At 43.2% G+C, this 72,089-nt stretch overlaps 1 protein-coding gene across 2 annotated transcripts; it reads left to right on the forward strand.

Annotated features, from left to right (window-relative positions):
- The first annotated feature begins 2,491 nt into the window (after positions 1 to 2,491).
- cnpy1 (canopy FGF signaling regulator 1) lies at positions 2,492 to 47,555 on the forward strand. 2 transcript variants are annotated; one of them, XM_075484224.1, is made up of 6 exons: positions 2,492 to 2,861; positions 9,689 to 9,792; positions 11,226 to 11,341; positions 34,121 to 34,333; positions 46,742 to 46,838; positions 47,390 to 47,555. In XM_075484224.1, exons 2-6 carry the CDS (start codon positions 9,699 to 9,701, stop codon positions 47,425 to 47,427), a joined length of 558 nt encoding a protein of 185 aa, XP_075340339.1. In that variant the 5' UTR covers positions 2,492 to 2,861; positions 9,689 to 9,698; the 3' UTR covers positions 47,428 to 47,555. The 2 variants fall into 2 exon arrangements, with proteins under 2 accessions (XP_075340339.1, XP_075340340.1); XM_075484225.1 differs by having other exon boundaries at positions 2,492 to 2,852.
- The last annotated feature ends 24,534 nt before the right edge of the window (positions 47,556 to 72,089 follow it).

Raw genomic sequence — 72,089 nt, forward strand, 5'->3', positions numbered from 1 at the left:
TCAAGACAGCTGTACCAGAGCTATAGTTCTGAGCTGTACGAGCGCACAGTAACCTGCCATTGACTCGTTTATAGTATCGGCCATTAGAATTTCTGTGCGAAGAAGTTGATCATTTCTCAGCGTGAGAAATGGCATGTGTGGCGTGTGAGCGTGTGAACTTGTTGAAATGCGTGTGTCTCACGCTCATTGCGTGAGACTTGAGAGCCCTGAGTAACCGTAACACCCACAATCCTAGCTTGTTCGTGATTGTCCCTCTTGCGTTGTGGCGTGGGATTAACATAGCGCAGACAGCGCTTCAAGGCATAAATCAAAAATAACTGCGTCGTGTCTGCGACAAGCTCACTGCGACACACTGCTGCGAAGTATACACGAGCCTTAATGCTGCTCCTTCATCCACGGGATCGTTGTCAGAAGGACATGTTGGTGGAAACAGTCGCCTCCTGCTGTGCCTGACGGACTTCTAGAAGTAGAAGAACTCGCTCTGCTGACTGACTGAATGAATGAGGAAATCAAATGGCTGAAAGAGGGCGGAGACAGAGAGAAACTCCAGGTTCACTGAGTAAAACCTGGTCCCGACCAGGTTAGGTTCAGAGAGTCTGTTACTACGGTAACTGACCGAGAGGTTAACTTACCTCTCTTTGTGAAACAGGCTAGAGTTACCCCTCTCTCTCGGGGTTGAGTTACCTCCCTTTGTGAAACGGAAAACTCAGAGTTTTCACTAAACCTGCTTCGTGAAACGGACCTCGGGTCTTAGCGGGACGGAGCACAAAAACGATAACTTTAACATTTACGACGCAATTTTCGGTAAATATTGACCCATAATGTGCATTGATCACTTCACCGATGATGTATTTTATCAAGGTTTTTCTTTTTTGGAGCGGCAGAGACCCATGTATCACCATTTTAAATCGTAGAGGGTACCCCTGCATGCTAGCAGGGGGCAGCTACCTTGTCCTCCTTTATACTGAATCATGCCAGTGGTCCAGCTTACCTTCAGATTTACATCCTTCAACAGAGCCTGATGTTACTGTCTGTTCCCAGGATTTACTCCTGTTGTCCCAAACACTCCATCTGTAGAAGATGTCATTCAGTCTGTCTGTTCTCTCTGGTGTCAGATGGACAATGAGCCCCCCCCCGCGACCCGACCGACGGATTCAGCCGGTATAATGGATGGATGGATGGATTAAAATATGAATTTAATTTTTTTTCTGGTTAAAACCATATTAATGACTAAATAAATGTGTTAGTTGTGAAAAAAAAAAAAAAAAAACAGATTTAAACCAAACATTTTATTATAAAATGTCATCATGGAAAATGTAAAACAAGCCTTAATAAAGAAGTTATTTTACTGCTATTTATACTGTTGGGTAGATTAATCTGCAACAATGAACTGTATTTGATCAAATTTAAGGGTTTGGACATTGTAGAAAAGTTCTGAAGCCCTAATGAGGGTTGATCCATGACAGCAGCGAGCACCACATCTGCTGACCTCCCTGACAACAACAGAGAAATGAATAAATTCATTATCACAGCTGCAAAGTCATGCTGAAAAAAACTTACTTAATTAAAGACCAGTCAGCTAATGCCTCACTATGCCAAAAATGTTGTAATTTAATCAATTTACCGGAGAAAATACGTCAGAAATACCAAAAATATATTAAATGTATTATTACTATAGGCCTATATAGTATTTTGGTAATGTTTTAAAACCTAACAATTAAAACAACTTTACATGTCACCTGACAATAAAAAGTTAACGGACTTTAGTGAAATGATCACGTTAAATACCTCACGTTAGCCTCCGTTACCATGGTTTCAGTTAGGTCTCTAAATCCATTCCATTTTTAACATCAACACCGACATTTCATGCTAACCAAATGTAAAAATAACGATGTCTAAGAGTATACTTCTGATAGATAATGCTTAAAAATGTAAAAAATGTTTAAAATGCTGTTATTTTATTAACTTACCAGTAATTGTTCTTCACGAGTAATTGAGGTTAACGGAGCTGCGTCCCTTGTTTGGAACTCTGGCGACTCCGTGACCCACGTCCTTTCTTGTCTGTGCCTAGGAGTGTCGCCACTCTCTCTGCACAGAACTCACCGGCTGGTCAGCGCAGCTGTGTGATTGGTCTGAGCTGAACTTTGAACGTGAACGTGATAGGCTGCGCCACAGGACGTGGCTGCAGCACAGCCTGGCACGTAACACACAGCTGCGTCACGTAAGAAGGAAGGCAGCCGCAGTGGAGAGAAAGCGAGCTAGGTCTGCCTTCAGAATAAAATGTCTTCAAAAAGGAGGAACGATAAGCCGGGACACGTTAACCCAGGGAGCGGACTACTTTCTCTTACACTGGAGCACCGTGCTTGTGTTTACTCTTATCTCACTGTTAAAGCTCAAAGTCAAACTAATTACAGAGCACTGCAGGTGGTAAAAACTTTACTTTGAAAGTAATGACGGAAGTTTTACAGCTGTATGATTCAAATATATCAGTGCTGACGATGGTAAACACGAGCAGAGGAAGCATGTATGGGGCAAAGAGTTGAGGACACAGTCATTGGAAGCAAATATCGCGTGGAGACTTGAATCCGGATGACAGTGAGTCCTGAGTCCTGAGTCCTGTGAGTCCTGAGAGTCCTGAGAGTCCTGTGAGTCCTGTGAGTCCTGAGAGTCCTGAGAGTCCTGTGAGTCCTGAGAGTCCTGTGAGTCCTGAGAGTCCTGAGAGTCCTGAGAGTCCTGAGAGTCCTGTGAGTCCTGAGAGTCCTGTGAGTCCTGAGAGTCCTGAGAGTCCTGAGAGTCCTGTGAGTCCTGAGAGTCCTGTGAGTCCTGTGAGTCCTGTGAGTCCTGAGAGTCCTGTGAGTCCTGTGAGTCCTGGCACATACACCAACTCAATGAACTGGTTGTATTTGTACATTAATGTGACTTACACAAAGAGTAATGTAAAGCTGCTGAGTTCACATTTCACAAATTGACTGTGTACTGGTTGCATAAGCGTTCTACATGGAACAGCATGATGCATATGATGGTGCATATGATACGAGATACTTTAGATGAGTAAGACTGAGTGTTTCTCTTCAGCACAAAGAGAGGCAACCAATTCAATCATTCAGCACTGTACTACCTGAAGCACAGTAGCTTAAAGTATTAAAAAAGTCCTGTTGAATCATGATAGAGACAGCGTAAACACTTTGGACTTGGGTTTATTAACTTTATACGTTAAGTTTCATCAAGTTATTCTAATTCAAAGGAAATCTCTCAAGCTCATAAACTTACTTTTTCAATTCTCAGTGTATAATTCTAACAGTGGAACTTTGGTCACAGCTGCATGTCTCCATTCAGTGCAACAATAACAGGCAAAATGTAGACAATCGTGCTGTCAAGTCAGGAAAAGAATGTTATCACAGATTTCTCTCATTTTGTAATTTATTAAAAATCATCACAAAATAAAGATCCATCAATTTGTCCATTGTCCAACTGACTACCATAGCCAGGGTTTCCGCGGAGTCATAAAAAGTCATAAAACGTCATAAATTTAATAAGAAGAATTTTAGGCCATAAAAAGTCATAAAAACATCCAGATTTTCCATACAAGGTCATAAATTACATTTCGCCACGTCTTAAATTTATATGCTCGTTCATTCATTAGTTCTACCATCGCCTCTCCACCTTGAGCCCATACGCTGGTGGCGGAATTAATTCATTTCGCCTGTTGCAGTTCTGCCTGAGGAATCTGGGTGGTATCGCGTGAACTTCAAGATCCATGCGCCAGTGTAGCACTTCCATAGAAACCCGCGCAAACTTCAGAGCTTCACTGCCGGTGTTCTGATCATGTATCCTTGGTCTATGGTCGTAAGGTCTACTTAGCCTAGCTCGTATTGTGTCTTAGCTTTTACTGTCTTAGTGGATTAGTGAACCTATGGGCGTATCACAATGGGAAAGTGCACATTTAACGTGTTATGGCTAGAAGACGGTGCGTTTAAGAATTGGTTTAAGCCCGTCGCGAACAATAGATACCAAGCCTATTGCACTCTGTGCAAAAAGACATTGGAGCTCTCCAGTTTAGGCATTAAAGCCTTGAATTCACATGCCAAATCAGAGAGGCATAAAGTCTGTGTACAAGGTTTGCAGCGGGTGCAGGCCATCACTCAGTTTTGATCTCCGTCACTACCCGGTCCAAGCTCAGCACAGCATTCCGTTAGTCTCGCTCCAGCCGCCACACACGGTGCTTTCGGATCAACATCCACGTCGAAAGCGGAGGTCCTGTGGGTGTTGAACACCGTTACGAAACACCAGTCATACAGCGGGAACGAAGACATTGCCGAACTTTTCCAAACAATGTTCCCGGACTCAGAAATAGTCAAGACCTTTACGTGTGGGAAAGATAAGACCGAGTACATTAAAAAAGACCTCGTCTCCAAAATCACGGGGCCTTACGTCCTCATGTTTGATGAGAGCTTGAATCAGACAAGCAAGAAAAAACAGCTGGACGTACACGTTCGGTTTTGGGATGAGGACAAGGTGCATTCTCGCTACCTGGGTTCCCACTTCATTGGCCATGCCACAGCCCAGGATTTGCTACAGCACTTTAAAGTAAATGGAATGAGATCCTTCCCCAAGTGGAGGATTTCAAGTATCTCGGGGTCTTGTTCACGAGTGGGGGACAAATGGAGCAGGAGGTTGACAGGCGGATCAGTGCGGCGTCAGCAGTGATGCGGGCTCTGCACCGGCCCGTCGTGGTGAAGAAGGAGCTGAGCCAGAAGGCGAAGCTCTCGATTTACCGGTCAATCTATGTTCCTACCCTCACCTATGGTCACGAGCTGTGGGTAGTGACCGAGAGAATGAGATCGCGAATACAAGCGGCCGAAATGAGTTTCCTCCGCAGGGTGTCTGGGCTCTCCCTTAGAGATAGGGTGAGAAGCACGGTCATCCGGGAGGGGCTCGGAGTAGAACCGCTGCTCCTCCGCATCAAGAGGAGTCAGATGAGGTGGCTCGGGCATCTGGTGAGAATGCCTCCTGGACGCCTCTCCGGTGAGGTGTTCCGGGCCCGTCCCACTGGGAGGAGACCCCGGGGAAGACCCAGGACACGTTGGAGAGACTATGTCTCTCGACTGGCCTGGGAACGCCTCGGGGTCCCCCCAGAAGAGCTGGAGGAAGTGGCCAGGGACAGGGACGTCTGGGTCTCTTTGCTCAAGCTGCTGCCCCCGCGACCCGATCCCTGGAGCAGCGGAAGATAATGGATGGATGGACTTTAAAGTAAGTAAAATTGGCTGAGCTGAAAAACGTTGAGGAGGAGATCACCGTTAAAGGGGACGAACTGAGACGCATGTAGACAGTAGTTGTTAATTTACAGTGGTACAGTTTACAGTTGTTACAGTTATTACAGCTGTACATGGTACAGTTGTTTACAGTTAAGTGAATAAAAAAAAAGATTTTTTAAAGGAATCGACTAAAGTTATTTCTCATAATTCGTGTAGGTCATAAAATTATCATGGTCATAAAAAGGTCTTAAATTGTCTTAAATTTGACTGACTAAACCCTGCAGAAACTCAGACTTGGTGGTGCTAATATTCATCATGAGTGCTCAACAGTTGGCTGCAATCTGTCCCTGTACCAGCTGGAGGTGTCAGCTTAATGTGTCAACATCATCTGCAAAGAGCCAAGACACCATCTGAAACCGACTTTAAACTTCTTCCCCTTGGTTGCCTGACTTACTTTTGGCAATGTGAACCAAGCTTTCTTTCTAGTTGTTTGGAGACAGGATGGGCCAACTGGGTTCTCTGGATGTTCCTCTTTTCATCCGATTGTCCTTGATATATGGCAGCTGGTTAGATGATATGATTACAAAATCAATCACTGATTTTCAACCTCTCAGCCCCCTGAAGTCATTTCCAATGTTTGAGTAAATCCACACCTCCACATGCCACCTCTTACCAAGGATGAGTTTCCAGAACCCTTGCTGTTTGTTGAGATGAGCCCAACTCTATCTAGGCAGTCTCAACTTCTCATACAAGCTCAGGCTACTTTTCCTCTTGTGTTCCACCATGGAATGGACTTCCACAGCCTCCACCTTTGACCTCTGCCCAATCCACGACACACGAGACCAGGGATGTCCACATCTGGTCCTTGAGGGCCGCTGTCCTGAAGGTTTTAGATGTTTCACCAGAGCAGAGCTCATGAACATCAGGGTAACATCACCAGAGGATTTATTCCCCACTTTTCTTCTCCCTACACTGGAGATTTTGGACATTCTGGTCAAAGGTGTGCTCACCTTTGCTCACGCAGTGAAACGCCGGAGGAGAGGGAAACGCGCCGGTGCGCTTCTGCGTCTTCGTCAGCGCGGATTACGCACAACGCCACCTGGAATATTTCTTTCAAACGTGCATTCACTGTCAAACAAACTGGATGAACTGCAACTGCTGTTGGGGAAAAAACTGGGACCTTTCTTTATCTGCTGTTTTGTGCTTCACAGAGACGTGGCTGTGTGGATTAATACCGGACTCTGCGCTGCAGCTGGCAGGCTTGCAACTCCACAGAGCGGACAGACACAGAACTCAACGGCAAAGCTAAAGGTGGAGGAATGTGTTTTTACACCAACAGTGGTTGGTGCAACGATGTGACAGTGATCCAGCAGCACTGTTCTCCTGACCTGGAATCCTTCCTCATAAACTGTAAGCCTTTTTAGTTTGCTTCATTCCTTCTGGTCGGTGTTTACACCCCGCCGCATGCCAACGTGCAGGACACACAGCGCATGCTCGCCGCCCAGATGCTGTGTGTGGAGCGGACCGACCCGGACTCTTTAGTTATTGTCCTTGGTGACTTTAACAAAGGAAATCTCACTCACAAACAAATATAGTCAGCTTATTAAATGCCCGACCAGACAGGAGAATGTTCTGGATGACTGTTCCACCACAGTCAGGGGTGCTTATCACGCCGTCCCCACTGCTGCACTGGGCCACTCTGACCACGTCATGGTCCACCTGATTCCTGCTTCCAGGCAGAAACTAAAGCTCTGCAGACCTGTAGTGAGGACATCAAGGAAGTGGACCAGTGGGGCTGTGGAGGATCCCCACTCTACTGACTGGGATGTGTTCACTACTGCTACCAACAGCCTGGATGAGTACACAGAGGCTGTGACATCACACACCAGCTTCTGTGAGGACTGCTGTGTTCCATCAAGCAGCAGGGTGAGTTACAACAGCGAGGATCAGGATCAGGAAGAGGCCTCCAGGAGTGGGGACAAAGACAGATTCAAAGAGGCCAAGTACAAGTTTAGCAAGGCGGTCGAAGAGGCTAACCCTCTCCCCGGTTGCTATGCGCCGGCCTTATCGGCAGCAAGTCTGTCATTTTTTGGTTGTTTATATGATTATATGTAATTTTTAGTTTTTATCTAAATATTTTTAGTTTTTTCTTTATATTTTGTTTTATTTTTATTTTTTGACAATGTGCACTGCTACTAGAGCAGTGTACACAAGCGAAGAACTGTTGGCACTGTCAAGGATTGGACGCGGAATCAAACATCCGACCGAGCTACAAAAAAAGCTGTGCCGTGGATGCACAGCTGGAGCGAAACTAAAGGCAAAGAGGCACAACAGGAGGTGATTATGGGAAACGCTAACTCACTATCAAACAAGTGTGATGAGCAGTGATGTCCATGTTTTATCACACCATCACTGAGAGTGCACTGTTCTATGCTGCTGTCTGCTGGGGGAGTTGCACTACAGACACAAACTGTAGGCGCCTGGACAAACTGGTGAAAAAGGCTGGTTCTGTTGTAGGCAGAAGGCTGGACCCTCTCAGTGCTGTGGTGGAGCAACGGATGAGGAGGAAATTAGATTCTGTTTTGGAGAACAATACACATCCTCTCCACAGCATCCTGCAGGAGGAGCAGCTGCAGTGAGAGGCTGCAGGACTGAGAGCTTCAGGAGGTCCTTTGTCCCCACAGCCAGAAGGCTTTTTAACAGTGATGCTGACATGTTCTTCTCAAAATTATTTATTTAGTCATTTATTATTATTATTTGTAGTAGTAATAGTATTTTTATTAGTATTATTATTATTTTTGTTGTTGATATACAATCATTGTAAATATTTATAATTTTTTTTGAGCTACTTGACTAATTTGAATTTCCCCCATTGGGGGATCAATCAAGTATTTTTCTATTCTATTCTGTTCTAAACGACTGTACTCTGAGAAGCTCCAACACCAGTTCTCAGCCAACGACTCTGCGTCTCTCTGGAAAGGGCTCAGGCAGATCACCAACTTCAAGCCTAAAGTCCCCCACTCCACCTCCACTTTGCTTCGGTTACTTCCCTGTAACCATCCCCCACTCCACCTCCACTTTGCTTCTGTTACTTTCCTGTAACTATCCCCCGCTCCACCTCCACTTTGCTTCTGTTACTTTCCTGTAACTATCCCCCGCTCCACCTCCACTTTGCTTCTGTTACCTTCCTGTAACTATCCCCCACTCCACCTCCACTTTGCTTCGGTTACTTTCCTGTAACCATCCCCCACTCCACCTCCACTTTGCTTCTGTTACTCTCCTGTAATTAACCCCCACTCCACCTCCACTTTGCTTCGGTTACTTTCCTGTAACTATCCCCCACTCCACCTCCACTTTGCTTCGGTTACTTCCCTGTAATTATCCCCCACTCCACCTCCACTTTGCTTCGGTTACTTCCCTGTAATTATCCCCCACTCCACCTCCACTTTGCTTCGGTTACTTTCCTGTAACCATCCCCCACTCCACCTCCACTTTGCTTCGGTTACTTTCCTGTAACTATCCCCCACTCCACCTCCACTTTGCTTCTGTTACTTTCCTGTAACTATCCCCCACTCCACCTCCACTTTGCTTCGGTTACTTTCCTGTAACCATCCCCCACGACACCTCTCAACAGCTCCAGCTTCAGTCAGTGGGGTCACATGGCACTGAAAGGATCGGATTATTGGCTAAATTACAATCAGACTGAGTTATTAAGTGCATGTAGACGCCTTAATCTGACTAAGAATTGGATCGGATCGGATTAAGACCCTGAGATAACTGGGTTGAAAGTCACACTAAACCTGCTTGTAGACGCTGAAGCACGTGGTGAATTAGACTTTGCGTTCTGCGCATGCTCCAGATTTGGAAGTCCAGATGGGAACTACCATCTCCCAGGACCTCAAGCTGGAGCTGAACATCAGCTCCTTCATCAGGAAAGCCCAACAGAGGATGTACTTCCTGCGGCAGCTGAAGAAATTTAACCTGCCAAGGACAATGATGGTGCACTTCTCCTCCTCAATCATTGAGTCCATCCTCCCCTCTTCCATCACCATGTGGTACGCTGCTGCCACCACCCAGTACAAGGGCAGACTGCAGCGTGTCATTCGGTCTGCAGAGAAGGTGATTGGCTGCAATCTTCCGTCTCTCCAGGACCTGTACGCCTCCAGAACTCTGAGGCAGACAGGGAAGATTGTGGCTGATCCCTCGCACCCCGGTCACAAACTCTTTCAGACACTCCCCTCTGGCAGGAGGTAGCAGTCCATCAGGACCAAAACCTCACGCTACTGCATGCCCCTAAAATATAGGGAATTGATAATAAATAATCTTTGAATCTTGAATTAGGCAGATATAGAAGATGGATAAATTGATGTATATTGTAGTTGGATATTTTAGAATATATTTTCTGAAGAAGAAGCTGTTTGTTTGTCTTGTAGGGGTATCAGTATGGTGTCCTTGATAATTCAGATGACTGCGATGGTGCTATCTGTCTTCATCAGCAGCAGTCAGGGGAAGAGAGATAAGATGCTCTACTGTTCCGGTAAGACAGAGCTTTCACTGTCACTTTATTCAGGCAATGAAACATTGTTGATTATGCTGTTAAAAAGAAGTAAAAAATCACTGATTCAGATAACTAAAGTATTCTGAATGGCCTTGTACCTTTTCATTCAACAAAGGAAATGAAAACCTGTGAAACTGTACTGTTTAAAGTAGGAAGGTGTTTAAAGAGGTTTTTGTTGGACTTAAACATCTGTACCCACAAAAGGCAATCCATAAATGTGCTGAAGGATCCAAAAATATTTCACTGTCCACAGATATGTTTTATTGTACCCACAAAATACAGATCGATTGGCAAATGTTTAACTTGCTCTGCAAACATTTCAACAGTTGTGTGTGAAGGTGTGGATCAGGTTTGATACATTTGTGTATCTCTTCTTGTGAGTTTGGGAATTACATTCCATTTTTGACAATCCTGTTTGTGGATTTTTGTCCTGATGATGTTTTTTGTATTTCTGTTGTCAATGTGCAAAAATGCACAAGGATTAAGAGGTATTTACAAATATGTATTATTTGCTCTGTAAACGTGCATTTTAAATTTTACGTATGGATAAATTTCATGTAAAGGGTTATACAAATGTAAATGTTTTCATCCAACAAATGTATGCTAAGTGGAATTCACGCATTTATAGACTGATTTGGTCATGTGAACCAGGTTTTGCGTATTTGTGACGCACTTCCTGTCAGTTTGTGAGGCATGTGACTTGTTCTAAATGTGAAGCACAGCCATTTTAGTTCATAAACTGTGAACATCTGAGTAGATAAAACCAAGACAGACCATGATTTAAAATCAACAGGAAGAGAGTCAAGTAGGAGGTTTCGATTAGATCAGATAGGTTTCGATTAGATTACACATTCCCAGAAATGATGACGCACCAATAGCCCTACGCAATGACTGCTTATAGATGACTATTATTTGTTTATTTTATAAAGCAACAATATCATTTGTTGATTTCATCATTTGTTGATATAATGTTAAGGATTAATAAAATTATTTTCAATTTGCTGAGGAAACATTGTCAGGAATCATGTTACACCACATAAGACAAAAGTAAGCTGGAATAAAACAATAACTGAAGCACTTTTTTCTGAACCGTTGACTTTATAGTAGGGCTTAGATAATATCACGCAGAAGAAGAACCTGTGTTCCTGTAAATGTTCTCAACAGCTGGAGCGTATGTATCTATTAAACTATTCAATTTTTATATGATCAGGCCACTCTAAACACAAGGTTTTTACTGGGGTCGGTATGAGGCATTTTGATTTGTGTATATATATTTTTTGGATATACCTGTCGATCTCTTCACAAATAATCACCTCACTTCTCCTTTAGGGTTAATTTTCATGAAATACAATTTCACTGAATTCTTGATATTGACTTGTTGCCATCACTGAGGTTTCCTGTTTATTTCCCAGCATGCAAGGCCATAGTGGATGAACTTCACTACTTAATCAGTCAGGTGGACCCAAAGAAGACCATCAATGTTGGCAGCTTTAGACTCAACCCTGATGGAACCATGAAAGACAAAAAGGTACAGTATGCTGGTGTGTAAGTAAAGATACCTTTTCCTTTACCTATCCATTGCAGCTCCGAATTTTTTTTGTTTAACAAAACTCAACTTCGACCTTGGATTCTGTACTTTCACACGACATGGCAAGGCAAGGCAAGGCAATTTTATTTATAGAGCACAATTCATACACAGGGCAATTCAAAGTGCTTTACAGCTACATAAAATCACAAGAAGGCAATAAAACCATTAAAAAGGATTAAAAAAAATAAAAGAAAGAAATTAAAAAAGAAAGAAATTTAAAACCCATTAAAATAATCATTAAGTAATTAAAAAGTGAAGACATGATGCGCAACAATGGAGCATCAGAAGATGCATGGTGTTTTGGATCTATTAAAATTAAGATAATTATGATATTTAATAATACTTATTTGGGACGCGTGGGCTAAAGTCTCAAGCTCCTCCGGGGGGGGCACCGAGTCGTTTTCCAAGCGAGCCAAGAGATATAGGTGCTGTTTACACATACCCGGGTATTTTGATAAACGCATATTTTCTAACCTTCGTTTGCAAAAAAAACTAGGTGCACACAGCCCCGTTTTTTAAAAAACCCACGTCTACATTGATCCGCATAAATACGCTATCAGGAGCTGTTAAATTACGCCAAGCCTGACGGTGGCAGTGTTAGAACAATGAGAATTCCACACAAGCCAATCAGAAGCCTAATAGAGAACCGCTGACAGGAAGAACTTCCGGATCCTTTTCAAGAAGAAAATATGGCGCCAGGCTCATGTGTGTGGACTGATAGCGAGACTGAGCTACAGAAGCTCTGCAATTGCTGCCCTCCGCCCGCGCCCTAATGCGCCTTTGTTGTTCAATACATTGTATGACTGTAATTTTCAAAATCACACAAGCGAGTATAGCTCTCAACAACAGAAATGCTGCTAGTACCTCCATGCTTGCCAGATAAACAATGAATGGCGTTATCACGCTAGCATCCTGCCAATATGGCGGATAGGGGCGGGGCTCTGTACTATGACGACAACTCCGCATTCCATTCTGAAAACTCCGTTTTCGTCTCTTTCAACCAGTTTACACACAAACGCTAAACGGAGTTTTTAAAAAATCTCCACTTTTGCCGGAGTTTTTTTTTAGCTTCGTTTTCGGAGGAAAGGCACAAACGAAGGGAAAGGTCTTCGTTTATCAAAATACCCGGGTATGTGTAAACAGCACCATAGTCTCTCCAGTTGGTCGTTGTTCTGCCCTGAGACCTCCTCCCAGTGGGACATGCCACGAAACACGGAGGTGTCCAGAACTGCCTCCTTACAATGCAGAGTACCAGCTTGACTCTGATCCCCTCCCGTATGACTATATTTATACATATAGCGCCAAATTACAACAAATGTCATCTCAAGGCACTTCCAATTCAATCAATCCAATTCAAGCCAATTAGAATCCAATTCATTGTAATAAAATCAAATCCAATTAATTGAATTCCCACTTTGTCCAATTTATAAATACAGAGCCAGTTCAAAATAGTAGTCTAGCTAAGGTAGGCAACAGATTGCACTGAAACTAATCTTTGATCCAATCTCCCGACCTGAGCATCTTCAAGGCAACTGTGGAAAGAAAAAACTCCCTTTTAACAGGAAGAAACCTCTGGCAGGATGTTTCAAACCCAAGAACATGCTCAAACAGAGACTGGTTCACCCAAATGACAAAACACCCAAACACAAACTGAGCCTCATGCCTCAAATTGGGCGTCATGCAATAACCGTTCGTACGCACAGATTTGTTCTTAAATCATGCGTACGAGTGATTTAAGAGAATTTGCGCATTCACCAATCTTTTCGTATTTTACGTTTTCTTTCAGATACGAACAGAATTTACGAGTGATCCAGACCTGTCGTAGGAGTTTCCTAAAATAGTCCGCTGTTATTCCAATCGAGTTTGCTTGACTCATGGATTGTATATTTAATTACTTTGAGGCAAACATAAATTAATATACATTATACCTCATAATTATGCTGACATTATTCTGTTTGACTTAAATTGTGCACTAATTGAAGGTTAATTTGACTCTGTATATAACAAGGTCAATGGGAAGTGTAACCAGCGGCTGACTTGCTACTTTTGGATGCCTTAGTGCGTCAAGCTCTTGAAGAGAGCATGTAGATATCCTTGTGGAGACAGACGAATGGCTGACATCGTGATTTAGATTGCCAAGGACTGTGCTGCTGCAAATATGCAGCTTGCTGCCACAACTCCAGAGAGAAACATGCCGATCAAACCCAATTCCACCATACGTCCAGGTCCTCACCACCCTTGGATTTTTGGCCACTGGAACCTTTCAGAGGGAGATTGGAGACAGATCGGGGGTGTCCTAGTCCTCTGTGAGTCGTACGCTCCCCTTGGTCATCAAAACTCTCATCAGTTTATCACCCATGGTACATCACATTCCTATACACCGCAGTCCAACAAGTACAGATTAAGAGGGCCTTTCATGCCGTGGCTGGACTGCCAAACATAATCGGAGCAATGATGGTGATATTAATCATGGACGATCACATGGGGCGTCTAACATGGAGGCTGGAAGAGCTCACAGAGAGAGTCAGGAGACGAAGGATGGAGCGCAGCCCATACTTCTTGGTTTCATGAAGGAAGGAGAGCAGAGCGCCGCAGACAAAGGAGACCACGTGGAGGTTTAACTTATTAAACACGCCAAGGTTGTGTCCGTGTCGTATGAGGAAACATTTCAGCCTGACAACATCACAAGGGGCGGAGCTACCAACCACCAAACACCTCCGTCAGATGTGTTCCTATAGAACCCAGAACAGACCCAGCTGAGGAGAAGGAGCTGAAATGGTTCCAGGAACTGAGGGAGATGGTCCCTAGTTCCTGTATGTGTGAATTAGGGGGAAAACGGCCCCGTTCCTGAAAAGGTTATAATAGCCGTCCTGCTGTTGGTGTTATGGCGCGCACGATATCTGCCTTTCCCCTGATTGAAATGACTCGCGCTACGTGCATCTTTGCAAACCAGAGCAATCAGATGAGAATGTCAAAATCCTCACTCCTGCTTTCCCCTTCACGCACGCCTTTTTTGCTGTGCCTTGTGTAGCACTTGCTTGATGTTTGACTGTGTTAGGAGAGTTGTTCAGTAACTAGTTCGTCATATTGTCAAAGTAAGCTCATATAAACAGGTTTCGCTAGTTTTACGGCATAGGGACATTTGCGCAAGGTACCATGGGCGTAAGTAAGGCCACACCCCCACTAAACAGCTCATTCTGGGGATCCTAAGGAAAGCTCATTTTTGGGACTGGCTGTAATTCTGCACCAAGGCAGAATTTTGGGGGAAAAAACTCAGATACAGTATTAGGGGACCACTAAAGCCTATACAAATATATAAAAGCCTCCATTTATTTTCATGCCATAGTACCTTTAAAGGTTGCAGAGCCCTGGTATCGATACTTTATTATTCATTCATACTGTCCTGATTTTTCTCTCAAGGTGCACCAGATTGATGCTTTTAAATATAAAATGTCTAAAATTTTCATGGGAGCATACCCCCGGACCCCCCTAGAGGGTTTGTATTGTTCTCACCTTTTGCACCCTGACCCCTTTTCATGCCTGTGTTTGAACACTGAGTATGGATCCAAGCTGTTGTTCCTTGTACAATTAGGTCAAGTCCCATTGAAACCTGGACATCCTTTGTAGTTCAGGGATCAAGCTATCATAAAGTGTCCATCTCAACTATCACAGCTAAAAAACACCAATCTAACTTTGCTTGGAATTATTTAAAAAGGAAAAGATTATACAGATGCAAATGCTGATGGAAAGAAGCACTATATTGAAGAAAATGGTAACCTTGTGATAAAAGTAATAAATACATGAGCCAGGAGCCTTACCTTCTCTCATGTTTCCAAGACACACTGCCTGGCCAAAAAAAAGAGAAAGAAAAAAAGTTGCACTTTTTACTGCACACATGCACCATGGCATTATTTTTTTTACTTTTACAATGTCACAACATTTATTGTGAGTTGCATTATTGTATAAATTTTTCTTCAATGTCTTGTTTAATGATGGACAATCGGACCTAAGTGTAAAGTCTTCTCTACCATATGCCAAAGATTTTCAGTGGGGGTTAAGATCTGGACTGGACATAAAGATTAGTCTGAGCTTGATGAATCCTGACATTGTCATCTTCAAATACATTCGTACCATTAGGGAAGAAAAAAATCTCTTGATGGAAAACCTGTTCATTCAGCATATTCAGTAGTGCTGGGCGGTATACCGGTTCACACCGAATACCGGTTTATAATTTCGTTATGATATGAATTTTTAATATACCCCCATACCGGTGTATTTGATTACACAACGGGGGTAACGCTGCGTCGCACGACATTGTTTGAGACGGGACCCTTTTCAGTGTTGCGCTTCTAAACACGCATGTTTACTGTCTATGGGTGCGAGGTGGTAATAAGCACTTGCGTTGCGCGAAGGTGAAGGTGGATAGGATAGACATGGAAAGTTCCGAAATCGAAGCTGCAGAACTAGTAGAACATGCTGACACAGAAGAACTTGTGCCAAAAAAGGGAGCCGTGTCTGTAGTTTGGAAGTTTTTTGGTTTCAAAAAATCCGACGTCGACCAAACAACCATTTTATGCAAGTGTTGTCGGGCTACAGTTGTCGCTGGAGGTGGCAACACGAGCAATTTGCTCCATCACCTTAGCCGTAAGCATGTCTTAGAATATCGAGAATGCATGAAGTTAAGGTCAGCACCCGCCACATCAGCAGGTAACACGGGGAAAGCAAAAGAAAAGTCGAGCCAAATGTCACTTCAAGACGAGTTTGCTAGAGGGACTGCCTACGACAGGAAAAGCAAACGGTGGAACGAGATTAAATACCGTGATATACCGTGAAAAAATACCGTGATATGTATTTTTGGTCATACCGCCCAGCACTAATATTCAGGTAGTCGGCTTACCTAATTTCCAGGGCATTTAACACTGATGAACCTGAACCTGACCAAAGCCAGATCATTTTTTCAGCGTTTCAGGTGTGGAAGCATTTTTTTTTTTTTTATTAGTTTTTTTTGTAAAGTGGCATATTAATTTGAACTGTGTACTGCGATTGTATAGAAAAGGTTTTGAGGTAATTGAGCACCTCAAAATAGTAAAAACAGATGCATAACAACAGAATGTCCAATACAACAGTCAATCAGCAGGGTCCCAGAAACATAAACAATCCATGATATTGTTCACATAATCAACTAATATCGTGGTGGAATTGAATCATGAAAAAAGTCCTAACCTCCAGCGAATGGTTGCTAACTTTTGATGGTAGCGGTAACCGCCAGCTCCTTTTGTCTTTTTTTCTCATGATTTGGTTTGATAACACCACCTTAATCTAATATGAACTCAGTAGCTGATTTAGTAATATCTTTTGAATTATAATTATCATATGATGAAACTAATACTAACAGTAGTAATAATGATAATAACAATGATGATAACAATAATACAAGCAGTGACATGGAAACTCGTAAAAAAAACAGCTTTGCTTACAGTAATTGTCAAAAATAACTACGTTTTTCAAACGATGACCGTGAGCGGGAAGCTTAAAACAAAAAAGAGGGAGCATCCAGCATGGAAACTTAAAGTGCAACTGCTTTTAGTCTGGCTCCTATGCCGAGTCTCCTATCATGTCCACATCCCTGCAGGAACTGGAATATGTACAAAGATGAAAATGATTCAATTCAGTTTTATTTATATAGCACCAAATCACAACAATTCTCATTTCAGGGCACTTCAAAGATACAGCTAAATTCAAGCCAATTATTATCCAGTTCATTGTAATACTATCATAATCCAATCAATTCAAATGAATTAAACTCCAAATTAGTGCAATTCACACATACAGAGCCAATAAAAAAAAAAAAAAGTTTCCGACATAGGAAAACCAACAGATTGCATTGAAACTTCTCTTTCAGCGTGCCTGAGGCGACTGTGGAGAGAAACGACTCCCTTTGAACAGGAAGAAACCTCTGGCAGAACCAGAACCAGGAAGGGTGGCCATCAGAACCAGAACCAGGAAGGGTGGCCATCCGCCTCCACCAGCTGGGGTTTGAGGGGACAGAAAAGAGGGGACAACAAACACTGTAACACCATTCAAAGGATATCTGTTGGAACAGGGAAACACGAGTTAATGACCACAATAATGTCACATGTACATGGAGAGGAAAGAGAGCAGAGGGAGGTGTAGCAGTCACAGTGCCGTGTGGATTAAGAGGCTTTGAAGCCTCTGACGACACCAACATTCCTATCGGGGGGTGTTTACGTTTCTGGGTAAAAACCAGATCTTCAATTATTCTCCACCAAGGAAAAAGAGACAGAAACTGCCTAATTTACAACAACCTTTGGCCCTTTAAAAGCTTTTACAGAGGAGAGGTGCATCATGGGAGCTCCCCCAGCAGTCTGGGCCTATAGCAGCTTAACTATGGGATGTTTCAGGATCACCTGAGCCATCCCTAACTATAAGCTTTATCAGAAAGGAAAGTTTTAAGCCTGGTCTTAAAAGTGGAAAGGGTGTCTGCTTCCCGGACATTTACTGGCAGCTTATTCCACAAGACAGGGGCCTGATAACTGAAGGCTCTGCCTCCCAAACTGGCAGCTGGTTCCACAGAGAGGGGCCTGATAACTGAAGGCTCTGCCTCTCAAACTGGCAGCTGGTTCCACAGAGAGGGGCCTGATAACTGAAGGCTCTGCCTCCCAAACTGGCAGCTGGTTCCACAGAGAGGGGCCTGATAACTGAAGGCTCTGCCTCCCAAACTGGCAGCTGGTTCCACAGAGAGGGGCCTGATAACTGAAGGCTCTGCCTCCCAAACTGGCAGCTGGTTCCACAGAGAGGGGCCTGATAACTGAAGGCTCTGCCTCCCAAACTGGCAGCTGGTTCCACAGAGAGGGGCCTGATAACTGAAGGCTCTGCCTCTCAAACTGGGAGCTGGTTCCACAGAGAGGGGCCTGATAACTGAAGGCTCTGCCTCCCAAACTGGCAGCTGGTTCCACAGAGACGGGCCTGATAACTGAAGGCTCTGCCTCCCAAACTGACAGCTGGTTCCACAGAGAGGGGCCTGATAACTGAAGGCTCTGCCTCCCAAACTGGCAGCTGGTTCCACAGAGAGGGGCCTGATAACCGAAGGCTCTGCCTCCCAAACTGGCAGCTGGTTCCACAGAGAGGGGCCTGATAACTGAAGGCTCTGCCTCCCATTCTACTTTTAGAAACTCTGGGAACCTCAAGTAAACCTGCAGTTTGGGAACGAAGTGCTCTGTTAGGAAAATATCTTACAATGAGATCTTTAAGATATGATGGAGCTCGGTCATTGAGAGCTCATTCAATTCTTGTCTGAAACATTTGTGCTTCAAGCATGTGAGGCACAAATCATAACAAATCAATGATATATTCTTTGGGAGCTGGGATCTTACATCAACACTTATGATAGATGAAGGAGAGAGAAGAATTTCAAAATTTTATTGACAGATTTTTTTTAAACTTTTTTTTTATCCAGACTGCTGCTTTGAGTTAATAATGCACTCTCATAAATTGCAGTGACTCACTTAAGAATTGCAGAATTACACATTTCAAAGAGCCTAGTTGAAATTGACATTTTCTGCATCTCAAATCAACTTATTGCCCCCTTAGTTTGCAACTCAGACTGTGGTGGTGGGAAGGTACTCGTGTCGTATTATAAATAATTACAACTGTATTACCACACCATAAAAATGCTCCATCACAAATAAACATTATTTAAAGGTGTCAGTTTTCATAACAGGAAAATTGCCACTATTAAATTAAGATAGGTAATGTGAAATAAGTGGTGAAAAGAGGCTGAAACAAGTTGGCTGCACATTCTCCAGAACATCTCTTTTTATACGTGAAACTGGCTATAGATTCAACCTGCACAAAGTTTTAAGTACAACAAAGATTCTTTCAATACAATCTTTGTGTTTTCTTCACGAAGGGGCTTAAGCTGTCAGAAATAAAACCAACCCCATAGAGACCCATGTCTGCAACGTTGCCAGTCAAATCTTACTTGATGATTTTTCCTGGAAAGGTATAAAAAGCTCTGGTATTCCGGTGACCCCATCAATAACTTATATTTCTATAGAGGATCTTCATAGAATGAGGTGCTTAACTTCCAGCCAGATTAGTTTTTTCTGGTGAAAACAGTTTGGGGTTGTTATCATTTTAGTCTTCAGGCCATGACAGTGTGTTTCCTCCAAAGATGAGCTCCTCCTCTGTCTTTAGCTGACACTAACCTCCACCTGTTGCATTGTGTAGTCTAAGCCACAGAAGAAGCCAAACCTTGATCCCATGCCCTCCCGGTTCCCTCCTTTTCAGCAGCTTTTGACCTAGTGTGAATCGGAGAGGGAGGGATGTCACAGCTTAGATGCCATCAGTGTGGAGGATTTTCAGGTTTTAAGTCTCTGCTCTTTGGCCTCCTCACAGTAGGACTTCCTGGGGGTATGGAACTGCTCTGTAGCACAAAAGTTAAACCTGCCTGCCATAACAATGACACATTTAAGGCATTTAAAGACATTGAACTTAGTTTGAGCTACTAGTTGATCTCATAGTGACCAGTGGGAAGTCATGCATTGAGAATGAGAGGATGCACAATGGCAAGCTGACACAGTGACTGAGTGTGGTGGCACGCAGTCCTTTTTTAAACCAGAAGGTTTTGTGCCTGCTCCTTGCGGGTTTGCTAAAGCAGCATCTGGAGAAGCGGATGTGTAGCTATCCACAGAGCACTTCTATGCATTCTCCACATCAAGCTGCTAGATATAGCTGCAGGCAGCTTTTTTGTTCAGGTGCTACCAAAAAAGATAGTAGACCTTATAGAAAGAAACGGAGCAATAGTCCTGTCTCTGTTGATGGTTACTGTTGCACATTTAGAAGTTGTACTTTAAAAAAACATTGATAAAACATTCTAAAAAACAAAAAAGGATTGTAAGGGGAGATTGACTGCTACTCACAGGCATTAAAGAATAAACACAACAGACCCAGTGGAAAGAATAGCTGAATGGCCTCCTAAACTTCAATTTTGTGTTTAATGGGGCCAGCCAGCTATTAACCCTCTACTTGATGTGAAGCTGAGTTCAAACTAACTCTGGTGTGACAGAGAGTCATGAAGTTATGCAAATAATGCAAGCCTCTTTTCCTCCAGCTTCTTCCCATATTTGACTGGCTTTCACTAAAATATTTGGCTTTTATTGAATGTATTGTTCTGTCCAGCTGGGACATTTGACCAATGGGTTTCATCAAATCAAATCAAATCAAATCAAATTTATTTGTATAGCACATTTCATGTACAAACAATTCAAAGTGCTTTACATAAAATAAAAGCATTGCAGTAGGGAGTGCAAGAAGCATTAAAAATACATAAAATAATATAAAGAGAAACAAATAAAATCATTTAAATGAATTTAAAATCAGGCAACAGTCTAGATAAGTTAAAAGATATTTCATGCATAGACACATGAGAAAAGAAATGTTTTTAACCTGGATTTAAAAATGTCTACATTTGGTGAAAGTTTTTTTTTTTTTTTAAATATTTTTATTGCTTTTTCCAAGGAAAAGTGAAAAAGTAGACATACAGAAAAAACAAACAAACAAACAAACAAAAAACGATCACGTAACACAGAACGCAGCACATCTAGGATTATAACAATATTTCATGGTCGTATCTAACAAAAACATCCAAAAGTAGACAAATAAATTAATCTGACATATACAAAACCATATATTAACTTGCACAGTTAGGTGTCATACAGCATCCGTTGTTCGCGAGCTCACATTTTTAAGATAATTTAGTACTGGGTCCCATGTTTTATCAAATATATCTCCCCTATCATTGTTATAGAATCTTAGCCTCTCCAGATGTAAAGTATTTGACAATTCTCCCAGCCACAAATTATAGGTCGGCACAGATTCCATTTTCCACACCCTCAAAATCAGCTTTTTTGCGATCACCATCCCAAATTGTACAGCTCTTTTTTCAAATTTATTAACAGAAGAGAGGACACTTGTGGCCCCGAGGACCGCCACCAGAGGGCAGGGTGCTAGATTCTTCCCAAAAGCCTCAGAAAAACACTGAAAAATACACTGCCAATATAAATCAAGTTTGCTACATGCCCAGAAAGAATGCGCTAGAGTACCTATCATGGATTTACACCGATTACATACTGGTGAGATATCAGGATAAAATTTGTGTAACTTTTCTTGTGAATAATAGAGTCTGTGAAGTATTTTAAAATGTATTAAGTTGTGTCTGGTGTTAACTGAACATTTTTGCACACTACGTAGACATTCTTCCCAAATTTCATTACTTATTTCCACATTTAACTCATCTGCCCATGCCCGCCTGTAAACCTCCGTATTCATCGGAGCTCCATCAAGCATTTGATAGAAACCAGAGATTGCCCCTCGGGACCCCGGGTCAAATCTGCTAACTACCTCAAGAGTGTCATGTTTATTTAGAACTTCAAAGTTTGGTACATTTTTTTTAACAAAATCTCTAATCTGCAAAAACCTGAAAAAACTTGAGGCAGATATTCCATATTTGGCTTGTAGCTGTGTAAATGAGGCAAAATTTTCCCCAATATACAAATCATTTATGTTCTTAATGCCTTTCTGTTTCCAAGCAGAGAAAGCAATATCATTTAGGCCAGGTATGAAAGCGTGGTTTTCGCAAATTGGAGTATCAGTATATACACTTGGGGCCTTGATGTGAAGTTTTATTTGCTCCCATGTGCGTAGAGTGCCATTTATTACAAAGCTGTCACTATAATGTGACTTCCTAACTTTGGTGGGGCTATTAAGCAAGGCTAGCAAGGAGGTCTTATTACACAGCAATCGTTCCATGCATAGCCAGGCAGGGCAGGAATATGAAGAGGACGGGGGGCCTTTCCTCCACCAAGCAAGCACAGACAGATGAGCCGCCCAATAATACATTCTAAAATTCGGTAGGGCAAAGCCTCCAGCATTTTTCGGTTTACACAGATGTTTTTTGGAGATCCTGACAGCTTTGTAGTTCCAGATAAAAGGTACAATAATTGAATCTAATTGTTTAAAGTAATACTGGGCAATGTAACATGGAAGAGACTGAAAGAGATGCAGGAAACGTGGCAGTGCAATCATCTTAATTGCATTAATCTTACCTACAAGAGAAATAGGAAGAGTCTTCCAAAAATGTATGCTTTGTTTAAGTTGCTCAATCTTATTACACCAATTCTTCTGTAGAAGGTCCTCAGGGTCTTTAGTTACAGTTATACCAAGATATGAAAAGTCATTAAAAGCTTTTTTAAAAGGAGTAGAATGTATAAATGTCATATCAACTTTGTTAGAAATCGGCATCAACTCACTTTTGTCCCAATTAACAGAAAATCCGGAAAGTCTGCCAAAGTTGCTAATTAAAGTCAAGAGATGAGGTATTGAAGCTTGAGGATGAGAAATGAATAAAAGAATGTCATCCGCATACAATGAAATATGATGCTCTTGTCCCTGAATGTTGATAGGAGATATTAGGCGACTTTGTCTAATACTGACTGCAAGCGGTTCAATAATGATTGAGAACAAAAAAGGGGAGAGGGGACACCCCTGACGTGTTCCACGTCCGATCGCAAAAGGGCATGAGATATTTTGGTTAGTTATAACAGAGGCGGTTGGATGAGAATAGATAAGCTCAATCCACTTCATGAAGGAGGGTCCAAAGCCAAATTTTTTAAGTGTAAACAACATATAGGGCCATTCAACCTGATCAAAAGCACGCTGTGCATCTAAAGAAATTATTACTGTCTCTTCTGTATGTTCTGCATACAAAATATGGAACAAGCGGCGCAAATTAAAATACATATGCCTACCCGGCATGAAACCTGTTTGGTCAGGATGGATAATAGAACAGATGTGCTCCTTTAATCTATTGGCTAGGACCTTCCCAAGAATTTTGGTTTCGATAGGCAGCAGGGAGATAGGACGATATGAAGAGACCAGATTAGGATCACGCCCTGGTTTGGGTATAAGTGAAATATTGGCCTTATATAGAGTGGGAGGCAACCCAGAGATCATCCGTGAGTGATTCAGCATTCGTAGTATGAGTGGGGAAAGTTTATGACTAAATACCTTGAAAAACTCGATACAGAAGCCATCTGGTCCTGCTGCCTTATTGTTGGGGAGAGAGGAAATCACTTCTTTTATCTCACTCAAATTGATGTCTTCATCTAGTGAGGAGGAAGATTCTTTAGATAATTTAGGCAGTCCCAAATTTTCGAAAAATGTTTCCATAGTCTCTGGGTCAGAACCACCCTGTGACTGATAGACCTTTTCATAAAAATCTGCAAAACATTTATTAATTTTTTCAGGATCCGTCACGTGAGTCCCATCATTCATCTTGATAGAATGAATGGACCTGGATGCCTGAGACTGTCTTAACTGGCGGGCAAGCAACCTTTGAGGTTTATCACCAAACTCAAAGTATTTTTGTCTCACTTGGGCCAATAAACGTGAAACATTTTTGGACATTATAGAGTTGTACTCGTATTTTAATGCTGAGATCTTCTTCAGTAATTCAGGCGGATTATCCACTCTACATAGTGCTTCTAGATCTGATAGTTGACTATCTATTTCAGTTAACCTAACTTTAGATTTTCTTTTTTCCATCGCTTCATAAGATATGACGTGGCCCCTGAGAACAGACTTCATGGCCTCCCAAAGTGTGGAGTCGCTAACTTCACCATTATCATTTGTGTCAATGTAAAGATCTATTTTGCCTAAAAGATAAGAACAAAATTCCTTCTCTTTCAGTAAAGAATTGTTTAACCGCCAAGTAAATTCTCCCCGTTTATGATTCAGATTAAGCTTTAAGGAAACTGGGGCATGGTCCGAAATTAGAATATTATGATAGGCACAATCCACGACTTGTGACAATAATTTAGAATCCAATATAAAATAATCAATCCTTGAGTAAGATTTATGAACGGCTGAAAAGTAGGAAAAATCTCTTGCTGTGGGATTAAGGAGCCTCCAAATGTCCACCAGATTATAAGACTGTATTAGATTATTAAGAGCAATACTGCTCCTTGATGTATTAATTTGAGAATGTTGCCGATCGAGGACCGAATCCAAAACACAATTAAAGTCTCCACCTAGGATTATATTTGTATTTGACCCGTTGGATATAGCATTAAAAAGATTCTGAAAGAAAATGGGATCATCAAAATTTGGGCCATATACATTTATCAAAGTTACAGGTACTGAGTTTAGCTCCCCTTTAACGATCAAATATCTACCTCTATCATCAGAAATGGTTTGTGTATGCACAAAGGGAGTGTTTTTCTTAATAAGGATTGCCACTCCTCTTGCTTTTGTGCTGAAGTTTGATTGGAAGACATGAGATGCCCAAGAAGGACATAATACCTTAGCTGCAGTTTTTTTAATATGTGTTTCCTGTAGAAAACATATGCCGGCTTTGAGTGTACGTATATGAGCATACACTTTACCTCTTTTTAATGGGCTATTCATCCCCCTTACATTCCAACTAATTAGAGTAACACCACCATCACTGTGCTTACCAGGCTGTCTTAACATAGATACTGTCTACAAAGAAAAATAACATATCTCTGACCATGGCAAAAAGGATTGTGCAAGAAACTAAAAACAAATGGATGTGCTGAAACAGAGAGAACCCTAAACTGAACACACGAACACCCCCCAGGAGGAAACCAAACCCACGAGCGGTGTTTCCATACCCCAAACTGAAAGTCAAAGCTAAACATTGGCGCCTCTTACGGCCCAATAAGCTTATAACTGCTTATCTCCCTACATACCGTGGAGCAAACCACCTATAAACGTTCATGAAATAATAAAGCATTTCACCTCACCCAAATTATAATGTAACTGAAATATTACCGGTCAAAGTTCAATCCGTATCATAATCCGATCAATTGTCTGTGTCCCAGTCATGAGCCTCCCGGCTCAGGAATTTTTCGGCTTCGTCCGGGGTGCCGAAGGTGCCCGTGTTGTCGTTGACGGTGACCACAAACGTCGCTGGATGCCTGAAGCCGCACCGGATTTTCTTGGCTCTGCACTTCTCCTTGATATGCTGAAAGGCCATCCGCTTCTTCATGGTTGCTGATGTTAGGTCTGGAAAGATGAATACAGGACGCCCGTCGTACTGTAGCGGTGCCTTCTCCCTCGCGAGCCTCAGTACCAGCTCCTTTACCTGGAAACGGTGCAGCCTGGCGATGATGGCTCTTGGTCTCCCGTCTCTCGCAGGCGCAGCGATACGGTGGGCACGGTCCACATCCACGGGACGATCAAAGTGCTCCTCTCCCAGTAGCTCCGGTAACAACTTGGCGACAAACTCCGTCGGTCTGCCGTTCTCGGTTTTCTCTTTTATTCCAATTATACGGATGTTTTGCCTGCGAGAGCGGGACTCCAGGTCATCTAACTTAGCCTGCTGCAGCTTATACTGGGAGGCTAGGCTCTCGTACCGCTCCTCCAGTTCGTCGAGACGTTTTTCGTGCGATTCAACGGCCTCCTCTGTTGTAGACACACGTTCACAAACGGATGTTAAAGCCGACTTAAGGCTGGAAAGGGACCCATTAAGCTCGTCGAATCTATTGTCCACGGCTCTGTTCATCTTGCGTATTGCTGTCAAAATGTCTTCGTTGGTAGCCGGGACCTCAGTGCTACCAACAGGAGCGCTAGCTGCATTAGCACCAGCCTGTTCGGCAGCCTCCACGTCGTCAACTTTTTCAATAAAGTCTCCTTCACACGAACCTTTTTCGGCTCTAAGCCCCTTGCCTTTTTTCATTTTCTGACTACACATTATTTGACCGTTAAATGTTTATTAAAGGACTTAAGGGTGAGGTATATAAGTTAGGTCAAGGTGGAGCTCCCAACAAACACGTCTACTCCACAGCGTGGTCCGCCATCTTCCTCTACATTTGGTGAAAGTTTAATCTCCACTGGCAGTTTGTTCCACTTGTTTGCAGCAGAACAGATAAATGCTGCTTCTCCATGTTTATTCTGGACTCTGGACTGGACCAGCTGACCTGAGTCCTTGGATCTAAGAGCTCTGCTGGCTTTATATTCTCTGAACATATCACAGATGTATTTTGGGCCTAAACCGTTCTGGGATTTGTAAACCATCAGCAGGCTTTTAAAATCTATTCTATGACTGACTGGAAGCCAGTGTAAAGATTTTAAAACTGGTGTGATGTGTTCAGATCTCTTAGTCCGGGTTAAAACTCTAGCAGCAGCGTTCTGGATGAGCTGCAGATGTTTAATGCTCTTTTTGGGAAGTCCAGTTAAAAGAGCATTACAGTAATCGAGTCTACTGGAGATGAATGCATGGATGAGTTTCTCCTGGTCTGTTTGGGAGAGGAAACCTTTAATTCTGTTGATATTTCTGAGATGGTAAAAAGCTGCCTTGGTGACAGCTTTGATGTGGCTGCTGAAAGTCAGATCTGAGTCTATCAACACTCCGAGGTTACCAACTTGGTCAGTGATTATAAGGTCCCGAGTCTCAAGATATTTACCAACGCTGACCCTCTTCTCTTTGCTACCAAACAGAATGATCTCAGTTTTGTCTTCATTTAATTGTAGAAAATTCTCTCTCATCCAGGTGTTTACTTCCTCCAGACACTGACACAGAACGTCAGCTGGGCTGCAGTCGTCCAGTGACAGAGACACATAAAGTTGTGTATCGTCTGCATAACTGTGATAATTGATGTTAAAATTCTGCAATATCTGACCCAAAGGGAGCATATACAAGTTAAACAGAAGAGGTCCAAGAATTGACCCCTGGGGGACTCCACAAGTCATGGCCACTCGCTCAGATTCATAGCTGCCAATAGTAACAAAATAACTCCGGCCTTCTAAGTAGGACCTGAACCAGTTAAGGACCGCTCCAGAAAGTCCAAACCAGTTTTCCAGCCTGTGCAACAGGATTCTGTGATCTACAGTATCAAACGCAGCGCTGAGGTCCAACAGAACCAGGACTGAAACATTACCAGAATCAGTATTCAACCTAATGTCGTTTAACACTTTGACCAGAGCTGTTTCAGTGCTGTGAAGACGTCTGAAGCCTGATTGAAAGTTATCAAGACTTCCACTTTCATTCAGAAAGTCGTTGAGCTGGTTAAATACAACTTTCTCAATAATCTTAGATATAAAAGAGAGATTAGAGACAGGTCTGTAGTTGTTCATCATAGAGGCATCTAGAGTTCTCTTCTTTAGGAGTGGCTTAATGTGAATGAAAATGACATAAGAAGGTGACAGAGGACAGAAAGAAATTGTGCAAATGAAAAAAGAAACTACATTTTTATGAAACAAGCAATTTCCTAAATACTTAGTGCCCTCTTTTACAGAAATGACATTGGCTCTCTTCTTTGGAGATGACCTTGAAGTCTTTAAAGCTTACCCCCACAGATTCACGTGTTTCTTGGATTCTTCATGATCCTGATATGGTTTTCTGTAATCTATTTTTGACTCTTACGATTGGATGTTAACTCCAGTGTGTTGGAGATGGGGGACTGACCAATTGTTGAACCTCAGATTCAGGAGGAACAGTGTTTTTTTCCCAGATCTTTACCCTTGCAGAGTTACTGAGGGTTTTTTCTTAAATCGCTTTGTTGATCCTTGGAATGGTGCTCATGGGGCAGAATGCTTAGCTTTTCTTTTACCAAACAAATCCCACATCAGAGTATTTTTATTTCCATTTATCTAGGTTAACCTTTCCAAAGGCAAGGCAAGCTTTTGTATGTTTGTCTTGGAGAAATGAGTCCACCTTGGTTAGCATCTGTGGAGACCAATGTTTTACCAGCATGCACTAGTAATCTCTTGGCACCTCACATTTTGATTAAATTAGGATTCAGAGACTGCAATGTGTTTTTAAGACAATTATGAAAGGATCTAGATTAAACATTTTTTCAATAAAGATTTTTTTTCACACCATGTCACTATTCCTTATTTGTATTGCAAAATATTTGTAACAATCTAAAATTAATTTACGTCCAATATGTTTTATTAGTATAACAAATAGAAAAAGATAAAGACCTGTAAGGTTACACTTGCAAACATATTCACCCAAGCAACAGGAAAAGGGTGTCTGTAGTAGCATGTCGGCTCTGGTTGTAAGACTGAATACAGGCATAAATCCCTAGTAATAAAGGCACCGATAGTTTATAATTTGCTTTGAACTTTCAAACTTAGCAGGAAGCATGGTTGGTAACAATCTCAGTCGGATGCGTTTCCAATGTTTGTAATATTGCCGAGTAATTTTAGTTCAGCTTCATCGAAGCCAAAGTTCTTCCATATGAGCGAGGGTGTCTGCTGATTTCTCACTCGGGCATCTTAACAGGCTTTAGACCATAGATTTCAAACTCGCAGTGTAATTATATTCGGCTCGCGCGATAATATAAAATGTCTACTAGAGCTTGCCCGGCGGTAGACAGCTAATACTACAAATCCCAGAATGCTCTGCTGGTGCGTTGGCATGTCAATCAGGACCCACAAGCCCCCCCTCCTCTGTTGACATTCATCAGTGAGCTCATCCTACCAGTCGCATCGGGCCACCCCTCCCAAAAATGGCTAAATGAAAAATGGAAAACAGGAGCTTTCTGGAAGGTGGGAAGCAGAATATCTGTTCACAAAAAAATCGTGAAAAATCGTGAAATTTAACTCACAAAGCTACAAATAGAGAAAGGTATAAGATTTAAAGCATTTTTTTATTTAAGAAATGAATGCCACAGATGTCTTTTATTTGATTTTTGATTTCACATGTTTATAGTATTAAGCTTTGCTTGTTCCAGATTCAATGTTTAAGCAAAACTTAAGTTTGTTTCCAAATGAAAAGGTTAATCGTTATATCTAAAGAGAAGATATTTATTCAATATATATATATTTTTTTCAATTGTAGATTTGTTTTAAATGAATATCGAGGCTGGCCCGCGACTTTGTCCAACTTTATCATTTTGGTCCGCCGTGTTTTGAGTTTTACACCCATCCATGAACTTTATTTTAATTTCCAAGTTAATCCTTTTTCATGCTGTAAATATTACCTTATCAACTAACTGTAAAATATGTGAATTGATTCAGATTCTTCCAGATTCACATCTCGATACAGCAAAGATTTGGCTATTCCCCTGAGCCTTTGTACCAATGCTGTGTCTGCTTTGAGATGTTGGCATTGCTCAGATTTATTAAGATGGCCTTGCTGCTGGTGTACACCTCTTTGTTCTTTCAGATTGCATTTTCTCAAAAGTTTGCAACAGTTTCAAAATGTTTTAATTATTTTGGACTAGTCTGACACAGTGTCTTGTTGTTTTTTGTCATGTTTGTATCATTTTAAATCAGAGGAAACGTATCATTCAAATGAAAATTTTACTGTAAATCAAAATTCAATATGCGTATGTTTACTTTATGGCTCAGCTGTAATAACTAAGTGGTCAAGCATTTTGGGTTTTCCTATGGTGAGTGGCTCCAATTTAAAAGTATGGCAGGCTATAATGCCAATTTGGTGTTTTGTTTCCCATAAATCTAAATCAAACTATGTGTTTTCTCTCTCTCGCAAGTGTTTTGCTATCATTTCAGCATTGCACCAGGCGTTCTATTCCCCAACCTTTCCCTAACTGCTCACATTAGCTAGCTCAAGGTTATAATTTAATGCTTTTCTGACAATGTGTATCATTTATGATCAGAATTGCCAGTTTATTACAGTCAGCTTCAGTACACAGTATCGCAATCAACCTTTTATAGTGGACATTTTTATTCGCTAATATGAGCTTTAGATATAATAAAAGACACAATTACATTTGAATTTTTCTTTCCACACATGGCTTTGATGTCATTATTATTAATTTATGGGTCTTCATTGACCCATATCAGCAGGACAATGAAATTGAAAGGCCCCTGTCCACAGTGGTGCAATAATGGCTCCTTGTCCAGTGGGAATTGAATGGAAGATGGCATCCCTGAGAAGTCTTTTCTCTGGCCTAACCGGTCACAGCCCAGTAACACCCCCACCACCATCCACCCCATTCTTCAAACAACACTGTGACTGACAGCTCCCTTTCACAAGGCTCCGACTGGCAAGGAAGGGGTTTAATTCCAAACCATTTTGTAGTATGGCATGATAATGATTTAGACCCCAGCCATGGGCTGAGATGGACTGACATGATATTATTGTTGGTTAGACGGAGAGGAGCCCTTTTTTGTTGTTGTTTGTTTTTGGAATGTGCTTTCGATGGGGTTGAGAAATAGTTAACATTTTCATCAGGATAATTTATCATTCAAAATGGCATGACAGAATTAAGAATATCTATAACAACCAAAATATTTGCATAGATTTGTATGATAAGAAAAAGAAGATGCTTGGACTGTGTACCCCATCATCTTACCCCCCAGCTCTGTCTTAAGATTGATGCATCTTTAAATATTTAAGAATGCCTCTTATGACGTTGTTACAATTGGCTTAACTCCAAAGTATGCATGCCAATGAATCTGTAAAAATGATCACCATCATAATATATGATGATTAATTAATAATGAAAGCACTTCTTCTTTTCATATTCAATACATATGTTCTTGTTGGTAACAGTGTGAAAACCTGTTCCATTCAAGAACTACAACCTCAACCAATCACCACACGAATGATTAATGATGCGGTTGTTATTATTAGTATTGCTTTTATGTTAGATTATTTATTTATTTAGTTTTGTTTTGTTTTTGTTCATTTTGAAACGAGGTGCTTTCAGACTTGTGAATAATCTCCACAAGAATTCAGATAATGAATTATATGCCAGAGAGACATATGACCCATTAGGTTTAAACAAATTACATTAATATGTGTATATTTCAGGTGTGTTCATACTTATGAGATACATATTTCTCTCCAGTCGTTAAGAAACCTCCATCACTTGAACAGTAAACTGTGTTTTTAAACTTAGAAAAAGCAAAAGCTAGTAAGTAGATGTAAGGTAAGATGATTTGATTTTATGGATGCTGTGCCCAGTAGAGCTGAGCCTCCTGGTGAAAACAATTAGACCATTAAGGTAAGCAGTCAATACTTCCAAAAACACAATGGACAAAGTTGATGAAATGTCACCACTGGTGCCAAAGTCAGAGTAGAATTTGATTGACAGGTGAACCTCATCGTGACTGGCCAGCATGACCTACATCCTTGGGTGCACAGCCCTTCCAACCTTTGGCCCTGTGGTGTTCCACGTTCTGTTGACTGGCCAACTTCCTTCCTCTTCGGCAAAAGTTTTGTTCAGCTCAAAGGGTCTTCTCAATGTAGAACGATTGTGAAGTTAAACAGGTGGAGTGGCCTTTTCTGAAACATGACATTAGTGATTGGCTGGATTTAGTTTCCTCGAGAATATGTTTGTTCAGTAAACAAAAAGGCAGATATACCAGAACAGATGGCAGAGAGACTTTTAGTGACTTTATGATAGCTCAGTGTGTTTTGTGGGTATGTACAAAGTAAAAGAAACGGGGTCAGGGAATAATTTATCTATGTTGTAATAAAATGCTGCTAATCTGCTAGATGCCTTTAAATGTTGATCTCACCCTCCCTTTGCTATTGCCCCTCCCACCACACCAAACCTCCACCCCACCACCTTTGGACCAAAAAAAACCCAAAACCAAGATTTTCTCCTGATTATATGATGATGGAGAGGGATAAATTGGGCAAACCACACTGCCTCTGCAGTGCGGGGGCTGAGGAGATGAGCTGTTTGCCCTGCACTTGGTTACTGCTGAGCTTCCCTGTTTCCATTTCTTCTAACAATCCCAAACACCACACAAAACATATCCTTGTTTGTTTTTTTAGCCCAGTTGAAGGTACTAAGAGCACCAACCCACCCCTCCACTGTCTATGCCCTCTCACCTGAATGTCACCCCTGTCACTCGATATCCTGGGGCTGGTGAGAGCAGAGCACTGCCACCGTCTTGACCTGTCTAGACACCACTGCCATGCTGTTTTGTTTCAAAGGGGAAGTGAGGGAAGGGCAGCAAAAAGAGGATGGTAGAGGAAAGGTGGAGAGGGTATTCATGCAGGTTAAAAGTCAGAGTTGGAGGGTGAGGTTTGTTAGTTCTGAAGGGGAAAACACGGCGGAAACAAAAGGTCACCCTCCTGACCCACCCATAGCCCTGTTGTGTTGCCCAGCTGACAGTGGGTCAGCCCACACTGGGGAAGGCAAGGCAAGGCAAGGCAAGGCAAGGCAAGGCAAGGGAATTTTATTTATAGCGCACAATTCATACACAGGGCAATTCAAAGTGCTTTACAGCTACATAAAATCACAAGAAGGCAATAAAACCATTAAAAAGGAATAAAAAAAAATAAAAGAAAGAAATTAAAAAAGAAAGAAATTAAAAACCCATTAAAATAATCATAAAGTAATTAAAAAGTGAAGAGTGCAGATAAAATACTTTCAGGTGTCATATGCACAGCTAAATAGAACTGTTTTCAGCCTGGATTTAAACATTGTCAGAGTTGAGGCCTGTCTCACATCTTCTGGAAGACTGTTCCAGATTTTAGGAGCATAAAACTGAAACGCAGCCTCACCTTGTTTAGTCCTGACTCTGGGCACCAGCAGGAGACCCCTCCCTGAGGTTCTCAGAGCCCGAGTTGGTTCATATGGCTCTAACATGTCAGAGATGTACTTTGGCGCTTGACCGTGAAGAGACTTGTACACAAGCAGAGCTGTTTTAAAGTCTATTCTCTGAGCGACAGGAAGCCAGTGCAGAGACCTGAGCACTGGACTAATATGGTCGTATTTCCTGGTTCTAGTCAGGACTCGAGCAGCAGCGTTCTGGATGTACTGCAGCTGTCTTACAGCCCGTTTAGAGCCCAGTGAGCAGGCCGTTACAGCAGTCTAACCTGCTGGAGACAAACGCATGGATCAGTCTCTCTAAGTCTGGTTTAGACACTATTCCTTTGATTCTGGCAATGTTTTTTAGATGGTAAAAAGCTGCTGATGTTACAGATTTAATGTGGCTGTTAAAGTTCAGGTCTGAGTCCAATATTACCCCGAGATTTCTAACTTGATAGTTAGGTTTTAGAGAGAGAGTCTCAAGGTGACTGATAACACTTTCTCTTTGTTTCTGTGGGCCACAGACAATGATTTCAGTTTTGTCTGAGTTTAGCTGGAGGAAATTGTTTTGCATCCACACACTGATCTGTTCGATGCAGCGACACAATGTATCTACAGGCCCGTGTTCTCCTGCCGTCAGTGACACGTAGATCTGAGTGTCATCTGCATAATTGTGGTAGGACACATTATAGCTGCGTATTAGCTGGCCTAGTGGAAGCATGTACAGATTGAACAATACGGGTCCCAGGATTGACCCCTGGGGAACCCCACAGGTCATAGCCATTTGGTCTGAGACACAGTTACCAATTTCAACAAAATATTTCCTGTCCTCCAGATAGGACTTGAACCAGTTTAAAGCACGACCAGAGATTCCCACCCAGTCTTCTAACCTCTGTAATAAGATCGCATGGAAGACTATGACAACATCTGTGCTTATCTCCTCCACCATAACCTTTGGACCATCCAGGCATCATATATGGAGGTGTATTTTACTTGTTTTTTTAATCCTAATTCAATTTAGCTCTTTTAGCGATATACACTTGAGTTCAATACATTAAAGAAGAGGAATTTATTCTTGTAAAAGCCCCAGAACAGACATAGGATTCAAACAGTGTTTGTTCTGAATGTTTCTCCTCTCTCTGCATGGTATGGCCAGGTCCCACTTGCTCGTTCTGAGACACACCTCAGTGATCTCCTGGATGGGGTGTGCAGCAGCATGAGTGACTATGCCCTCTACGAGGACCCAGACACCCGGCACAAACAGTACATGAGGTTTGCTCCTAGAAGCAGCGGGGGCATGGGCGACTTCCCGGACTTTAAAAACTTCCAGTTTGACGGACCTGAGGCATCCAACAACCTAAAATTCGCAGTAAGTGCTGAACTACCTAATTTAACGATAGAACACAATATATTTGTGACATCCACAATTGGGAGTATGAACTGTTTTGGAAGGTGGAGTTATTGGCAGAACAGATTCAGGTCATGCCAGTTTTATTCCTAATTATGTTGTGTAAAAAGTTTTTGGAGCTGCTTGCTGCTTTCAAATAATGTGAACTGCGTTGCAGCTACAAAAGAAGGCATTTCTGGCACTGACTTTATCAATTTATTACTCAGAAGCAATCAGTTCATTCATTCAGAAGTGATCAGTTCAGAAGCTGCAGGTATGTAAGCAGCAAGTATCATAACGTGTGTATTCTATCAGGCACGGCGGGTCCTAATATAATAGCATTGAGTGATGATTTAGTCGTCCAAAAAGGGAAATGATATTGTCACAGTATGAAATGAGCTAATGACAGATATAAAAAGTCATTTTGCAGGGTTATCGCTGTGGACCGGAATGACCTCCTGTTAATATTCTGTGTTACAACGGAGCTGAAGAAGACCCTGACTAAACAAACCTTGTTGTTTAAGAGCTGTTGTGTTGAACAGCTTGTGCAGCATTCCTCTCCAGAGCAGTCCCCAGCACCAAGCCAGTCTTCTTTGTCAGTTTGTTCAGTTTCTTTGAGTCTCGGGCTCTGATGCTGCAAAGCAAATTGTACTCGCCCCCACAGACTTGGAGGAGATATGAAATATTTTGGAGCAGGCATTGAGGGACCTTTGCTTCCTTAAGAAGTACAGTCTGTTATGTCCCTTCTTGTAAATGGCTTCAGTATTGGATTTCCAGTCGAGTTTGCATATATATACATGTATATATATACTGTATAAGTGTGAGTATACAGTATATATACTGTATATGTGATCCTGGAAGAGTTGTCTTCTCTGTTTACACTTCCTGCTTCTGAAGAGTGCAGACGTGTCTCTGCTTCCTCCTGCTGCTTATTGCTAGCCTAGCAAGCCAGACCCGTACAGCAAAAAGCTGTACAGGGGTCTAGTGACGCTGGATAGCAGTGTGGGCGGGATAAACGGCTGTCTGTCAAGTTTAACGCCACGCAATAGGATGGCGCAACAACCAATCAGAGCGATGAAGAAGTTTTATGTAGTCAATGCGACGGAATGTACATCGTGGTTTGTAGTCTATGGCCTGAAAAGCTGATTACTCTTAAGCTATAAACTCTGTAAATATATAACTTTAGCAACATTTGAAACATTTTCAGGTGAGAAAGTAGTCATTTAGACCCCCAAGGTGTTGAAAATCTGACAAAATACCGGCTATTTACAATTTTGTTCCCACGAATTTGTCGCTACTAAAGCTAGCCACAGTGAGCAACGCACTTCCGGTTTTGCCGTTCGGCCCGCCGTCTTCGGTACATCATGCTCGCAATTGACTGGGGATTGCTCTCAGATGTAAGTTTACTTCGTTTCCCTATAAATCTAAAGAGAGCTAGCTAATGGAAGGCAATATAGCTGTTATATAAGCCTGTTCGCCGGGCGCAGCCATTGTTTACCTCTCTCTGGGACTTTTTTTTTTTTTTTTTTTACCTCTCTCTGGAACTACACACTGAAACGTCGCACCTCTGTCGTCACTAGGTAGCCCGGCCTCTAACCCCGATCCTCACGATTTGATTGGCTCGATTAAGTTTTGATTTGGAACCTCGCAAAACGACCACAAGTGACTAGACTAGCCCCGGAGCAAATTCCATTTGCGGCCGCTAGGGGCGTCTAGATTTCTAGGCTAGCTTATTGCTTTATTTGCTTTTAAATCATTTTACTTCTTTCCACAAGTCTTGAATATAATTTTTTTTTTTTTTTTTTTTAACCCTTTAGGCGCCAAGATTGTTTTTTGAAAATACTGGATTTTGACATTAATATTTCAAAAGCTGGTGGCTGAAAGGGGGTTAAAGATAGATGCCTACTGTACATTAGAAAAATGTTGCCCATGATCCATAGTTTATGTGGGGTATGAAATTATTGATCTAATTTGCATATTATGACGTCATCAGGTGGCAGCCATTTTGAATCTCATTATGTTCAGGAAATATTGGAATTGAGTGATTATGAACTTGTTTTAAAACTTTTTTTTTTCTTTTTGTCTATTTATCATCATCTATAATGATCAGGGAACAGGAAAGCAACAATAAAATAGAATAATGTAGTAAAATATTACTATATCATCATTACCATATAGTAGGAAAACACATGCGAAAAGTTGCCTATATTTTTTCAGGAAATGGTGGATATTGACTTGATGTTTGCACTTATTTTCATTTTTCTGTCTTTTACCATCATTCATAAGGAGGAAACCAACAATAAAACAGGAGAAAGTGGTAAAATACTGTCATCATTAGGCTACCATAGGGTAGGAAAACACATGCAAGAAGTGGAAGACATTGAATTGATTTTTTTTTTTTTTAACCTGTTCAACCTTATTCATAATGATCAGGAATGAGGAATACAATAATAAAACAAGTGGTAAAATGTCAGGATCATTGCGCTGGCGGATAGGCGCGCCGCGGCACCGGGGGCTGGATGGAGAGAGCGCATGCTAAAGATACCAGACCCACTTCTCCCACCCCTGATTCCTCGACCAACACCTCTACGGACACTGCGACCGCGTTCCCCACTACCACCCACTCCATTGAGGTTGGATAACGGCACCGAATGAGTTGGAGTGTGTGTGTGTGCTTGGAGAACAGCCTCGCTTCGCATGCCGGCACCATTGCCTTCGGAAATTTCACCGTGGGAAGCATGAGTGCTCGTCCGATCCTCCTCCTCACGAGGTAAAAACTCTCCTTCGGAGTCGGAATCGGCAAATAGCATGCTCAATACTTCCGCACGGTTCAACTTCTTACAAGCCATGGTGTTAAAAACTCACTAATAGTTCGCTGAAAATAAAAATTCGACTCGCACGTCTCTACAGAACAGCTCTGAATAACTGCTTCCGTCTGAGCTCGCGCGGCTTTTTTGCACTGCCTTATAAAAACACTGTGAACTACAAAATGACGTGAGCTTGGTCTTGTTTGAAAGGGTAACATGTTTGCCAACTAGTGGTAGGAGGACTGAACACCTTAAAGCCCGTTTAGTTTATCTACAGACTGTTTTGTTTATGCTGACGTCATGTCGCAATTCTGCGACTTTGGCGGTTAGAGGGTTAAGTGAACCAAGACTTTTTTAATCATTTTTATCAGAAAGTCATCTGGAAACTGTCGTGTGGAAATTCCGTTGCAGCTTCCTGCTTTTGGAGGAGCTCAGCTAACTGACGCTAATTAGCAGCAAGATGCCTCCCTTTTCCACTGACGATTACCACAAGCTACTCCAGAAGATAGCAATACTGGAAACAAAAATGTATTGGCTTGAAGTGAACGTGGAGATAAATGGACAATATGGGAATGAACTACTACTCTGCCAGTATCCCAAAACACTGAAAGGGAGCAGGCTAACAGGAAGCTAACCAGCCCACCCAGACGCGGCAGGAGTCTGGTGTAAATGGAAAATATTCAACCAGTCCTCCCTGGAACTCTCTTGGTGCTAAGCCAAAACACTACAAATCGCCTCCCTCAGATGTGGGAAGACGGTTATCAGGCAGAACCCAACACCTGGAGACCCACAATGACTCCGAGTGGCCTGCACTATCACACAGGAATGTCTCTATCCCGATACCAAAGAAAAAGCAACGATGGGCCGAGACCACCACCAAAACCAGGAGCAAATTGCCACAAGACACAGGAATTCTGCTAGAGAACAGATTTGCTCCACTTTCTCAAAATCCTGACTCTCCAAAAGAACGCTCATCTCCCAAAACCGGAGAAAGGTATGAGGCTAAATTATATGCTACAAGGCCACAGAAAGAGCTAACCACTGGGCCTCAAACTCTGATAGTGGGTGACGGAGCTGTGAATGAGATAAAACGTTTTTGCAGCAAGAAAAAGACCAAAATACTCCGTTTTAGTAACGACATGGTGTCTGATATCTCGAAGAAGATCCTGGACATTGTTGCTGAGCATCCGACACTGAAATCTCTCATCATACACACAGGAGCCCTTGATATTGTGAAGCAACAATCGGAGGTATTAAAACAAGACTTTAAGGACCTGGTAAACAAAGTTCGATGCACCAGTACAGAGGTGTTTTTCAGTGGACCTCTACCAACAGTTTGGCAAGGAGATGAGAGATTCAGCAGACTGATGATGCTAAACAGATGGCTCAAAGACATGTGTGCTGCTCATTCAATGAACTTTATTGAAAATTTCAACATCTTTTGGGGACGCAGGCACCTCTTTGAGGCAGATGGATTTCACCTTAACAAGTCAGGAGTTCAGTTGCTAAGCTCCAACATTTTTTACTCTCTGCGTCACACACCAGCAGCCCCTATCAAGGACGAGACAGGACAAAACGATCCAAAACGACAGATAGGACAATGCTCTGGTGAGGGCGCTGAGACAAGGACTGACCATGGAGGACAGCGGATCCAGAAAGAACCTGCAACGTCATCATCCTCACCCCAAGAAGAGGACTCTGCAACGTCATCAGCCTCACCCCAAGAAGAGTCCCATATTCTTCCCCCCTAACATCCCACCTCATCCAGCCCCTCCCATTCCACCACGTCCATCACGTTGGAAACAACCCTCAAACAGAAGTGACCAAGCCCCCCCACCTCCTCTGAATCATAATATCTGTGAGTCTGACTGATATGTGCCGGGTCCAGGCTGTAATACTGATATCAAGAATGCTCTTCCCCAGATAAAGTCAGGGCCCTATGGAGTTCAGACAGCCTTTTCAATCCCTGTGATGACAGGTAACAGAAAAGTGTTCAAACTGGTGAGAAATAAAAAAGGTTCAGTTAAATCTACCAATCTATTGAATATAGTGTGTCAACTCCGAAACGCACCAGTATCACCTGTTGTCTCCACGAAGATTAGCCCTACTCAATATCAGATCACTAGCCAACAAATCCCTCTCAGTAAATGACATGATCATGACCTATAATCTAGACTTTTTATTTCTTAGTAAAACATGGCTGACTGAATGTAGCTGTGATACCATTCTCAATGAGGCAGCACCAACAAATTTCAGTTTTATCAATAAGTGTCGAAGTGGTAAGAAGGGCGGGGGAGTTGCTGCCATTTTTAAATTAGTCTTTCAGTGCAAAGAAATTTTACTTGGTGATTTTAGCTCTTTTGAATATCTCTGTTTTTTAGTAAAGGGGGATCCAAAAGTTATCTTCCTAATCATTTATAGACCACCAAGATACCCAGGAACTTTCTTTGATGAGTTTGCTGAACTGCTGTCAGTGATCTGCACTGACTATAACTTTTTTATCATAACTGGGGATTTTAACATTCACATGGACAATAACATGGACACTAATGCCAAAGAACTCTGCTCTCTACTTGACACTTTTGGCCTCCGTCAACATGTGAATGGACCCACACATACTCGAGGCCACACACTGGATCTGGTTATCTCTAAAGGTGTTGACATTTCTTCTGTTGATATCAAGGACTTGGCGCTCTCTGATCATTTCTGTGTGTTCTCTGACTTACAGTTAACTCCAAACATTCAGTTAACCCGTGTGTCTGTTAGAAAAAGGTACATAAATGAGAATACCAGTGCTAAGTTTATGGAAGTTCTAGCTATGTCATCAACTGCGAGTGCAGAGACAGTTGTCATGGATACTGTTGCACCTGTTAAAAATAAGATGATCTTGAGCAGAAAGCGAACACCATGGAGGAACACTATTATGGTAAAGGCCTTGAAAACAGAATGCAGGAAAGCAGAGCGTAAATGGAGAAAAACTAAACTTCAAATTCACCATGACCTCTACAAACAAAGTCTTTGTAATTTTAACCACGGGTTACTCCGGGCTAGACAGCAACACTTATCTGAAATGATTAATAAGAACATCAACAACACTCGTGCTCTGTTTGCTATGGTTAATAAGCTGACAACCCCCCCAAAACAGATAGTTTCAGAACTCTGTTCCACAGAAAAATGCAATGCATTTGCTTGTTTTTTTCAATGAAAAAATCTAATCTATAAGGCTAAATATCAACATAAATGAGCAAAATAATAAAATGACGCAATCCTTAAAACCACCTAGGAATCAATCAACTATGATGTCAGAATTCAATACAGTTGACCAAAAAACCATAGAAGAAACAGTCCAGCATCTTAAACCATCGACATCCTGTCTTGACACAATGCCATCTGACTTCTTTAAAAGTATTGTAAGCTCTGTCCAAACAGATTTGCAGCAAATAATAAACTGCTCACTTCAATCAGGCACGTTTCCTAAACCCTTAAAAGTAGCTGCCATCAAGCCACTCCTAAAAAAGAGAACATTGGATGCTTCCATTTTAACCAACTACAGACCCATCTCAAATCTTCCTTTTATAGCCAAGATTGTTGAGAAAGTGGTTTTTAATCAACTCAGTAACTTCTTGAACTCCAGTGGACTCCTTGACAAATTTCAGTCAGGCTTCCGACCTCACCACAGTACAGAAACGGCTCTTATTAAAGTGTTAAATGACACAAGGTTGAACACTGACTCAGGCAAGGTGTTAGTTCTGGTCCTGTTGGATCTCAGTGCTGCATTTGACACTGTGGATCACAGTATACTGCTGAACAGGTTGGAAACCTGGGCAGGACTCAGCAGGACAGTCCTAGAATGGTTCAGGTCCTACTTGGAGGAGCGGAGTTATTTTGTGACTATTGGAAGTAATCAATCTGATCGAGTGGCTATGACATGTGGAGTTCCTCAGGGGTCAGTTCTTGGACCCCTTCTGTTCACCCTATACATGCTGCCTCTGGGTCAAATTCTGAAGAACTCTAAAGTCAACTACCACAGCTATGCAGATGACACACAGATATATCTGGCACTGTCTCCAGATGACTGCAGTCCTATAGAGTCATTGGGCCTCATGCAAGAACATTTTCGTATTTTTATTCTAAATTTCTCTCACTTTTTTCGTAAGAAGGTCTGGTACGAACACGCCACGTCAGATTCAACAAACGCTCTTATCTTCGGAAAAAGTGTGTAAATGACCTGCGTAAATGATGAATGCCACTCGTGCGTATCTAAGTTCACGTACACGAGGATAGTAGATTTGCATACTCCACGCCCTAAATAATACCATATAAGGCTGTGCTTCCTCGCTCCTGTGCCAGGAAGTGTTGAGTGTTGAGTCATGAGAATGACATCAAGGCGCAAAAATAACAACTTTACGGGCTCTGAGACCATCCAAAAAGGAAAATCTGTCATTTTTAGCAGTGTCAGCAGTGGAATTACCAATCAATCAATCAATCAATTATACTTTATTAATCCCCAAGGGGAAATTCCAATTTCGGTCATGACAGACAACACAGAAACAAACAGGGAGAGAGAGTGTGACCAAGGCATCGCAGCCCGCGGGCTCACGGCCACGCAGGCGCCGCCAGATAAGAAGGAAGGGAACAACATTGGGTGAGAGGAGGAGAAAAAATCATACTTCACACTATGCCCTTATCAGGATACGGTCTGAGATCGCAAAAAACCTCAGCACAGAAAAGCAACACATACACATAACAACACCTTTAAGCAATGGGACAGTGAAGAGGTGAGGAGTTGCGTGTGTTATCAATGAGCATGTATGTGTGTGTGTGTGTGTGTTTGTTCAATAAGTCTGCACAGAATGTTGGATCAGGCAAATTGTCCTTGACAAGTTGGAATATGTCAGCCAGTTCAACAACAAATCTCACAGGAGTCTCAGGAAGGGGAGGGGGGGAGCACATGGGAGAGAGCATCATGTTATCATAACAAGCGTGGAGAATGATTTTGCAGCTGGCCACAAGGCCAGTGTGGGGCGCCGGATTGGAATAACAATTAATTTAGGTCAGACAGACAACTGATTGCGCTCTCTGTCTTTTTGTCCATTGCTGGTATCTCATGGCGAAGTCCCGAATTCAGCCGAATTGTGGGATGTGGACCCTTTCCGCCCGGTCCAAGTGATCAATCAACCATTCTCCCAGGTCAATCCATTTCTCTTCTGAGTCCAGGAATCTCAGCCAGCCTGCGAACCTGCGCAAGGATCGCCTCCAGCTTCCAACTCTGCTCACGTAGCATCTCAGTCTGAGCGTTGATTGCTCTTGTGACCCCATCGAATGCCTTCCACGATCTCTTAATTTCACAATGTACCAGGTATCCTCCAACTCCAAACAGCAGGAACCCGAGTATCATAAATCCGAATATGTAGACGTCTTCCGCGTCCTCGACAGCCAACAACGCTAAACACACGGTACGCCATTTCCCCCAGGCGTCCTCCGAGTATCCAGCGAAGAATGTCCCGTCGGGGCATGAGGCTTCTCCTTTCCTCATCTTCGCGTTTGAGAAAATTTGATCAATAGCATTGAGACCCCAGCTGACCAAATCCATCTTACTTGAATTCGTCTGATATGTAAAAAGATGCTCCAAAGACACACACACAGACACGCTGAGCAGGGCAAAAAAAGGGAGGGAGGAGCAGAGAGAAACGCGACCTCTTCCACCGAGAGCCAAGACAAGACGGGACCTGCTAAAGCCAAGAAATGGGAAGTTATTACGAGTGCTGTTAATTCTGTGTCACCTGTAGTTCATAATGTCACCGAAATAAAGAAGAAATGGTTTGATATGAAAATGGCTTAAAAAAAAAAACGTCTCGCCATGGGCAGGCGATCGATGACTGCAACTAAAGCCGTGCAATCAGTTGTTGCCTCATCATGATGGCACTTTGATGGGGCGGTTAATGAGGGGGGTCTTCTGGCACCACACCTTCTGGTCTGCCTGGGCTGGTTCAGGTGGAGACCCTCGTTCATGGCAATATTGCTCCATGAACGAGGTATCGAGACACACCCACCTGGCCTTCAGCTCAGTGCGCTCCACGACAGCACGGGTGCTTTGATGCGTATATGTGTCTCGTGCTCCAATTATGTTTGGCAGTCCAGTCACGGCATGAAAGTCCCTCTTAATTTGTACTTGTTGGACAGCGGTGTATGGGAATGTGATGTACCATGGGTGATAAACTGATGAGAGCTTTGATGACCAAGGGGAGCGCACGACTCACAGAGGACTGGGACACCCCCGATCTGTCTCCAATCTCCCTCTGAAAGGTTCCAGTGGCCAAAAATCCAAGGCTGGTGAGGACCTGGACGTGTGGTGGAATTGGGTTTGATCGGCGTGTTTCTCTCTGGAGTTGTGGCTCTAGCAAGCTGCATATTTGTAGCAGCACAGTCCATGGGAATCTTAATCACGATGTCAGCCATTCGTCTGTCTCCACAAGGATATCTACACGGTCTCTTCCAAGAGCCTGACGCATTAAGGCATCCGAAAGTAGCAAGTCAGCCGCTGGTTACACTTCCCATTGACCTTGTTATATACAGATTCAAATGAACCTTTAATTAGTGCACAATTTAAGTCAAACAGAATAATGTCAGCATCATTATGGGGTATAATGTATATTTATTTATGTTTTCTTCAAAGTAATTAAATATACAATCCATGAGCCAAGCAAACTCGATTGGAATAACAGCGGACTATTTTAGGAAACTCCTACGACAGGTCTGGATCACTCGTAAATTCTGTTCATACCTGAAAGAAAACGTAAAATACGAAAAATATTGGTCAATGCGCAAATTCTCTTAAATCACTCGTACGCACGATTTAAGAACAAATCTGTGCGTACGAACGGCATGAGGCCCATTGTGCGACTGCTTAGAGCAAGTCAAAAAGTGGATGAACCAAAATTTCCTTCAGTTAAATCAAGAAAAAACTGAGGTCATTGTGTTTGGCAACAAAGAGAAGAGGTTTGCTGTCAGTAAACATCTTGAGTCACTGTCTCTAGGAACCTCGGCATGCTGATAGACTCAGACCTGCACACAACTGGAACAAACTACCAGCAGCTTTTTTTTTTTAGGGCATCTGGTCTGCACTCACTGAGGGCAGATGTGGATGTTAGGGCATCTGGTCTGCACTCACTGAGGGCAGATGTGGATGTTAGGGCATCTGGTCTGCACTCACAGAGGGCAGATGTGGATGTTAGGGCATCTGGTCTGCAGTCACAGAGGGCAGATGTGGATGAGATTTCTTCGGGACTGGAAGCAGGCAGCAGGTCTTTCTCAGCTCTGGAACTTTCTGCTGACTCGGGCTGAGCTTGAAGTTGCTGTAGAGTCCCACACAGCTGTTCTGCACAGTCTTCAGAACCCTGAGGCCTGGTTCTGGTTCAGTCTCTCCAGCTGATGAGATGGGAAGGCAGAGGAGGTCTCGGTGAGACTCAGAAGTTTATGTAGACTGACATGACATTAATATCATCCCTTCAGAGTTTGTTCATCTTCCTGAGACCATCCTCTCAAACTTTTTTCATCACAGGGTTGCTCCTGAACAATGGCTTTTAGTAAGAGGTGAGGAAAACAAGATTGTGCTCTTATTGTCCTAATGGAGAGCTGAATGCATTATTTTACATTTGCACAGAAATATTCCAAAATTGAATTTCCTCTGGGGAAGCCATTGGAAGTGTAGAAGAAATGAAAACGTTGTTGAAATCTCCAGAGATTACCAATGCATTGGGGTGTTGTTTTTATAACTTGGTAACAACTGAGCTGATTACGTCGCAGAGTAACTTAACTAGATTAAATTTCTTGATAGATGATATGGACTTTTTTTTTTTTTACAGCTAGCAGTTTAATGTTGTGGATACAGACCTCTCTGTCACACTCAGTGGGGTCACATGGCTCTGAAATGATCGGATTATTGGCTAAATTACAATCAGACTGAGCTGAGCGAGGGTAATTCTCCTTGGATATGTGGCGGTGAATGAATGGGATCAGAGGCACAAAGCGTGTCATACCCCGGTATGATAGGTGGCGCTGTACCCATTCCAGCTGTTGCTAATAGAGCCACTTCCTGTTGACCTCTTCACCACCAACAACAACAACAAACTCAGGCATTGGAGAAAGATGGAGAACGCAGAGCCAGATGAAGCTACGTCCCTCTACATTTGCTCTGTGATGAGCTGCTTGTTGCACAAACTCGATGCCCAACGGAGCATTCTCCATCGCGTTGTTTGTTTCTTTCTGACGGCGACAACAACAGGAATATCGTCTCCTTTGACTTCCGGGTCACGACCCCGGGAAAACATCTGGAGCATGCGCAGAACGCAAAGTCTGATTCACCACGAGCTTCAGCGTCTACAAGCAGGTTTAGAGTGACTTTCAACCCAGTTATCTCGGGGTCTGAATCCGACTGCGAGTAACCCGATCCGATCCAGTTCTTGTCAGATTAAGGTGTCTACATGCACTTAATAACTGTCTGATTGTAATTTAGCCAATAATCCGATCCTTTCAGTGCCATGTGACCCCACTGAGTCTTATGTTCAGCATTACACCATTTGTTGTTAACAAGCACTGCAATATCAGCACTTTTACTTTTGCCACTACTTCTGATATCTTTGTTTGTCTGTATAGTCTGAAAGTTGGGTAGAGAGGCAGTAGTCCTGTCTCAGCTCCTGCAGTCATGTCTCAGTGAGCCACTAATCCTGCATTTTTTATATTCTTGCACTGTCCTTGTGAGCACTCCAAGCTTTTCCATTTATTTGTCAGTTTTCTTACATTCTCCATGATTATTAAGGTTAGAAATTATTCTAAATTCCCTCTGGTAAAAAAAAAAAACCTTTTGAAAGTCTACTTAATAAGATAAGAAATTGTTTTATCGTGTTTTTGTATTGTGCCATTCTTATATTATTCTTGATATATTATTAAGAATTAATATTTATTCTGAAATAATATAGTCAGCCACCATGCCCTTGTAGGTTTTATTTTGTACAAAGTATGTACATACAGGCATACATGCTTTATATCTACATACAAGGAGAAAAGATTTCCCCTAAAGGGGGCTGTAGCTGCTGTTCTTAATATAATTATTTCCTTTTGGGTTTAAACTTCCAGGATAATATCTGGTTTATATTTTATTGTTTAACCTTGCATTCGTGCATCATCCTAATTTGAGCTTTTTCTTTCTTTCTTTTTATATTGTTAGATAATAATGCATGCCCACTATACAGAAAGAAATAAGGAAAATGAGATCATGATGAGGTTGATCCATCATGGCAGAAGCCTGTGCAGAAATCAAGCCTAAGCAGCTGATCAAACCTGAGCAACCAATAATGAAGGTTATCATCAGGCTCTGCTGGAGGGTTTGGGAGCTGTGGCTGAGCCCAGTCGCCACAGTGGCTGAAGAGTTGGGCAAACGGAAAGGAAACATGGCCACCGCCCTGCAGGCTGCATGCGCTCCATTGTGTGGACGGCGTGTGCGTGTGTGTGTTTGCGTGGCCCAGCTCGCTCAGCTCTGCTTCCCTCAAGCCAAGACTGTCCTCTGCTTGTCTTTTTTTTTCAGTGTGAAACGGTGGTGGAGGAGCTGGAGGATGCCATCATCTCTGCGTTTAGCCGAGCTGGGGAGAATGTGCACGAGGAATTATGCAACAGAGTATCAGGTAGGACTGATTTCACTTTGATATAAGAAGCAGCTCCTTTTACCTCCCCTAGTCCCTCACAGAAAGTGACTTCTCAGAGTAAAGCCTCCTGAAAAAATAAGCAAAATGATTTTAGCTATAATGAGCTGCAACCTCCTTTTTTACGTCTTTTTCTTCAGCTATTTTTGAGCTTCATTATGTTCATTGAGTTTGCTTTACTGAAACAAGATGACATTTACATCAGTGCCTCTGTCTGGCTCTCACAGCCTCATGTAACAGCAGAGGCCATTATGGAAGATTTTCTGTCTTTATAGAGTTTTATTTCAACATTAAATTCACTTCAGGAATGCCTGTATTTTACAGCCAGCTTGGGATTTTAAGGAGTTATTCTCCCAATAACCCTATAACTCCCAATCACTCCCTTTTTCAAATATGACCACCACAAACTTCTGTTATCTTACCTGTTATTTTTAGGTTTTCTGTTTGAATAAGCTGCCATATTTTCATGCATCTGGGAGTCATTTAGTCCAAGACTGATATTATTTTTTCTCTTTGTGATTTTTTTTCTCCAGATTTCTGTACAGAAAGCCACACAAACGAGGAGTTATAGTGGTTCCTGTTTTCAGTGGAGCTCTGTGGGACCAGCTTTGTTGCAGACATTAAGAAGCCTTTTGATGAAAATCATTTTTGCTTAATGAGTAACAATGTTTTTAAATAAATAAAAGATGGAGTGTTGTGTGGATTTGTCTGTGTCTCCTCGCTCTGGCTGCAGGTGGTCTTCTGTTGTGTTTAACTGACAACACATTCATTAAGGCTGTTTCCCTCTGGGAATTTACTCTTGTGAAATTTAGAACAATTTAGCGAGTAGTCTATATAGTGCTGTAAAAATATCACTGTTTAGCTTGTTTAGGATGTCTTTGAGTTTAAGGCTGTAGGCCGTATGTCTGTTTTCATTAAGGAAAATGTTGTGATTAACTTTGAAACTTTTTTTTGACTGGACCAGAAGAAAAAATAGAAATGACCTTTTTAATACTGAGCCATTTAGTTTTCTATTAAACGGTGCTTGTAGGCATGCTAAAATGTTCTGTGGTTTTATCTGAATGTCAGCTGCAAGTATCGTCTCACACAAAGTAGCAGGTGTACAAGCCAGAACCAACACTGAAGATTCCTTTATCTGATTGGACCAGATCTTGTTGTAGCTAGCTGATGATTGGTCACAGCCTGTGTATTGATATGCTGATACGCATGCTTGATAACGGAAAGTGCATCCTACCGAAGCTCCTCTCTGTACACTAATTGCTCAAAGGTTTCAAAATGGCAGAGTTTCCTAAGTACAGCAATAATCAAAATGAGGTCAATGCTAATAATGGCTGTGTCAATAGGTTTTAGATTGTATCTCTACTCATGGCTTCAGTGAAAGGACAAACTCATTTCACTTAAATATAGGGTGTATATAATGGCTCGTAGCCCCTCACAGAAAGTGGAGTCATTCCCTGCAGACTTTTTTTTAAGTATTTTTATGCCTTTAATGTTAGGACAGTTTGAGAGAGACAGGAAGCAGGGGGCAGAGAGAGGGGGGAGACACGCAGCACAGGGCTGCTCGGTGCGGGAGTCGAACCGGGGCCAGCTGCAGCGAGGACTGCAGCCTCTGTACATGGGGCAGCTGCTTAACCCACTACGCCACCGAACGCCCCATTCCCTGCAGACTTAACCCAAGTCACAGAAACTCCTGGAAAAACAAGCAAAACAAATTAGATTTATTTTTCCAATATTAACAATAAAGGATGGAACCTAACTGTCGGGCCTCTTTTTTCACTTCTTTGTTTTTACTGGTTTTTGAGCTTCATTAAGTGTTTCTTTACTGAAACAAGATGACATTTACTTTTGTTTTTTCTTATTTCAGAAGTAAATTCACTTCAGTAATGCCTGTAGTTTACAGCCAGCTTGGGTTGGTTTATTTTTTTGTCCCCTTTTCAAATATGACCACCAAAAACTTCTGTTGCAACTTATCCTAACAAGCTGTAGGACTGTGATGTTTGTTCTAACTTCACTTTTAACTTTAATTTAATGTTTTATAGATTGGGCCATAAAAAGAAATAGAAACTGACCTTTTAGATTTGTGGCTTCGGTAAAGGAGCAAAAAATTATCTTGGAAAAAAATAAAAGCTTATCAGAATTAGTGATGGTCGGTACACAAACCATCAGTTAGACATGGGAATTGACTAATATTGGTGAAATCATGATTTACAAGGTCTGGTCTGATCTTTAGACCTAAATCATGACCAGGACTTCAGTCATGGGCTAATTCTAAGTGGACTTTAACAGGTCTGCCCATATAGGGTCTGTCCCATGAAACAAAGAGTTGGTCACACCTTCTAAACCCCTTTGTTCTGTCCATACATGTGCGCAGTGTCTGAACTTGACACACAGAAGAAGGTGGCAGAGAGAATACCACAAGGGCAATGGGTGAAAATGAGCCCACCACCTTAGGCACAAAAGCAGGGTTGAGCTTCAGTAAAACTCTGACATCCCAAGGGGCAACCTGGATGCAGGAAGGATGCACTAAGAGTGCATGAATCTCGCTGACACGCTTCGTAGATGCCAAAACCAGCTGCAACACTGTGTTCATTGACAAGTGTCTGAGTTTAAGCTCATCTAGAAGCTCAATAAGAGGCCTGGAGAGACCATCCAGCAGCACTGCCAAATCCCATGAGGGTGTCAGGGGCCCGGAGACAGGAAGAAGCCTATCCACCCCCTTCATAAAACACCAAACCAAAGGATGTTGACTTGTCTATTTTACCTAGACAGCAGCCAGGTAAACCGTAATCGTTGCGAAAGCTTTCTGTTTGTCAATTAACTCCTGTAGGAATGACAAAATCACACCAACAGAACACTGAAAAGGGGCGTGTCCCTCTCTAAGGCTACATTTACACTGTCAGTTAAATGTTACCCAATTCCGATTTTTTGCTCTCATGTGACACAGATCGGATATGTTTTTTGACCATGTAAATAGGACAAGGACGCATGCATTCGGATATTTTGAGATCGGATACCGGCCTCCTTCATATGTGGAAATTTATCAGATACGAATCGGATATGTGACAATGCGACCGCCGTGTAAACAGGCAGATCGGATATTCTTACACACTGCGTTCCTCACGTCATTAAATATGCGATGATTTAGATTGTTTGTCGCAAGTGGTAAGCTAGTGAATGCGAGACGCATAAACATACAAGGAACATGTCGGAGGAGGTCAAAACCAACGAGGCGCAGTGGACAGTTGAGGAAGTGACCTGTCTTCTCGGTCTTTGGGGAGAGGAGGAGATACAAACCAAAATTAAAGGCACCTATCGTAATAAATCAGTCTTTCAAGACACCGACACGCATTTTCAGTGGAATCGCCCGACGAAATGTAGTGTCTTGGTAGGAGAAGAATGGGGACAAACTCTCGCACAGCATATCAAAAGTTTGTCGTCTCATTCTAAAATTGCTGACCCGCTGCTCTTCATCAAAGCCCGCCACAACATTCTCCCACCAGTCCTGGGATCGGTCTCGCACCCAGACACTCCTCTGAACAGCTGAGGAGGCAATAATGGCCCTTTTCCTCCTTCTCTGCCTTAAAATCCTGCCAATGTTGGGCGAACTTCTCATGTACCGCAACACTAGCATCACACCTATGTCAACGTCGTCCATTTGCCTCAGCAGCAGAGTTTGGTAAACAGTTAAGTAGGCATGCGCGATGTTTCAGGTGATAGGTAAGTGTAATCGCGTGAATCAGATATGAGTCACATTATTAAAGTATGTGTAACCACACGTTAAAAAAAATTGGATTTAGGCAAATAATCAGATCTGGAGATCAAGACTTGCAGTGTAAATGAAGCCTAAGGCACCACTCTTATCATAATGCCTGGTGTTCTGGGTGATGGTGAAATTTCATCCCCGCAAAGCAGGAGCTGCCCTGGCTGTCAGCACAGAAGAGGATAAATCTCTGCCAGCAAATACATTGCTGGCAAGTGTAGAGCCACTCGAATAGGCATCTGCCCGTGTTCCCTTACTCTGGACAGAGTGGGAGCTATCAGGGCGAGAGGAGGAGGCAGGGCTAAATTTGTCAATGCGTGTGCCCGGGGGGCACTCCCAGGTCGCAAATTGAGAAAAACGGTGGGTATTGTGCAGTCTCCCTTGATGTGAAAAGATCCACCTCGGCACGGCCGAAGTGCATCCACAATTGCTGGATGTAGGGTCCAGTCGCCATATAACGGTGTGCCTAAAACAAAGGTCCAAACCCAGAGTATCCGGGACATGCGTTGCCCTGAGAGACAAGAAGCAGTCACTCCTCCATAGGGTCAGTCTGTGTGCCAGTGTGTAACTGGCAGGAAGACAAAACCCCATGGTGATTAATATAAGCCACCGTCATGTTGTTGTCAGTTCTCACCAGAACATGTATCTGCTAGGAAACAAAAGAAAAAGCTTTAGGGAGTGAAATACTGCTAAGGGCTCGAGAAAAAACTTAACTTACGCTGAAGATACCGGCTCTAGAGACTTCTCACATACCGGCCGTTGTGTATACCAACCCAAGAAGACAGGCTGGTGTCTGTTATAATTATTCTTCAATGGCAGATTCTACAGCTTTTTGCATCCTGCAAGGGGGCACTAACGCAAGCCCCAGAGCCTCTGTCTACTCTGGTTTGAGGGAGGATAATGTCCATTTTTTCTAGCTGGAGAGCTAACTAAAAGGAGTGTGTATTAGCTTGATTGCTAAATACAGGGAACATTGTATTATCTGGCGTGCAAAACCGTGGTAAAACCTTGCAGTTAAAACACCCCAGTATATGGAGAAGACTGGCAGCAGAGGTAGCTGGCGTCCAACGATAAAATACTAGCTTCTCCAGTCTATGGACTGTTAAGCTAGCTAGTCTATGGAAATAACTAAAGTAGGCTCCAAAGCGAGAAGAGGTGTCTGAATGACGCTGCTGTGTTGTCCAGGCCACTTGAGGGTAGGTGACAAGATCATCATGATCACCAACTAATCAAGATTGGTGTAATGAGATCAATGTTTGTGAGGAATACACACATGAATTTTTCTCTAAAGTTTTTTGGATGCTTTATTTGAAAGTCGGTGGATGGACATGGGGTGCCAGCCCAACCAGCCGAGCTATACTGTGCCCCTGTAAAGGAATATCTGAGAAGAGAATGTTTTTACAGCCTGACAACAAGAGAGTGAATTAATGGTTCCAATTAACGCAGAAATCAACACTATTCTGGTTGTTCTTCTTCAACTGGATCTGATGCCTGTATAACTTTCCAAGTCTCTGTTAGTGAATGAGTTGATTTGTGATCATCACATTGATATATTTTGTCTTACAGAAACCTGGCTGCAGCAGGAGGATCATGTTAGCATCATGTTAGCATCATGTTAGCATTAATGAAGCAACTCCCTCTGACTGTTTAAATGTTCACGTTCCTGGAACCACAGGCAGAGGAGGAGGAGTGGCAGCTATTTTCAGATCAGGGTTACTCATCAGTCCCAGACCCAAGATTAGTTTGAGCTCTTTTGAATCTCTGATTCTCATTTTTTCCCACGCAAAGTGGAAATCCCAGAAACCTCTTGTGTTTGTTGTTGTGTATCGTCCACCTGGCCCTTATTCTGAGTTTCTGTCTGAATTCTCAGAGTTTTTATCCCAGTTAGTGCTGAGTACAGATAAAGTCATTGTAGTGGGTGACTTTAATATTCATGTAGATGTTGGAAATGACAGCCTGAATATGAACTTTAATTCTATATTGGACTCTATTGGATTTTCTCAGAGTGTTCACAGACCGACTCACTGCCTTAATCACACCCTTGATCTTGTGCTGACTTATGGCATTGAGAGTGAACAGTTAACAGTGTTCCCTCATAACCCTGTCTTATCTGACCATTTTCTGATAACCTTTGAGTTTACATTACTTGACTATACAGTTTCTGAGAAGAAATTTACATATAGAAGGTGTCTATCAGAGGATGCTGTAACCAGATTTAAAGAATTAATTCCATCATCCTTTTCTTCACTGCCATGTGCAGATATGACAGAGGACGACTACCTAAACTTTACTCCAGCAGCACTTGACTCTCTTGTTGACAGCACTATAGTTTCAATGCGTACAGCACTGGACAATGTTGCCCCTCTGAAAAGGAAGGTAATCAGTCAGAAGAGGTTGGCTCCTTGGTATAATCCACAGCTGCGTGCTTTAAAGCAGACTGCAAGAAAGCTGGAGAGACGGTGGCGTTCCTCTAATTTAGAAGAGTCTCAATTAGTCTGGAAAGATAGTTTAATAACGTATAAGAAAGCCCTTCGTAAAGCTAGAACTGCTTATTATTCATCATTGATAGAAGAGAATAAGAACAATAAACCCAACTTTCATGTAGCCTGTACCATTGCAGAAGAGGAGGAGCTGCAGTCATTGCTAATTCAGGCATTCCACTCAGTAAGCTTACGTTAACATAATCCTAAATTTGACAGCAAAAAATAGACAACATTGCTGTAGGTGACATCACAGTGACCAGATTTTAAAAATTATATCAAAATGTTTTCTACATCCCTACCTATGTAGAGAATTAAGTGGACAACCATACCCCAAAACTTTACTCCCCCAATTGAATTGCCTATAAATGACCCTTGAAACTGTTGCGCTGCTAAACAGGAAAGTGTTGCCTCAGAGTAGGTGCACTCCTTGGTACAACTCATAGTTATGTACTATGATGATGCTGCACAAGTTGCAGCCTGCTGTAGTAGCTCTGGACATATTGTGTCTTTCTTTGTATCATCTTAAAATTTTCTACTAAACTTTTTCTGTAATAAAACTGACTTTTTTTTTACTTTTTCTGTTATATATGCAGATGTTGATGTTTATCTGCAGATTTTTATCTCCAGCTTTATTTTAGATAGATGTCTTAGGTATAGAGACAGTCAATGAAAGTCAGAGTTCATGTTGGGGGGGGTCAGTGGGATGTGTGTGAAAAAGAGAGTATGATCAGATGTGTTTTCTTAAACTTAGATGAGTGTGTGAGGTTATGTATCTATTGATTTTATTATGGAAAGCACTTTGCGCTGCTTTTGTATAAAAAAATGCTATATAAATAAAGTTTGATTTGTTTTGATTTGATTTGAAAACATCTTTTCACATTACTTTGGATGTTGTGCTACTGGAATTCTGGTTATTCTTTTACTTTTTAACATATGTTGTGACGCCGGGATTGTTGCTTATATTTGGAAGAAGCTAAATGAGTTTTTCAAAGCACAAATAAAACCTGGAATAAGACTCCAAAGTCAGACGAGTTGAAGAGAAGACGTATAGGATGTAAGGCAGGAGCAAAATGAAGAGCAACAAGGATGAAGTTTAAAGAATTTCCTTCTTTGATCGTCATTGGTATTATGACATCCCTGGCAGATGAACTTGGCTTGGCGCGATCACAAGGATGCAGCATGAATATCCAGAATGCAGTAATATGTATGTTTTACCATGGCATGGCTGCAGAAGCAAATACCCAACTTAGTGCTTCTCTACCAAGCTTTCAGACAATATGGACAGAAGGAAATGTCAAACAGAGTTATGGGTGTCAAAGAGGAGTCATTGCAGTGCTCGTTAACAACAGATGGTGTAATCCTTTTAATATTTTGTTGTCTTATTGTAAATTCTGCAACAGAGTAGAAAACTATTCAAGGGGTCATTGAAAGTAATTTCAGCCTCCTAGCTCAGATAGTTTCACAGATATGCTTGTGCACATGGTGTAATCCTCAAGAAGTATGTCTACACTCCAGCTGTTGAGCTGTTGGCAATGAATTTCTGTCTATCACCTTTTTTTAACTGTCAGTGCTACATGTGATGTCTTGAACTCAGTTGTTGTCAGACTGCCAACACAACTTTGTGATGCATTTATGGTGATCCGTAAAGATTTCAACCACAGTTCTCTCTCTATTCAATTCAATTCAGTTTTAAATACAACAAATGTCATCTCAAGGCACTTAAATAGTATAGTCCAATTCAAGCCAATTGGAATTCAATTCATTGTAATCATAATTATTCAGAATTATGATTATGATCTATCAGCTCCTCTTCAATTTTATAACAGTTTGTCAAATGATTTTAATTAATCCTTTTTTATTATTTATTTATTTGTATTTTCTTAATAGTTAATGCTGCAACAATATATTTTCCCTCTGTATTGATAAAGCTCTTTTTTTTAAACAACTCAATTAATTTGTGTATTCTTAAACAAACTTTGAGAAAACTGAAAAGAATACAGCCACTAATATTGTCGTTTTTTTTTTTTTTTTACTACTTCTCTCCCATTGATCTGACTGAGCTGATGCCAACGATCAGGGCTTTTAAACCATCAAAATGTCAGTTGGTCCTTATCACAACTAGACTGTTAGGATGAGAACACATTTTGAAAAGATGACTATCTTTATGCATCGACTACAGGCAAAATCTAATTAAGTCACTGTTAAAAAAAACTGTTTTAAAAAGCCAACTTTGATCATGATGTTAAATCCAGTTAGAGACCTATATCTAACCTTCCTGGAGATTTCAACCAAGTCTCCCTCTCTGCTACACTTCCATCCTTTTAAAAGTTTGTCAACTGCTCCAGCAGAGAAAATTAAAAGTTTATTCTATGCACATGTAAAAGATGCATCTGCCTGTACAGGCTTTGAAAAAATTGTCTCAGGAGGCTGAAGATGATCTGCAAGGATGCTTCGAGTCCACATACTGGTATGCAGTCTCTGTGCAACTATGTGGGATTCTGCAGCACCACTTCAACCTTAGTCTGAGTTAGGAGAAAGTTCTAGTGCTGTGAAAGATGTTCTGCCTTGTTCAAGTACCTAAAAAGATCTCATGCATCTGCCCTTAGTAACTACCAGTTGTGCTAACATCCCACATCATGAAAGTCCAGAGGAGACTGTTATTGGATCACCTAAGTAAGCAAGTGAAAACCAACTTCCTGAACTTTCAGGACCCACTACAGTTTGCTTATCATCCTTTTTTTGCATTGAACATACATGCCATCATATTCTTAATGCAGGGAGACCACAATCATCTGGACAAAACTGGCAGCACTGGGAGGATCCTGTTCTTTGTTTTTTTTCCAGGGTTTCTAAAATAATTCAGCCTGCACTGTGAGAACCTCCAAAAATATATAATGTCATCTCAAGGCATTTCAAAGACACAGCCAAATTCAAGCTAATTTTAATCCAGTTCATTGTAATCCAATCATAAACAAATTCAGTCAAATTCATGAAAATCTGATTTATTCCAATTCATCCATCCATCCATTTTCTATACCGCTGAATCCATCGGTCGGGTCGCGGGGGGGCTGGAGCCTATCCCAGCAGGCTATTCCAATTCAAATAATACTAATTCAAAAAAAGTTACTGAGCCAAGGAAACCAACAGATTGGATCAAAAGATGGATGCCTCCTGAACCACCTGGATAATTGATTACTTCACATACTGTGGTCTGTTTATTATGTAACTGACTAAAGTTTGTTTAAGAATGGGGTTCGCAATACAGAAGCACCACTGGGTACTGTACACTCACCGTTTCTCTTCACCATGTACTCCTCAGACTTCCAGTGCAACTCAAAGCTCTTGGGCTCTGCCAAGAAAGTTAATCCCACTGGGAGATAGGAGTTCAAACTGTTTGCGTCATTTAGCATCAAAACAATGCAGGGACATCAGAAGGGCTTCAGTGTTGAGACTCTCTAAGAGGTCTAAGTGCACACATTGGGTTTTCATACACTTGTAGGCTATCCCCCATCGTTTTTCTGTTCAACATCCAATTTTCACAGTGAAAGGCCCAAAGCAGCCCAACCACATCCAGTCAGAGGGTGGCTTATAGAGGCACAGACAGGCTGGTGATTATTCCACCACCTTATGCACAGATGGCTTTGTGGCACCACTGGTGGCATTGCATACAGGTGCTCTGAACTTTGGACACTCAAAGCTCTCCAAGGCTTGAGCAAAATACTACCCAATCAGCTTAAGAATAGATGATAGTTTATTTAATTAAAGAACTGTTAATATTCAAGTCTTAAGACTTACCAGTGGACACTATAATGTCTCTTGACCAACTTTTAATATTTTGTTGTCTTATTGTAAAATCTACAACAGAGTAGAAAACTATTCAAGGGGTCGTTGGAAGTCATTTCAGTCTCCTAGCTCAGACGGTTTCACAGATATGCTTGTGCACATTTTGTAGACATGACCCCTTTCAATCCCCTCCATAGAATCGCCACCTTAATGTGGTGCAGGGGTTTGAATATCCCCATGATCCGGAAAGCTGTGTTGTTGGGGGTGTTAGCCCCTGGTAGGGTCTCCCATGGCAAATTAGTCACAGAAGAGGGGTCAGACTAAGAGCGATTCAAAGACCTCAATGAAGCGGCACTTGATTTTCAAAGTCACCTTGACCGGAAGGGAAACATAGAAGGCATAGAGAGGACAGAGATGCTGTAGTGTCACAAGATTCTATGAGACTATTGGCAGAATCAAACAGGGCGCACTTTTAATCTAGCAAACAATACAGTAAGTTAATAACTTCGCCAATAACTATAGTTTAAATAAATATATATTTTTTTAAAAAGTGCCTCATCTTGAACACACTGGAGTACAGAGAAGACAGTCTGGACAGCCTAAAGAATTACATTGATTACATTGATTTTTGAGTGTTTTGACAGGATGGTAATGGGAAAACCAACCAAACCCTATATGCCAGTAAAACAACTTCAAGCTCCAAAAGAAGTCGCAACGAAGAGTCACCCAGAGTGCCGTCTCCATCTGGGAATGATTCGATTCGATTTTGATGTCAATTGATAAGAAATTATCAAGTTTTGATGCCCGTTTGTCTCTGTTAGAGAGTCTACATAGGTAGTTTCAGGCATTACGGGAGTTGTTGGAAGTCAGCCAGCAACAGGTGGAGACACTGGGTGCAGAGAATGCAACCCTCGGAGGGTTGGTGAAATCCCTAACAGAAGGAATGAGACGGATTTCCAAAGAGAACAAAAGAATTAAAGAAACAATTATTGATCTCCAGGCTCGCAGTATGAGGGACAACCTGGGGCCTCATGTACAAAGCGTGCGTACGCACAAAATAGTGGCGTACGCACCTTTTCACGTCAACCATCAGATGTATCAAGAGCGAAAAGACCGTGGAAATGTGCGGTGCCTCATGGCAGCTTCAGGGCTGGCGTACGCACTTTTCTACAGCTGTTGATTCTTTGGCGACACCTAAGGTGATGTTGGGAAACTGCTTTAATAAATAAATGTGAAAACAATTAGTCCTCAGACTGTGATGTGCACATTTGAGACACATGAACAATTAACACTGATGAACAATTAACACCCCCATGTGTCTGCAGTTACACGAGTGGATATAAAAGCAGCGCAAAGTGGTGCAATGCATACCATTAAAAACAATGGCTGCTTTAGCAGTATTAGAAGACTTTGCAAATGGTGCAATTCGAAGAGAGCGTGTGTTCAGAGACAGAGAGGATTTGCTGGCACATGATGGCGATTCAGTTTTGAGGGAAATCCTCCTGGAACTGTGCGCAGAGCTGCGGCCGGCGTTGGAGCGCAACACAGCGAGGAGCCATGCGCTGCCTGTGCACACAGGTGATGTGCACACTGGGATTCCTATAGCAACCGGGGCATTCCAGAGGGAGCTGGCCAACCGATTGGAACTGTGCCAGTCTACCCTGAGCCGAGCCATGCCAGCCGTGTGGGACAGAATTATCCGCATCTCAGCCACATATATCAAATTCCCACAATGCAGTTGAACAGGTCGACATTAAAGCTCAATTTGAAGCGAGAGCCGGTTTTGTAATCGAAGCTATCGACTGCGCACACATTGCTATAAAAGCGGAATCACATGATGAATTTGTATGTTAACAGGAAACATTTTCATTTGATCGATGTACAGATCATATGTGATGCGTAAATGCAATTAACCAACATTATGGCGAGGTGGCCTGGTTCAACGCACGATTCATACATTCTGAGTAACAGCATCGTTGGGAACAGACTACAAGCTGGCACTGTGGGTGATGGTTGGCTTCTTGGTGAGTAACTTTATTGTGTAATTGTCCTAATATTATTCCCCGTGACGTGCATTGAGTATGTGCGCCCCCAGTTTCTATCCCATCTTCACAGCATCATTATTATATTATATATATTAGTCGGTGGTTAAAGTTAGTTTCTTGCTGTTTTTTGCTGGTTAAACTTCAGCTTCAGATCTTTCTAACAAGCCCCTGATCGTCTCTGTGGGCATATATTAATAACCCTGTGCGTAAAGTGTGAAATGTCTTAATCAGCCTCACCTTTTCACCGGCGCACTTCTGCACGTTACTGTATGGAACACGTTGTTGGGAGTTACACAAAAACATTGGTATTTACCTTGGGGGTAATCAGAGACCCATATGTGCTCCCACCACCGCAAAGAGAGCAGTGTCACCCATAGTTGCGCCGACTCTGCGGCGGTGGGCAGCCAGTCTCCGCTTCACATCCACCTTAATGTCGGACCACTTCTTCTTCACATCCATCTTAATGTGGGACCACTTCTTCTTCACCTCTGCTTGTGAGGCTTCTCAGACCCCACAGCATTGACAGCCTCAGGCTCTCCCACCCACTCCTCTTGTGTTTGCTGCTTATGCTGGAGGACAGCGTGCCAAAGAACACATTTTTGCAGAACTCCACTTCAGAAAGTAGCACCGACATCTCGCTTTCCGTGAAGTTCTTCTTTTTTCCGTCTTATTTATTCTTTTTTCTTTATTTTCTGATCGTACAGAGAGGGGAATCGCAGGTGCAGGGCTCATTTAAATTAGATTTGCGTATTTAAGTAGGGGCGTGGACAGGGAGGAGTCTGGTGCTCCGACATGTGCGCTCAATTCCACGTTGATTGGGATGTACAAAGGAAATGTGCTTGGATTGATGCGTGCGCACAGATTCATACATCCGACGCTGGTGGTCATTTGGGTTTGAGCGTACGCCATGTTTCAGTAGGAAATCCACGCAAGTCTTTGTACATGAGGCCCCTGGTGTTTTCTGAAATCCCGGAGCAGATGGATGAGGATCCTGAAATAACAATAAAAAACTTCATCCAAACACATCTTAAACTTCCAGGAGATACAGTGAAGAACATCGCCTTTCACCAAGTCCACCGCTTGGTTGGGAAGAGACTTGATGCCCGCAGGTTCACACTTAATTCAAGATTCAAGATTCAAGATTTATTGTCATTTGTACAGAGAGACACAGGGTCATACTATACATTGAAATTCTTGGTGACGAGGCGTCGCCAACAGCATTATATAAATTGAGAAGGGTGAATGAAAACCAAGGAAGAAGATAAAGTAGAAAAATTGTGCATAAAAAAATAAATAAAAAATTTAACTGCATAACTCGACGGTGCATCAATAGAAGTTAGTGAGAGTTTTAGTAGACATGCCAAACTTCTTGAGTCTCCTCAGAAAATAAAGGCGCTTCTGGGGAGTTTTCACTGTCATGTCAGAATGTCTGCTCCAGCTTAGGTCATCGCTGATGTGCACGCCGAGGAATTTGAAATGGGAAACCCTCTCCACCTCAGCCCCGTTGATGTGAATGGGGGCGTGCCCCTCCTGCCGTTTCCTATAGTCCACAATCATCTCCTTCGTCTTGCCGACGTTGAGAGAGAGGTTGTTCTCTTGGCACCAGGTAGCCAAGGTACTGACCTCCTCCCTGCAGGCAGTCTCATCGTTGTTGGAGATGAGACCCAGGACGGTGGTGTCATCAGCAAATTTGATGATGACGTTGGTGCTTAAAGTGGCCACACAGTCATGTGTGAACAAGGCGTAGAGCAGGGGGCTGAGCAAGCAGCCTTGGGGGGCTCCAGTGCTCAGGGTAAGTTCTCACCACTTGGGGCCTGCCCGTCAGGAAGTTCAGGATCCAGTTACAGATGGAGTTGTTAAGGCCCAGGATCTTGAGCTTGGGGACGAGCTTAGCGGGCACAATCGTGTTGAATGCAGAGCTATAATCCACAAACAGCATCCTCACGTATGTGCCCACTTTATCCAAGTGGAAGAGGGCGGTGTGCACTGTCAGTGCGATGGCGTCATCGGTTGATCTGTTTCGCCTGTAGGCGAATTGAAGAGGGTCCAGGGTGTCGAGGAGGGAGGAGCAGATGTATATCCTGACTAGCCGCTCAAAGCACTTCATGATGGTAGAGGTCAGTGCTACAGGACGGTAGTCATTCAGGCAGGAGATGGAGGGTTGCTTGGGGACAGGAACAATGGTGGTCTGCTTGAAGCTGGTGGGAACCACAGACAAACTCAGGGAGAGGTTGAAGATGGAGGTGAATACCCCCCTAGCTGGTCGGCGCACGCTCTGAGGACTCGGCCTGGGATGTCATCCGGCCCTGCTGACTTCCGTGGGTTGACTCTTTTGAAGGCTCTCCTCACGTCGGTCGTGGACAGGGTCAGAGTGTTGTCGTCCTGGTCCTCAGCTAGCCTCACTGCAGGGGTGTCGTTGCTCGCCTCAAACCGAGCGTAGAAGGTGTTGAGCTCGTCTAGGAGAGAGGCGGCGGGCGGGGTATCACTGCTATTCCTTCCTCTGTAGCCTGTGATGGTGCGTAGTCCACTCCACATGCGTCTGGGGTCAGGGCTGTGGTAGACGGACTCCAGCTTGTCCCTGTAGGATCTTTTGGTATCTCTGATGGTCTTCTGGAGGTCGTATCTGGATCTCCTCAAGGCCTCCAGGTCTCCTGAGTTGTAGGCAGACGACCGTGCCAAGAGTTTGGCACATACTTCGCCGTTGACCCAGGGTTTCTGGTTAGGGAAACACCTTACGGTGACCTTCAGAACGACATCATCAATGCACTTGGAGATGTAGGCAGAGACAGAGTCTGTATATATTCGTCGATGTCTCCATCGGCTGCATCACAGAACATCTGCCAGTCTGTAGTCTCGAAGCAGTCCTGGAGGATGGAAGTCGATTCCTCACTCCAGCGTTGAACTACTCGAGTAACCGGTTTCTCTTGTTTGAGGCGTTGTCTATAGGCGGGGAGAAGCAGTATGGAAATGTGGTCTGACTTTCCAGGGCGGGGGAGGGGTTTGTAGCTGCCCCGCAATAGGGAGTAACACTGGTCGAGAGTCTGGTCACCACGAGTTGGAAAGTTAATGTGCTGGTGATATTTAGGCAAAACTTTCCTCATCATAGCTCTATTGTAGTCACCCACAACAATAAAAGCTGCCTCAGGGTGAGCATTCTCAAGTCCAGTTATAATCCTATGCAGGTCCTCAAGCGCGCCTCCTTTGTCCGCCAGGGGGGGTATGTAAACAGCTGTTATGATGGCGCAGCTGAATTCTCGTGGGAGGTAGAAAGGGCGCGCTTTTACAGTTAATAGCTCCAGATCTGGTGAGCAGTGTGTTGTTAAAACTGCTACATCCGTACTCCAGCGCCAAATAACCATAATACACACACCCCCACCTCTGCTTTTGCCTGATTCCGACGTCCTGTCCTGACGAAAGGTAGTAAATCCAGTCGGGGAGACGGCGGAATCCGGCACCAAAGAATCCAGCCATGTTTCTATGAACGCCAGCACACAGCAGCTAGAAATATCACGCTGAAAGGAGATCCTCGCGTGTAGTTCGTCCATTTTATTGTCCAGGGATTGAACATTGGCCAGTAGAATGCTCGGAAGTGGCGGGTTGTTGTGCGGTGCGATCGGGATCTGCAGAGGATACCGGCCCGTTTTCCTCTTTTCTTCCTTCATCACCGGCGTCCAGGTAGGAACGGCAGGACAAAGGGATCCCAGCTCGCGCACTGTGAAGTGTTTAAAAAGTCCGTATCCATGAGTGAACAGATCGCCAAAAGTGCTTGTCGGTCATAGTGAATGAGCGACAGTGCAGTATTTACAAAAGAAGAGACTATGCATATATAAATAATCAAATAACTTAACGCTGTTGACGGAGCCATCGTCAGTGCGGCCATCGTCAGTGCGGCCATCGTGTACGGCGCACCGGAAGCAGAAAGTCAACTGTTAAGGAAAAGTTGAAAAATCACTGCCAGTCTCCAAGCACAGAATGTGAGTGTATACAGGTGATATTGGTTTATTTGGGTTTGTTCTGGGCTTTTTCTATTTCACTTCTACTCATTTGCACTGTTTTTCTCTTCTGTCTCTCTTCCCCAACTTGCTGCTTTTCCACCTCAATACGTTCTATTAATGTTAACATGCATGGCACACATAAAGATTTGCGCAGCACACACAACCAAATACCACACTTACACAGCACTGACAGCACGTGTACACATAGTAGCAAACGGCGCACGCACTCACAAACAGAAGTGCACACTCAATGCATGAACACTCACAAACAAAAGCACATACACAAACGGTCAGCATACAGGTAACTGACATACATGCTCGCACACGCAGCACTCAATTGCACGTGCACACGCATATGTGCACACGCACAAGCTGTTTTTTTTAGCAAGCATCCAGCACTCACTGCGTTAGTCTGAGCATGTTCACGCTAAGGTTCATTTCATGGAATGTGCATGGAGATGGATCCAGGGAGAAGAGATTAAAAATCTCCAATAGATTGAAGGTTTAGATTACAATGAATTGAACTCCAATTGGACTATACTATTTGAGTGCCTTGAGATGACATTTGTTCTAATTTGGCGCTATATAAATAAACTGAGTTGAAGGATCTACAGGCAGACATTGTTTTATTACAGGAGATTAATTTATCAAAGACAGCAGCTGATGTTCTCACCACAACACAGTTACAACTCCAAACAAAGAGGTGTAGCCACCTCAACATAGCCAAGCTGCAGCTTGGAGGACTTCGCAACTGTGGAGCATCTTGGCATAGTGCGCTGCTCAAACAGCCCATGGGCCTCCCCTTTACACATGGTAAGTAAAGTTGATGGCGGTTGGCGCCCCTGTGGCGATTTACTTCGCCAGAACAACACCACAACCCCTGACGGATACCCTATCCCACACATACAAGACTTCTCTGCTCACTTGGCAGGGGCCACCATCTTTTCCAAGGTCGATCTGGTGCCCGAATACCGCCAAGTGCCGGTCCATCCATAGGATGTGCCCAAAACAGCTGTCATTACACCCTTTGGCCTTTACACCGAGTTCCTGCGAATGCCTTTCTGCTTCAAAGGGCACAGACATTTCAACTTCCATAATCGTTTTCTTCCCCATGCAGCCCACCTCATGCGTCCTTTGTACGAGTCAAGAGAGACAATAATGAGGTGGATTGGTCCCCAGAAAGGGACAAAGCCTTCTGTGCTGCCAAGACTGCACTGGCCAACGCTGCTCTGTTGGTGCACCCGTCTCCCAGTGCCCCGATCGCCCTCACTACAGACGCCTCTGACTATGCGGTGGGGATGGTGTGTTAATAGTGGGTGGGTGGTGCCTGGCAGCCACTGGCCTTTTTCAGCAAGCAGCTCTGCAACAGTGAGAAGAAATATAGCACCTTTGACGGAGAGCTCCTTGGTCTACTCCTCGCCACCCGACACTTCAGATTCCTGTTGGAGGGCTGCCAGTTCACTGCATTCGTGGACCACATGCCGCTGACAATCACAATGTCCAAGACCTCGAAGCCATGGTCTGGTCGTCAGCAGCGGCAGCTGCAATCTCCGAGTTTACCACAGACACTCAGCAAATGGCAGGCAAAGACAACTCAGTGGCCGACTGTCTTTCCCGGGTGGGTGCATTGTCCGTTCACCGAGGACTGGACTATGATGCCATGGCGACAGACCAAACCACAGACTCGGACATTCTGGCTTGTCAGAAGGGCCCCACTGTGCTAAGGCTAGAGGGTGGGGTGTTCAACAGAGCCAATGCCACGCTTCTCTGTGACGTCTCCACCGACCAACTGTGCCCTATGGTGCCTGCTGGCTGGCGACACCAGGTCTTTAACACTATCCATGGCCTTTCCCATCCGGGTGTGAAGGCCTCTACCAAGCTGGGATGGGCCACGTTTGTTTGGCCGAGCCTTAAGAAGGATGTTAGGGCCTAGGCGGGTTCTTGTATGGCATGTCAGCGCGTCAAGGTGCAATGTCATACCAAGGACCCTTTGGCACCTTTTTTAGTACCTGAAAAGTGTTTTGACCATATGAATGTGGACCTGGTGGGTCCCCTGCCTCCCCCTCCCATGGGTTCACTCACCGCCTTCTTGTCCACTCACATGGACAGGACCACCAGGTGGCCGGAAGCAATTCCCCTGTCCTCAACTACGTCAGCAGAGGTGGCCAGGGCATTCATCCTGGATAGCCCGGTTCGGCACACCATCGGACGTTACGTCCGACAGGGGCCTACAGTTCATGTCGGAGCTCTGGACTGCATTCACCGAGCACCTGGGGGTGAAGCTCCACTGCACTTCGGCATACAACCTGCAGGACAACGGACTGTGTGAGAGGTTTCATCGTGCCATGAAGGCCTCCCTACGGACCAGCCTCACGGGCAGCGGCTGGGTTGACTTCCTTCCATGAGTCATGCTCTGTCTTCATTCTGCCCCCAAGGATGACCTCCAGGCCTCATCTGCAGAGCTGGTATATGGCCAGCAGGACCGTTTCTTGCTATAGGCGAACTAGGCAAATGCTTAAGATGAACTGTGGCTGGTGCTTTTTGTGGCATTATTAGGTCAGATTTGTTAGACAGCACTGTCATATATTGAGTGGCGTAGCGGGCCGCCGACAGGTATAACGGGAATGATTGACATCTACTCATCATTCCAGTTAGCAAGAAAAGTAAACAAAAGAAACGCCGTAATGGCATCAAAAAGAAGTTATATTAGTGGCGTGGCAAAACAGAGGAAGAAAAATGGTCTAAGGATAAACATAAGGCATGTGTTGGGTGATGTGGGCTGGATAGCTGGAGGTGTAACGTTTTGTGTGTTTATTTGTCCTGCTTGCTAGCTTCGAATAAATGTTATGTAGCTGGCTAGGATTTGTTCGTTATAAAGTGAGCTATAGTGTTTGCTTTATGAAAGTTTGCTTATATAGAATTAATATTTCATGTGAATCACAAAAACCCCCTATGATGTACAATATTGTTGGACAATGCGTTCCTTCGCCCGGACGCGGGTCACTGGGGCGTCCCCCTGGAGCCAGGCCCAGGGGTGGGGCCCGCCGGCGAGCGCCTGGTGGCCAGGTCTGTGCCCATGGGGCTCGGTCGGGTACAGCCCAAAGAAATGACGTGGATCCCCCTTCCGACGGGCTCACCACCCGTGGGAGGGGCCAAGGCGGTTGGGTGCAATGTGAGCTGGGTGGCAGCCGAAGGCGGAGTCCTTGGCGGTCTGATCCTCGGCTACTGAAGCTGGCTCTTGGGACATGGAACGTCACCTCTCTGCTGGGGAAGGAACCTGAGCTGGTGCGCGAGGCTGAGCGGTTCCGGCTCGATATAGTCGGACTCACCTCGACGCATGGCTTGGGCTCCGGAACCAGCCTCCTCGAGAGGGGTTGGACTCTCTTCCACTCTGGAGTTGCCCACGGTGAGAGGCGTAGAGCAGGTGTGGGCATACTTATTGCCCCCTGGCTGTGCGCCTGTACATTGGGGTGTACCCCGGTGGACGAGAGGGTAGCCTCCCTCCGCCTTAGGGAGGGTGGGACGGGTCCTGACTGGTGTTTGTGCTTATGCACCGAACGGCAGTTCAGAGTACCCACCCTTTTTGGAGTCCCTGGAGGAGGCACTGGAGAGTGCTCCTCCGGGAGACTCCCTCGTCCTGCTGGGGGACTTCAATGCTCACGTGGGCAATGACAGTGACACCTGGAGGGGCGTGATTGGGAGGAACGGCCCCCCCGATCGGAATCAGAGTGGTGTTTTGTTATTGGACTTCTGTGCTCGTCACAGACTGTCCATAACGAACACCATGCAGCTCGATAATCGACTTTGTGGTTGTATCGTCGGACTTGCGGCCGTATGTCCTGGACACTCGGGTGAAGAGAGGGGCGGAGCTGTCAACTGATCACCACCTGGTGGTGAGTTGGCTCCGCTGGTGGGGGAGGAAGCCGGTCAGACCTGGCAGGCCCAAACGTATTGTGAGGGTCTGCTGGGAACGTCTGGCGGAATCCCCTGTAAGGAGGAGTTTCAACTCCCACCTCCGGCAGAGCTTCAACCATGTCCCGGGGGAGGTGGGGGACATTGAGCCCGAATGGGCCATGTTCCGTGCCTCCATTGTTGAGGCGGCCGACCGGAGCTGTGGCCGTAAGGTGGTCGGTGCCTGTCGTGGCAGCAATCCCCGAACCCGCTGGTGGACACCAGTGGTGAGGGAGGCCGTCAAGCTGAAGAAGGAGTCCTATCGGGCCTTTTTGGCCAGTGGGACTCTGGAAGCAGCTGATGGGTACCGACAGGCCAAGCAGAACGCGGCCTCGGCGGTTGCTGAGGCAAAAACTCGGGCTTGGGAGGAGTTCCGGGAAACCATGGAGAATGATTTCCGGACGGCCTCGAAGAGTTTCTGGTCCACCATCCGGCGGCTCAGGGGGGAAGCGGTGCACCGTCAACACCGTGTATGGTGAGGGCAGGGCTCTGCTGACCTCAACTAGGGACGTCGTGAGTCCCTAGTTGAGGTCAGCATTTCATTTACATAAAAAAAAAAAAAAAAAGAATGTTTAATATGGTGTTGGAGCGGTTGCTTAAAATATAAAAATGGTATACAGCACTTTAATGTTTAAGCTGTCACTTTATGCTTGCTTACTTAGAAGTAAACAAGCATAAAGTTTTTCCCTTCTGTTTTGTTTTTACAGGTGTAGCAGCTGGTTGTCTGGTTTTTCATTGTTTTCTCTGATTGTTTCTTCCTATTTGTGTTCCAGTTGAGCCTGGACCATTTCTTGCCAGTCATCACAAACCTGTGCACATATCAGGACGCAGCACAGCTGGATGCTTGAGGTGCAGACACTGCCAGACCAAGACTCCTGTGAAGTGTGCCACATGTGATGTGCCCCTATGCTTTGTGCCAGGCAGAGACCGCTACAATGATTAGCATGTTGCCAACAGCAAATAATGTCAATACAAATTGTGAATACTGTTCAGTGTGGTTTGCTATGTCATTATTTATGTATATAAACTAATTGTATTTAGGATCATACAATTTGTTTGGACTTTTATTGTATGCACAAAGCTCTGGTTGTAGACTAAATGTGTTTGTGCTTCTTTTACTCTTTGTCAGTAATACTGACAGAGGATCTGGACAGTGCCAAGTGTAAACTCCAAGATCATGACTGTATGTTGAAGCGTTCAGGGATGGCGGCCTTTTTTCCCCAAGGCTCTCCAAATGGCACAGTTTTGGCACAGCTTTGGCAGGCGGCCATTTTAGGTGAGTTGGCTTGTATGGCTTTGTTTATGCTGGCATTTTTAGTGATTGTAGGACTGTTTAGGTGAGTTTGTCTGCTGAATCTGCTAGTGTGTCTTGCCTCCACCTCTGGCACCCTCTATACTTTCATTACCCTCTACCCAAACCGGGGTTTGCATCCCCACCCCGCTGTGACTGGTGTGCAGTTGGTGAGAGGCTGAGGTAGCTTGTGGTTGTGGGAAAAAAAGGGGAAAAAAAAGATGGTTGTTGGGGTGTGAGGAGCAGTGATGGCTGACATTAGGGGGGTGACTCTGGGACGCTAGTGGTCATTGTCTAGCCTCCTGAAGGTGTCGTGGGCCCAACTAAATGAAACACTGATGAAAGGAGGTTCCCACCTGATGACCCCAATGATATGTTGGTCAGCACTGCTCACTGGTCTATATAGGGAGTATAGGGAATTGTTCATTGAGTCTGGTCCATTTTTTTCTTTATTTTTTTTCTTTAGCACAAGTTTCTTGTGTTTATCTTAAATGAACGAATCAGACTCATTTACAATTTAATTGATTGGATTTGATTGGATTAGGATTACAATGAATTGGACTCTAATTGGCTTGAATTGGACTGTATTATTGAAGTGCATTGAGATGACATCTGTTGTAATTTGGCGCTATACAAATAAAACTGAATTAAATTGAATTGAAATATGTTCATGTAATGTTGAAGTTATCTGTTATTGTAATATGCACAGAGAGTAGTATCCAAGGCCCTCCCTGAAAAGGGGCATCTTAATGGCAGAACATTTTGCAGCAAAACCTGTATATATATTTCAGTATTAATGGCTCCTTCACAGATAAGCAAGTCACTCGTGTAATGGATGCAGCACACCCCCCTACCATCCCAGATGCTAGCTTTGATCTGTGTGCTGTTTGCCAAGCCAAATTGTCCCTCCTCAGCATCAGTCCCTCTAACATGAACGCAACCCTAGATAAGTTTGTATCTGCCTTTTCTTTGTATAGTAGAGTTTGGTCTTGTGTTGTGGCTGCAGTGATGAATTGGGTGTGTTTAAAATGCAGTACTTCCTGAAGAACACCAACATTCGTTATTGTTTTTCAACCTTTCCCTAGTGAAATCTTGAACATGTTAATGATACTGTACACCCTTAGATGATGTAATGATGACATTCTTTGAAACTATAGCTTGGAAAAACATGAATTAATATTATTTTTACATTCTTGTATCTCTTCTCTCTTTCAATCATCAATCAGTCTCTCTGATGCTATTCTTACACCCAGTCATGTTAATGACTTCTTACTTAGCTGTGAGACATACCACCACATTTGTTTTCGAATCCTTAGACAACTTTTCCAGTCTTTTATAGATCCCACTCCAATATTAACATTGCTTTGGTGGCATCAGATTCTAAATGAGTAGATATTTATCAAATAACATTTGATAATAACAGTCAACATTTGAAATGTTGTCTTTGTACTTTTGGAAATGGGGATGAAAAGCTCCTAGCTTCCATGTACAAAATCCTTAACTGGAACTCGTAGTATTCATTAGCAAATGAAAAAGGTGAAAATGAGTTTTGATTTGTTCATCACACATTGCATTCCAAAACCTGACAATATAATGTCATTCTCAAGTCTCTGAGAGCATCATTTCTATCTGGTAAAAAAGTGTCATGTTTTTTTTTTTGTGAGACACTAGTCAAATGCTGTTAAATCTGATTTATAATATTACATCAACATGTATAAACTAATTTATCAATCCAAAGTTCAAATATTCCCATATTATAAACTTAACCTCTTCAACAGGCTGAGGCAAAAGCCAGACGGGCAAAGAAAAGAAAAGTATATATCACAAAGTAATGATGTGTCCTATGTCTCTGTCAGACAAAAGATGGCCCATCCAGTTCCCCTTCCCCCCACTGAGAGATTTGGCCAAGATTCTCTAAATGCTTCCTAGTCAAACTTGGAATATGGAATGAAGGGGACCAGGGCTTTGTGGCGGAAATATAATTACAGCCACTAAAAGCTGGTGAAGGTGAAGAATGGGGGATGACATCAGACCAATTTCACACTCAGAACTTGGATGGCCAGTCGAAGCCTGGGCCTCGCTGCGCTACACTGATCAAAGCCTAAAGCAGCTGCCCCATAACCCCCTCACCACCCACCCACCATCACCATACCTCCATAGCCCCTCAAGAAAGGAAAAGGGACACTTATCTATGCTAATCTCCAGGACAAATATATTTTAATCTTGTTAGAAAACATGTTAATGCTGTAGCTCAGTGAACAAACTTTATGCAAAAAGAGTAAGGATTCAAGAATATAAAAATCATGCTTTGTATAAAACTGTGTTTCTCAGTGACTGAGTGTCACAGCTGGGAAATGATCAAATAGACACACCTCTGCAATAATTCTGTCCTGATCTGTGAGCTAAGTAAATGTGACATACATATACCCTACTATGGGATTTGATGATAAACTGGTCAGTCATGGTAGCACTCGCTTCAAGAAAGAATGCTCGAATTCATAATCAGTATTCAGATTTGGATGAATGGGAGCAACATTTCTCAGAAACAGAGCTACCAACATTAACAGCCCAGAATCAGTGAAACTCTGACTCTTCTTTAAGCCTAATCTCAAAGGTAGAGAGGGTGTCTGCTTTCTGAACTGGCAGCTGGTTCCACAGAGAGGGGCCTGATAACTGAAGGCTCTGCCTCCCAAACTGACAGCTGGTTCCACAGAGAGGGGCCTGATAACTGAAGGCTCTACCTCCCAAACTGGCAGCTGGTTCCACAGAGAGGGGCCTGATAACTGAAGGCTCTGCCTCCCAAACTGACAGCTGGTTCCACAGGGAGGGGCCTGATAACTGAAGGCTCTGCCTCCCAAACTGGCAGCTGGTTCCACAGAGATGGGCCTGATAACTGAAGGCTCTGCCTCCCAAACTGGCAGCTGGTTCCACAGAGAGGGGCCTGATAACTGAAGGCTCTGCCTCCCAAACTGGAAGCTGGTTCCACAGAGAGGGGCCTGATAACTGAAGGCTCTGCCTCCCAAACTGACAGCTGGTTCCACAGGGAGGGGCCTGATAACTGAAGGCTCTGCCTCCCAAACTGGCAGCTGGTTCCACAGAGAGGGGCCTGATAACTGAAGGCTCTGCCTCCCAAACTGGCAGCTGGTTCCACAGAGAGGGGCCTGATAACTGAAGGCTCTGCCTCCCAAACTGGCAGCTGGTTCCACAGAGAGGGGCCTGATAACTGAAGGCTCTGCCTCCCATTCTACTTTTAGAAACTCTGGGAACCTCAAGTAAACCTGCAGTTTGGGAACGAAGTGCTCTGTTAGGAAAATATCTTACAATGAGATCTTTAAGATATGATGGAGCTCGGTCATTAAGAGCTTTATATGTGAGGAGAAGAATCTTAAATTCTATTCTGAATTTAACAGGGAGCCAATGAAGAGAAGCTAAAACTGGAGAAATATGATCTCTCCTGTTAGATCTCATCAGAACTCTGGCTGCAGCATTTTGGATCAACTGAAGGCTTTTCAGAGAATATGTGGGACAGCCCAATAATAAAGAATTACAGTAGTCCAATCCTGAAGTAACAAATGCATGGAGCTGAGATGACTGTGACTGATTCAGTGTCAAAATGCGATGTTGTCTTTGTAAAACTTTAGCTTGAATATATAGATGATGTGCATATTATTGCATTCTGTTTAATGAATGATTCCAGTCTCTGGTTAAAGATGTAGTCAACAGATCATAGCAGCCACACCAGAATGCACAAGCTCTCAGGAAGTGACAGAGCTTTGTCTTTTGTTGTTTGTCTGCATCTGAATAAAGTATTTTTCTATTTCTATTCTATTCTATTGTGAGGCAGCCTCCCCGGCAGCAGTAAGAACTTTAGGCCTCATTCCCACTGCAAGCCAAGATTCTGCAGCTCATCCAGTAGATCACCATC

The sequence above is a fragment of the Odontesthes bonariensis genome, chromosome 14 (assembly GCF_027942865.1).
Source record: "Odontesthes bonariensis isolate fOdoBon6 chromosome 14, fOdoBon6.hap1, whole genome shotgun sequence".
NCBI lineage: Eukaryota > Metazoa > Chordata > Actinopteri > Atheriniformes > Atherinopsidae > Odontesthes > Odontesthes bonariensis.

Bases quoted from the DNA above. Each gene is read 5' to 3' on its own strand.
- cnpy1 (XM_075484224.1), top strand. From the start codon at position 9,699: ATGGTGTCCTTGATAATTCAGATGACTGCGATGGTGCTATCTGTCTTC. The intron at 9,793-11,225 runs GTAAGACAGAGC...TTTATTTCCCAG, and splicing joins TAAGATGCTCTACTGTTCCG to CATGCAAGGCCATAGTGGAT. The intron at 34,334-46,741 runs GTAAGTGCTGAA...TTTTTTTTTCAG, and splicing joins CCAACAACCTAAAATTCGCA to TGTGAAACGGTGGTGGAGGA.